This window comes from Lagopus leucura, unplaced genomic scaffold, assembly GCF_019238085.1.
Source record: "Lagopus leucura isolate 7727_CA_CO unplaced genomic scaffold, USGS_WTPT01 Super-Scaffold_741, whole genome shotgun sequence".
Taxonomy (NCBI): domain Eukaryota; kingdom Metazoa; phylum Chordata; class Aves; order Galliformes; family Phasianidae; genus Lagopus; species Lagopus leucura.
Window position 1 is genome coordinate 10,600,016 of NW_024962256.1, and position 72,089 is coordinate 10,672,104.

The 72,089-nt window shown below is 42.4% G+C and overlaps 1 long non-coding RNA gene across 1 annotated transcript; it reads left to right on the top strand.

Annotated features, from left to right (window-relative positions):
- Positions 1-1,698: 1,698 nt before the first annotated feature.
- On the top strand, positions 1,699-45,020 carry LOC122175810. The gene is made up of 3 exons (XR_006177510.1): positions 1,699-1,880; positions 35,848-36,062; positions 44,235-45,020. It is a non-coding gene; the product is annotated as an uncharacterized LOC122175810 (long non-coding RNA).
- The last annotated feature ends 27,069 nt before the right edge of the window (positions 45,021-72,089 follow it).

Below are 72,089 nucleotides of genomic sequence, written 5' to 3' on the forward strand. Positions count from 1 at the left end.
CTTTTCTCTGGTTTAGGGCTAATGTGCCATTAGATCAGTTTGCATTCTGCTTCCTTCTAAGACTTTTTTTCTGTGTTTGTGTAGCAGCTTGTCATGTTCTTTTCTTTCTCCCAGTTGGGAGAGAGATCTCACAGGTGCTTGTGTTGCTCTGGTGCTGCTCTGATGCTCCATGATGCTTCCATCTTGTCCTGCCACCTGGAGGGCAGGAATTGGTCCTCCGGAGCTCATTCTTTGGGCTATACTGGGTCGTTATGGGTCCACAAGCAAGCTGTTTCTGAATCAGATTCCTTGCATCTTCCTGGCAAGGAAGTTGTAGTCTGGGTGTACTATGGACTGGTATGTCCCTTAGTTCAGGTACCAGAACCCAGGCAGTGACTGGAGACAATAAGCTTGTTGGTTGGGTCTCCCTTCTGGTTCATGGTGCAATTTGCTAACGTGACTGCAGTGCTTGTCTATGTTAGGGATGACCTGAAAAAGTGTGGTTCCATCCTGTACAAGTGCACCTCTCAAACCTTGCTGTCCTCCTGGGGGTCTACTGGCAGAGCTCTGAGCTCAGGAGGGCTTCACTGTTGTGATAGACTCTGAGGAAGATCCATGTCAGGATGTGGAACTTGCTCAGCCTGTGGAAAAATGCTGATTATTTTCTATCATCATTGTTGCTATTGAAATGCATTTTCCAGGTGATTTAAAGATCAGACTGCAGTGCAGAGAGCCTTGGTAGGCAATGCAGTACAAGTAGTATGGTATCAAACAAGGATTGAGAATGAGAAGGCTGCGATTTGATAGCAGAGGTACCGGAAGTTGCTTCTTGCAATCCTTTCAGTGCATCAGTTCCATGGTCACTCTTTTTCTTTTTTTCCTCTATATTTTTTTTTTTTCCCCCCAATTACAGCTGAATGCAGACAGGAAAACAAGGAGGGCTAGGGTTAATTTCACTATTTTATATTTGCACCCTTCACTAAAGCATCTTAGGTTCTTCAAACCATTACAAGTAATCACAGCTAGAATAACAAAATACAAGCCTTTAAACTTAAAGGTTCAATTATTCAGGGTTCTCTGCAAATTACATACAAAGCTAACAAATTTCATACATTAGTCATGGTAAAAAATATTAAATTCCATGGTTGGTCACAGATTAATAGGGGGAAAAAAGATTAAACCAGCAAGTTGTGTAAGTAATTTAAACAAACGGTTGTCAGAGATTCTGCATGTTTGGCGAAGAATTAAATAAGTGAATATCAGCAGCTGAACTCCTGGCAAAGGAGCCAGACTCTCTTGAAAAAGCTGAGGCTCCTTTTGAATATGGAAGCGAGGTTTTGCTCAATCCTATAACACATTCAAAACAGCTGTTGTACAAAGAAGAAGAATTTACCATACAGTGTTGCTTGTATTTGTTTTAATCCATCCCCAGCAGTAAGCCACTCGCTGCGAAGGGAAACTCTCCTGTGGACTGAGGCTTGGAAGATGCTGAGAACACTGAGATTAATGTTGAAGGCTGGAGTGCTTGTTGGAGGGGGTGATAACGCCATGCGCCACCAGGCAATTCTTTCCATTAAGTAGCATCAAGAAGTAATTGTGAAATGCTCTTTGCAGCCTCCCAGTAGTTGGGCAAGGCAGCCCTGTGCCAATTCCCACCCATTGCTCCAAGGGAAGGGATGTGCAGGGTGAGGACCACAGTATCCAACCAGCACAGAGCAGCCTGCTGTCAGCACATCACTGCCTGGAGCGCTCTCCAAATTCCCTCTGAGAAGGAGGATAGCATGGCACATACAGCAATGGATTTTTGCAAGACTGAACTGTACACACGCTCAACCTGGGGGAATTTCTGAAAGTTGCTTTTCTTTTTTTTTTTTTCTTTAACTATCTATTGAGGAGATGAGGTAAGTCTTCATTCCTGCCGATCTCCTGGAGCTAACAGTGTGATATCGAGAACAGAAACTTGCCCTAGCTGCCATTCCAACATGGCTCAGCATGCTTTTGATTTTTTTTTCCCACTGTTTTCTCCTTTAACCCTTGTTGTTTTGTGAGGGGGAGGTGGAGAGAAAAATTAAAGCTGCAATTAGCTTTAAGGGAACTTGTTCTCTTAATTCTCCAAATTTCTGAATAGGAGAATTTGCCAACTCTTATTTCACCTTCCTTGTGCTCCTGTTATGGTTTCCACAGTTTACAGTTGGGAAAAGCTCTTTGAAAGCCCACGTCATGGTACAAATTCTCTTGTTATCTTCTTGCTGTAAAGTCCACCATTTGTAGGCAGAATTGGACTGATGTTCAATTACACTGAATCTGGAATTGCAGATTTAGTATACGTTCCGGAATGCAGATTGGTGCGAGCTTACAACTCAAGCCAAACTGGATTTAATGTGGTGGTGTCTCTGCCCATTTCCTTAAGCTGCTGTTGAGTAACGGGCTCTGCCCTGAAGAGAAGTCACCAACCTCAGCATTGTTGTGGCTCTGGGAAAATTTGCTTTGAAATGAACTTGGGCAGAGCAATCACTCAAGTAGCTTGCTCCATCAACATGGCTCTTAGTGTTCTCAGTAAATCTCGATTTCACTCAACACAATTTTCATAAAATTCATAGTGAGTGAAACAGCAGTCAGGGAGTGGGAAAGCATCCGGTCTTCGTGGTTTAGTTCTTCCCATGCAAAGATCCACAGTTTTCACCCCAACTTCCAGGAAACCTTATCTCACAAATCTGTTCTGCATCAATTCTGCTTGCAGCCTCCATATTCCCACCAGGACAGAAGAGCTCTGAATGCTGTTTGCCAGCTCACTGCACTGAGACAATTCTTGGGGTCCATTCTCACAGCATCTCCATCTGCACCAGAGCCAGGAAGCACTGGTCGCCTCTCATGGGAATGCCTTCCTCTGGAAATTCTCAGTGTAATTTCTCAAAGGATGTCGGGTGTAGTCTGGTGTATCTTGGATAAGAATCTACTTGTGGTATTCCTCCAAAAACTGGAAATGTTAGGCTCGCTCTGTGCTGATTCATGTTAGCAGCTGACCCAGCAGCAGTACCAATGATTGACTTTGACTTGAGAAGTTGGCTTTGATCTAGAATTAGTCAGGCTTAGACATCTTGTGGAAGACCTCAGGCTTCATGCCTGACGCTAGCAGGCTGCTCTTCTGTGGCTGTGTTTATGTGACAGATGTCATTAGCGCTGCTGTTTCACGCTAACTGCAGCAAATTCATCTGTCTGGTTGTCAGCCCTCTTTGGGAGCCGGTGCAGACTGACCCTCATGCTACCTTCAGTTGACTGCCTAGATGCTTGAATTGAACTGCTAGCATAGCAGGAAGCTCTGGGAGCACCAAGAATGGGAGCCATTCGCTGTTTCTAGGAAATAAAGTTAGTGTCTTGCTGCCCTCCTCCTTCCTGGAGGCAATCCTATGGTTTATTTTCCCTATATCCAGCATGAAGTGGGTTGTCTCCAGATTCTTTCATTCAGCGGCTTTACCTCTATTTAATATGTTCACCTAGAAGGGAAATGTGCACTCAGACACGAGCAGCTGTCCTTCATCTGAACATCCCTTCTTCCTGGCTTGCACCCCTCCTCCCTGTGCCCAGGCTCCCTGAGCCTGCTGGGTGGCTTCAAATAGTCTCCTTGTACCCACCCCGTGTTTAAAGCCTTCTCAGAAAATAGGTGAATTCCTCTAGCTACTAACCTGCTGGAGGAGGCTGTCAAGGGCTGCCTGCACGCACTTCAGTCTTCGTGAGAATCAAAGTGAAACAAGAAGAGGCTCACAGAAAAGGGTTACAGAGAGTTTCACGTATTTTGCAGCCTTTTCATGGCTTAAATTACGCTTTCCCTTGTTCTAGTTTTAAAAGGCAGAACAGAAAACTTAATTTTAACACTGAAAAATGAAGGCTCTTCAATTATTTATAACATTAAAATGTACAAATGTTTGATCAATGAACTTGAAAAAACATGCAACTACAAAACCCATTTCACAGTGTTCTAAAGTTCATGTGGCAGAGATAGAGAAGTGAAATGATTATTAACAGACGAAGAGCAGCATTTTAATAACATCCAGGCTGTAATAATGAGGCTGACAAAAGCAAGGAAATTCAAAGCTAATGCTGATCTGATGCTCTCTCCTTAACATGTAGACTGTGTCTAATTTTGCAGAATGTAAGATACTGTAAAGGAATTGCACTCGTGTCTGAGACCCCCTCGGTGTGGTGCCCAGTGGGGTGGCAGCAGGATGAGGTACCTTTTGTCTCAGAACTTTGTCATTTTGTAGTGGAGTGTTTCAAATAAACACACTTTTTTTTTTCTTCCCCCGTTGTCCTTTGGCATTACTGTTAGAGCTAACAGTAGTGAGAATGTTTTTCTCCTGAAAATGCTGAAATGTGAAGTTTCCCATTGAAACAGTGCCAGGTGAACCCAGCACACCAAACAAGAGTTGGTAAAAGGGTGGCATCCTCTGGGGTACCAAACAATTGGAGCGATTGCTGTGCTTCTGCCAAGCTTAACTGAGGAACAAAGTGCTGTTACAGTGAATGTGAGCCTCATTCATGGCTGCTAATGTCCCTCTGTGGGTGGTGGCTCTTGGGGAATAAGAGGACTCCAAGTCGAATCCCCAGGTGGAGCCCATTTTGGAGTCATTTCCTCAAGGTCCTGACAGCTGGGATGGACTGGTGGTGTCTGTGATTCTGTGTCTTTTGTGCTGATGCAGGGTATGCAACTTTTCTTACAGAAAGTTCATTTTCCCCAATGCTGACACCTTCCAGAAAAAAATACAAATGCAATTCCATCAGCCAGCTACACAATTGCAATAAATTCTATTATTTGCTCAGTGCTTTTCTGAGATAAGTCCATTCTCATTTGAGGGCTCTGGTTATTAAGGTGCCTATGCAACAGCAAACTGGAAAACATCTGTAGTAAGATTATGAAGATAAAATGGCTTTTTGGGTGGAAGAAGGCACACAGTTGTAAGATGTAGAGCTCAGTGCAAGGCCAGGAGTTTATTACTTGGAGTTTTCCGTTTCTATCATTCTAAGGGCATTGAAAATGTTATCTGGGAGAGCAGCACATCCCTGTTTTGCAGCAGTTACGTGTAAGAGTTCCCTTTGGCTCTGCTGAAGCGCTGAGGGACTTTTCCCTTCTCCCAGTTCTTGGTTGTGTTTGGGAGGGAGGTGGGAGAGGTTTTGGGGCGCTCTGTGCCTTTGGGAAGGTTGTGTCTTCCTCAAGTTCATCCCACTGGTGACCAGGTGGCCAAGGTAAAATGCACAGACTGTGGGCAGCCTGGGGGTGTCCCCTTAAGGTGGGTGTCCCCGTGGAATCAGCAGCAACCCTGGCAAGCAGCGAGTGCTGAGCAGCCAGCTGCCCTTCCCTGGGCTGCTGCCTGGAAAACAAGAGCCCAACCTTCATGCCTTGGTCCTGCAGCTTCTAATTATGCCCTGCACAAGGCCTTAGATGTGAAGTCTGCTGCAGAAGCAGGACGGTGACGACGATGAAAGGGAACAACATCAAAAGTGTCAGAAAGAGGAGAAGGAAACGCCATATCAGTGTTGAAGCTACATGCATATTCCAATTTGCTATGTGACTGTGATACTAATTTGGAAGGAGAAAAAATCAGATTATACGCAGAATGGCATCCCATAAGGTGCCTTAGGAATATGCAACAGAGGAAGAGTTTCTTAACAGTGGAGTCATGTGCTGTTGAATCTGGTCTCAGCACACAAATAGAGCATAATTAGAGCTCGTTAGGGAAGGACATAGGGCTGCTGGATTGCAGATCTGTCTGCAGACACCCCAGTAGGGATGAACAGAGGAAACAAGGTCACAGCACTTAACACACAGGTAGGGAATGAGGAGGAATGGGGAAGCATGGTCCTTGCGCTTCCCACTCTGAGACAATGTTGTATGTTTTCAGTCTGGTCTGGCAATGTACTTAAAATTACGTGATTGATCTGGGGGAAGGGGGAGAAGGAGAGAAATGGAAGTTACCAAAATTATGTTAATAAAATTTAGTAGATTAATAAGTTGTAGCATTATGTGTGAAAATTTGGCATTAAATATTTAAAATTTCTATTAATAAAATACCGGATTAATAAAGCCTAACATTAAATATAAAAAAATTAATTGGTCAATGTTTGTAATGTGAAAACCACAGGCAGTGTGCCAGCCCTCACCTATGCAGAGGCTCAGGGCTGTGACTACCATAGGGTGGCAAGGAATGGAGACACCAGCCATTGGCTGGCATTGAATGCCTTTTCATTTGCATTGTATACATGCAGGAGGGGGTGTTATTGGAAATTGCTTCATCCAAAAGGAGAAAAGGATCCTTTAAGGTGTGTTTCCTAAGGAATACCTTTGCAGACTTCCTTGCATTTGAAGTGTTTGCGCTTCCAAGTGCTGTGAAGTCCTATTGCTTCTGATGCACTCAGAGCTTGGAAACAGCAGTGCTTCTGCCTCTGCTCAGAAAGTGTTTCTGGCAAATGGTGAAACTGGGCTGAAATTAGTGTAAAATACTAAAATTAATACTCATTGACTTTTATGTTTCATTATCATCAGAAATTAGTTTATTCTCGGGTAAACAGTTTATGGCCAGATATAAATATTTCCCGTTGACCTATTAACTGGCTCCATATATTATGAAGTTATTGACAGTTGCAGTAAAATTTACAAACAGCCATTAAACCTTTTAACATACCAGATACGTCTAAGTCTCTGTAGCACAGAGAAATGATTTTTTTTTTTTTTTAAAGATAATCTTCTACTGATATTAAATTCCTCCAAGATTTTAATATATTGTCAAAGTTTATGGGTCATAAAATAAACCTAGGGCTCACAAAAAATTTACACAAGAATATTATTTAAGAAAAAAGGACGTGTAAGTTTTAGTACAGAAAGAATGATGATATAAGCCACTGAAACATATAAAAGTACATACCAAATACTATGTTAAAATAACATTAAATGTCTTGTATAAATCCACAAGTCAAGGTTTAAGGTTTTTTTTACAGTGTCTGAATCTCTTATTATTGTATCTAGATAATAGCATACTCACGGTGCAGCACTTAGAAAAGCTCCCTTTTGATGGATGTAGAAGCATGAAATAACGATAGACCAAGAGATCCTGATTCTGAATTTCCTGATAATGTAAGGTTAGGGCACACACTCCATGGGCCTGATTCAACAGTGTATTACTCCGTTCTGAGCCTGATGTAAATCATTTAAAAATCAATAAAAATGGGTCAGCTGGCTGGTGTAAATTGGCCTACCTTCATTATGGTCCATGGATGGATGCCAGTTTACACCAGCGGAGAAATTGGCCTGGCGCAGTTATATCTGTGTAAAGCTGTCAGAACGCAGTGATTAATCAGGAACTGCACATTTATGATAGCTTTTTTCCGTTTCCCTTATATATATATATATATATATATATGCGTATTTAAAAGTTGGGTGGTTCGACACTGCCCTTGAAATAAAAGTAATGTCTTGTAACCTCATCTGTGCTCAACGGGAGCATCGCATTTCCCTCATTAGTGAGCGTTTGGTGCTCGATGGAAAGGTGTCACAGAGATGCTGCAAGAGTGGGGACATTGCAGTGAAAAAGCTGAATGCATCTCCAGTTCCAGGAGCTGGGTTTGCTCCAGGAGGTGCTGTCGCTGTGGACGCAGCCATCACGTGCATCCAGAAGCAGAAAATAGTTGAGACTGCAGCCTGAGAGCCATGTGAGCTGTGGGAAGCTGTGCTCTTGCAGCAAGCTTCTATTTTACTGTTTATTCCTAAGGAGGTGAAGCTCTGAGTGCCTGTTTGCAGCCTCCTGTTTATTACCTGCTCTGGGTTGATGGACGCAACCCTCAGCATGCAGGAGCTTTCTGCAGGCTGTGGATCTGTTTTGCAACCATCTTCTTCTCCTACAGCTCTCATGTAGCTGATGAACTCATTTAGCTGATGAACTGTGTAGGCCCACAGCTGAATGGGGAAAAGAGAAGGGTCTGTGATTTCAGCTTGTCCTCACCTCTCAGAGGTGGTATCCTGAGCAATGAAGCTGTAGTGAAGAAGTGAAGTGAAGAAGTGCAGTGGTAAAACCAGGGCGTGATGCATGTGAAACTCCATGGAGGAGCTGCTGAACATCCCCTTTGGTGTCACGTCACCTGTGTATTTTGAGTGTTCCATCTCAAACAGAAGTGCCCCAGATCTTGTAGCAGGATGGAGCACGCGCTCCAGCTTAACAGAGGTCCTGCAAGACCAACATCTAAAGAGAAAATAGCAAAACCAGTGTGTTTTTTTTCCTTTTTTTTTTTCTTTTATTTTTTTTTTTAATCACTATGTATTGTCTGTATGCTATGCCTGGTGGGTTTCCCACCCTGAAGCCAGGTTCCTTGAGGTGTCTCCTTGAGGACCAGGGCCACCCAGAGCCCAGGATCCTGGTGGGGTTGGAAGCAGAGCTGGCTCGCCTTGTGCAGCATGCAGTGTAACTGACGTGACTTTGTGGTTTCCTCTCTCAGCTTTGAAATATAGTAAACTCACAAAAGCTACTGTAGAGTTCAGAACAAACACAGGGGGTATGTTTAGTTATTTGTTTTTGTAGTAAAATAAAATATTTATTATACACAGACACCTACTGTGAACAGAGGGTAAGGCCACTGTGTTTTATCTCTAGGGTGTCATGTTTGACTTCCATTAGGGATGTATTATAGACCTGTGGGTTTTCATGAATTCAGAAAGTCCACTTTGAACACTGATTTCAAAGCCTACAGGGGGTGTGAGGAATGTAAGAACACTGCTTCGTAGGAAGGAACCTGTTGCATCTAACAAACACCTTGCGTTTGATAAGCCAGACCTGAGGTACGCTGTAGAGAAAGGCATTCTCATCTTATTTATTTTTTTCCTTAGCTTGATTTTAAAGGAAGATTTCCAATTGTTCACTTTGTAACTTTAGCCCATCTGAAGCTCAAGGTGAAGACAATGAATGGGCTTCTGAAAAATGTACGTTTACATCATTATACTTTTTGCTTTTTACTCTTAATTCCCTCCCAATGAATCACTGTAGAGGAGAAAATGACCTAGATGAGCAGGTGGATACCTATATATCTCCATAAATGTTTCTCAGATCAATGAAACTGTCCAAAACTCTAAGTAACACTTAAGGGAGAAGAGGAGAAGGGCCTTCAGGGATGTGCAGTTCTGCAGGTTTGGGGGTGTTTGTGGTGCCCCCCACATCACTTCCATGGTGGGCACTTGGCCATGAGAAACAGCTGGTGGGGTTTGGCACCACCCAGACATGGTCATCCTTTGGGTTAAGCAGCCCTATGTTTGTGCAGAGGTGGGAGAAGATCCACATTCTGCTCTGGACACCACCACCGATGTGGAGATGTGGTCTTAGCCCTTTGGAGGGGCTGGAGAAGCCAGCAGGAAGGCAGAGGTGATCCCAAAAGAGTCTGACCTGAACGCATGAAGCCTTCAGGTGCTTTTTTCACCACGGTGCTCCTGCCCTCCAGTCCCCTGTCCGTGGCTGGGTGGCCAGGGATGCCATCCCTCCTCTTTAGGCTTACATATCTAACCTCGAACCATGCAATACAGGTGATGCTACATGAAATGCAAAGTCCTCACGTAGAGAAATGAGAACCCTGCTCTGCAGCTGGCTGCTGCTTAAGGAATTCATGCTTCCTCGTGGCCATCAAATGTTTTAAAAAAATAATACCTAGAAGACCTGGATTTATCAAATCAGTGGAGGAATCATGTAGATTTCTTAGAACTGTTTTTATCTACCTCCCCCAGGGAGTGAGTAAGGGGATGTTTTGAATGTTTATTCACTTCTTCACATCCTTTGTTCCACTTACTGCTGCCCAGAGAAGGAATGGATGTGTTCCTGTGATGATTTGATGGAAAGGACAAACCCACGGAATTCAGAGAAGTGCAGAAGGCAATGGGCTTCATGCAGGCAGTGAAAATGATTGGGTGCTGCTGACTTTCTTCGTTGCAGAAAGTTCAGTGCAGCAAGTCCTTAATGCCTATTAGAAAGAGAATAATTTGGATTGGAAAATGAATGGTAGCAAATACATCTAGAAATACTTAGTCACACATGCTGTTTCCATCACGTCTTCTACTAATTCCACTTTCAGTTAATCTCTTTTCAGTTCCACTTTAAGAAGTTGGTATGGGGTGACATGTTCAAAAGCACACAGATCGTGTTTTTCAGTAAGCTATCGTGTTCAGATGCTAAATCCTTTCCTGCAGTTTCCATAATTCTCCCAAAGCCAATTTATCCTGGTGGACTTTTTCTCAACACTTTCTTGATAGAAAAGCAGTGTACCAATTGTTTACTTGTTTCCAAAGGAAATTGCAGTGGGGATGAGAGTGCCCATAAGCTAGATATCCTGCACATTCTGCATTTCCCTTTCCCTAATTCCTGCAAACTGCACCACAACGTTAAGTTGTCAGTAGCATACCCTCACCTTTGGAAACCACTTTGGCTTTCAATCATTAACAGGGTTCTTATCCCATATCCAAGGCTGTTCTGAGGGTACAGGGGCTCTTCCCAGGTCCTACACAAAGTAATAATACCCAGTGAGAGAGGTTAGCAGCAATAGTCATGGACAGTAAGTCCCGACTTGGTTATGTGCTTCCTGTTCCACTTGAATTCAACCATTAAATCTGAACTTGCAGTTCAAATTAAATATGTCATGACCAATGTCAGATATATGGACAACTTCAGAATGGAATAACCCAAGGCAATCTGCTCTGATCGTATCATGCCTTAAGTCTCAGACTAAATCCAGGGGGAATTTAATAAAATAACTCAGTCAAGCATTGATCTTTTCCTGATGGTTTTCTTTTCCTTTCCAGTGGCCTCCTTACAAACTCTGCTCTTCTCCCTTGCACAGCAACAGTGTATCATATAGGAGGAACACAAAGTATTTCAGTGATGCTACTGTAGCACCTTTGCTGTGGACTTTTCATCTGGTAACAGTGTTTAGCTTGACATTAAATCTCTTTGTTTCTCTCCCTTTCCGTCAATCTGCTGCTCTTTGTGACGTTTGTTGAAAGCAGTGTAGAATTGGGTGGGGGTGTTGCAGGAGGAACAACGTGCCGTGGTCCACATAACCATCCCTGCTGCCATGGTGGCAGCCTGAGCCCCATAGATGGCTCATTAGAAAATGTAGTGGCCATAAGTGGGTGTGAGATTAAGGCAGATCCATTGATGTGAGGGAATGGCATCACATGTCAGCTCCAGGGTTAGTGGGGGAACAGTTTTGAGCCGTGGGTGCTGTGAATTCTCAAAGAACAGGACGTGAGCGTGAGGAGAATCCTACCTGGCCCTGTGTGAAAACACAAAACTCTTTAGATGAAAGGTGCTCACAGCAAGAGCGGAGCTGGTCTCTTCTCACAGGTGACAGGACAAGGGGAAATGGCCTTAAGTTGTGCCAGGGTCACTTTAGGTTGGATATCAGGAAAAACTTCCTTACTGAAAGGGTTGTTAAGCACTGGAATAGGTTCCCCATGGAGGTGGTTGAGTCACCATCCCTGGGTGCGTTTAAAAACCATTTGGATGTGGTGCTCAGGGACGTGATTTAGTGGAGGGCTGTTAGAGTTAGGATAGTTTGGTTACGTTGTGGTTGGACTTGATGATCTTTAAGGTCTTTTCCAACCTGAGTGATTCTATGATAAGACATGATATCCAGTAGAACATAACCAATGTCAGACGTAAAAACCTTTAATCTGAATTTTTTCCCACCTGGGTGTGACAGCGTAGAAAGATTCCAACAGTGCAACCAGCATTATTACATGGGGGGCAATTGCAAGCAACTACGTCATCAAACAGTGTGGGGAGCACTGCCACTGTGCAGCACATGAGCTGTCCTCACTTCCTCCTGCCCCGTTGTTTTGCCTTCACCATCTATGGGATGCTAGAGGAGCATTTACAGCATAAACTCTAGAAGGAAGGACTTTGCATTTTACAACACTGCTTTAAACAGGAGTCCTTGGGTAAGATCTCTGTCTGATTTGAAACCCTTCCAGGGTTTGGAAGAGTTTAAAAAAAAAAATTAAAAGCAAAACAAAGCCCAGACTCCTGAGATAGCTCAACAGCATACTGAAGAGTGAGCATGAGGGTATGTTTTGTCTCTAAAGGAAATATCAGAGCCTATAGCAGTCAGGATAGTTTATAAGCATGAACATAACTTTGAATAGCCTGAGCTCCGGTTTACTGTGACCTCTGCAACACAACTCTGAATGAAAGGTATAAAAATATTCCCTGAATACCAGATATACACTAGAAATGATGCTCAAACTCAGAAGATTTAAAAATCAGAGGCTTGTCTTCTTTCTCATGATGAAGCTGATTGCCCTTTTCTTTTCATTTTATTTTATTAATTATAAAATAGAAGTTCTTACAGGAACGTAAGAAAATAACTCTCCTTTCCCTAAAGATGCAATGCATGCACACATCAGGAAACACAGGCAGATAGGATATAAGGAGCCTTTTATTCAGTGTTTGAAAGCTTTCCTTTGTTTCATTCCTCTTCAAGTTTTAACTCTTGCATGCTTCTTCTCTTGCTGCGAAGTGGTTAACATGCAATCTGATTATTTTATTTTCACCAAGGCAAAATGTGATTGCACTCTCTCTGCACACTGGCCCTTTCACACAGCTCTCTGCACCATCTGAGAATGGGCCTTGTTGAGCTGCCAGCACAAGCTTCCCTTTGTCCTTCCTGCACTATCAGGTGGAGGCAGCAGTGTTAGGAAGTGGTACAAGCAGCAGGCAGTGATCATTTGAGAACACGGATGGATGGTGTCCCCTGGCCATGCCCCTGCTGTCTGACTTGTCCTTTTCCATCTCAGCCGCTGTCATTCCTCAGCCATGTGTTTTCTCTCCCCTGCACTCACCCTGTTAAGTGGGCTGTGCATTTTCAACAACCCGATGCAGATACTTCTTCTGCCTGCTCTGAGACACTTTGTTACCTTTCTTTTATTTGTAGTGCAATAAATTAATTTCAAGTCTCAAAACCTGAAGAGCAATTGAGTGTTTTACTGTGTTGCTCTGATCTCTTCTTCCGACACCAACCTTAAATCTTCAGATCTGTCTCTAAGATGTGGGAGATGACCTGTGAGAGAGTTTTCAACCAACCCGTGCTGTGGACCAGAGCTCCTCCTGGTCTGTGCACTCCTGAGCATCATGAGTCCACAAGGTGAAAAAGTCACCCCAAAACCATCATTCCACTGTGACACTGCTTTGCTAACTTCCAAGAGTCTCAACAATATTCCTTGCGCGTTTGCATGTGAACTAAAAACAAAGGCTGGTGCTGTTGCAAGCCATCAGCAAGGTCAGTAAGGCCCCATGGAGAGATGGTTTGGTGAGAAAGTCCACGTGGAGGAACAAAGCATTCAGTGTTCCCTTAAATGCTTCATGGGATCTTAATGTATGATCCAAGGGGACCAAGGCCTGGTCCTTACAGCCCCCATGGAAGGAGTGGGCAGGAACTCACTGCTGGTAGAAGGTTCCCTGCTGAGGTTATTGCTGAAGAGAGCTGCCGAGTGCAGAACAGACCAACCAACTGCACCCTGAAGAAATGGAGGCACCAATGCTCTGAGCCATCGTTCTGAAACTTGGAATGTTTCTGCAGCCGTTCTGTGTGTATCCACATATCCACGTGTGTGTCTGCATGACAGTGAAATGTTTTACAGTTATTATGTGTTTAAAATGCTGGAGAAATACAGAAGTCCTCCAGAATGATCAGCTCTACTACAGAATCTTTTCCGGCTGTTGGACTTCTCTCTGTTTATTCACGTCCTGGGTTGCCAACACAGACACTGTGTTCAGCATCTTCTTTAGGACAGAGAATCAACTGAAAACAGCATAGGATGAACTGTTTGAGTTTTGTGTTTCAAAGCACCTGAGGCACCACAAACCATCAAGTTGTGCTAGCTGAAGACGTGGCTCATCAGTGGATGACAGATGTTTTCTAACGTGTTGAAAAGAGAGCCCTGTTACTGAGAACTCCAGTCACGTGAATTGAAACGTTGGAGTGATGAAGAGATTTTTTGAACACAGATTTTGGAGTGATGAAGATGAGTGCTTGAACAGAATGATCTTTTCTGGCGGAGCTGTGTAGAACACAAACCAGCCTGGCACTTCCCACCTTTGCTCCCTGCACTTGTCTGGGATTATTCATGCCATAAATCATTCACAGCTTTACTGAGGTGATTCTTACACAGTCAACCTATATCTTTAACACAAATTCAAGGAGAAATACATGTATATGTCTCCCAGTTTCCTGAAGAAGCTTTTCTATCTCCGTAAACAAATTGAAAAATCCATGCCAGTGTGAGAGCCAGCTAGAAATGCCAGAATGACATTTAACTTCATTATGCACACTAGTAAGGCTGAGCTTTCTTCTTTGCTGTGTTTGGTCCATTTCTATCCTTTCTTCCGAGGCATCCTCTTCTCCTTGCTCCCAGCAGTGGCTCTGTGCTGCCCTCCCACAGCTCTCCCATGGCTAAACTGGGCTTCTCAGTAGCATTTTTGCCATTTGTAGCCCAGCTGCAGCATGGCAAAAATGCACATAATGCTACATATTCTGGGAATCATCCTCAAAACGATCCACTGAGCACGCATCAGAAGGAGTGCGCTATGAACAGAAGTTCACACATGCACTGCGTCATCAGTGAGTAGTCTATTGCCTTCCAAAGATTATTCTGGATATGTGTTTTGTTATCCAGTCACCTAGTGGTTTAAAAGTTCTCTTCTCTCTCCAAACTGAATTTTCCTGCAACAATGAGGAAAAAAGAACACCCCCAAAGAGTAGACTGAAGACTTCTTCTAATTTGCAAAATGCCTTTGCTCTGTTTTACATGAGATATTGACAGAATGCAGTTGAAGAAGGAATCCCAGCATTAACTCCAAAAACTCTTCATCAAGTGAAATGACGTTGTGCTGTGTGATCAGACATGACACTGGATGATGTGTTTGAATAGTAACTGACAAGTAAGTTTTAAACAAACTGAAATATGTGTTGTTCAGTCCATAGCATGAAGGTATCTGATGTACCAACAGTAGTGAATTATTTAGGAAACTAGGTTAAGGATGGTAAACAGGACATGTGTTACCAACAACTGAAGAATGGATTTTTTTGGAAACTCTTCCAACAAAATAGCCAGCAATAGCTTGCCAAATTTGGTATTAAAAGACAAAACTGTCTTGAGTTCAGAAAAAGGTCTTAATATCAAATGGTTTCACTTTTTTTGCATTAAATGAATTGAAATTCTGCCAAATCAGATTCCTCAGATTTGGAGAAAAAGGCTCCCTTCCAAGCTATGGAGAAACATCCAAGTTTCATCCTGACAGGAATTTTTTTTTGCCAAAGTTATAAAAACTGAAGGGAAAATAGTGGAGTTGTATCAAGCAGCCTCATCCTGAAAGTTTCTGAAGCATAATACATGAACTAGGCTGGATTCCCTCATTCCTCGTCATGCATTCACATTAATGAATACAATTGGAGGGCTCGGGCTTGAATGCCCCATGAAGGTGCACACAGTTTGGATCCCATCCCATCTCTCATGGTGGGAACACATTGGCAAGTATGGCTGAGATATTTGGCTTTGCTGGAGATTCAGCCCAAAACTCATTTGGAGAGGAAAATCTGCCCTTTGGTAAAATGTCTTTGGTTCACAACTGGACCAAAGTACATGCAATGGCACAGGGTCATGAGTACCAAACCAGGGTTTGCTGCAAGCTCCACTGGGGTCTCAGTGCTGTCTGATGCCCTACGAGCAGAAAAAATTCCTCCATCCTCTACTGATGTGGAGTTGTTGCTTAGCCCTGAGGTATCAAGATGTTTTGATGAATATTTTCTGCATTATTTGTACCTCAACTCAATGCTTTATGTATTCAGCACTACGATACTTTCTCCAAGATTATTTTGGCTGTAAAATAATTGTTGAGTTCCTCCTCTAATTAGATGCATGTATCTACTTTCCATAGGTGGCACTGGAATTTCATGTTTTCTTTGTTATGATTTTTTAAGAATAGGTTATCCTGATTTTTAGGAAACAACCTGAAGGTGTCTGCATATCCTCTATGGTTGTGAAACTGGGAGGGGGTGATGAGCACAGCACCCACGGTGCCTGACTTCTTCCTGCTGTGGGTTCAGTCCTTGCTGTTGACTATGAGTGCAGCAGGGCAAGATGATTCCCCATGTCCGCATTAAACCAAGAATATCCACTTAAGTAGCATTACCCAAATCAGGATTTCATATTAAACCCCAATCTGAGACATTAGGAGGCAAAATGAATGTTAAAAGGTGAGCGTTAGAAGACTTTTCTTTGTTTAATGAAGGTTAGTTTGGGGCCTAAATAAATTATATGCAAAATTCTGCAGACCAGCGAATAAATGACATTTCCAATGCTAATAGACTTTTGATTTCCAATTAGTCCTCCACTCATTGCAGTGAGTGGCGTTGCTTTGATCAGTAGCTGATTTACTGCAAATATTTCAGCAAAAGGGTATTGGGATGATGGATCCCTTGGGTAGGAAACACCTATTTATATAGAGAGGATTTTGAAGTATGTTGACACGAATATACATGTAAAGAGACGTTTTGTAACACCACAGATAGAGCAGGTCACACAGACTGTGCTCTTGGCTTTGCACTTTCCTTGTCTCCTGAAGAAACCTCTCGAAGAAGCACAAAATTTGGTTGCTATCTCACCCAAAAGGACAAAATTCTGTTCTCTTAGAATTCTTAGAATCACCAAGGTTGGAAAAGATCACCAAGTCCAACCATCCACCAACCACCAGTATTTTTGCACTAAATCATGTTCCTTAGTACCACATTTACACTTTTCTTGAAGCTGTTTTTAATAAAACGCCTCTTTAGAAATTCTTATTCTTAAAAGGACTGCTTCACTTTTTTTTTGTTGTTCATTGGTATTATGATTGTCTTTGGTGAGACTTCTCAGTCATGCTGTGGATTGGGTAAGAAACCAAAGAAAGAAAAAAAGCCCTTCAAGAAAATCATTTTTGAGATTAAAATGAAGTTATTCTCATTCTAAAGCCCTTAAAGTCTCTCAGAACTTTGCAACCAGTGGTCTATATGGAATTAACTGCAGAGTCCTGAGAAAGGGTTAATGCTTGCTGGCAGTTTGGTCATATTAGAACAATTACAGTGATTCATTGTCTATGTCTAATGGCATAATCTGATTGTAAGACAGCAGAGTGGGCGTTGGAAAATATACAGCAGCCCACTATAGTCAGTGTGAAGCATAACAGGAAATGGTTGTGGGTGTTAACCATGTCACAAGCAGTTGGATTAAATGCTGACTTCGCAGATGAAATGCCAAATAAAGATATGGGAAAGAGGCTGTGTATGTTTCAATAACAATTAGGGGACTATCTGATATTGATTTTAGCAACAGAAAAGAAAGTTGCAGAGAAAAGCCCATCACAGGTTATTCTACTTAAAATCCTATTTACTATCTCTCTAACGCATTAGCCAACAGGTAAAACTGTTCAACATAATTTGCTACTATTCATTCAGAAAGCAAGGTATTTTATATTGAAATAAATAGGAAATATAACTCCTGATTATGATATTGTCATTAAGGTACTTATTTTCAATTAAGAATTTTTATTAGCTCTCATCAAGTTGAGTAATGAAAGTGCCGTAAAATATACTTCCCACCCAGCTTGCTCCCTCCTGGCCTGACTGCAAAGACCTCACCTTTCAAGGGAAGGAAAGGGAAGGGATGGGAAGGGAAAAAATGAAAACCAAATGACAATTTACCTCTGTGCTACGCTTTCAGATTTTTGAGATTCCCTCTATTCTGCAGAGGCATCCTTCCTGTTCTGCACCAAGAGAAGGGTTGGGCTGTGCATTGGCCATTCCAACCATTTCGTGGAAACTGACACATTCTCCAAGTTTGGTTTGGGATTGTTGGGGTTGGTTGGTTTGTTTTGGTTTGTTTTACATTTTTTACAGTTTTGGCCTCTTGGAGGAGCTGATGCAAAGCAAACATTTTTATTTTTTTTTTTTTTACTAAGGCTTTAAAATCACAGTAAACCCATTTTGATTGTAAATATATTTTCAGCTACATTTTATACAATAATCTTACAAAAAAAAAAATCTGCTTTATGATTACTTAAATTGTTCTTTCTCTTCCTTTCTCTTTCTCTCTCTTTCCTTTTTCCACACGTATTCTCTGGAGGATCTAAAAATAAGCCTTCAGCTGTGCAAGTCAGTGCTCCAGGTTTATCCCAGAGACTAAGCAGTATTTCACAAAATACCTTTATTATTTTCTGGGGTTCCTCTGCATTGTGTGAAACCTCCAAGGTTATTTGAGATCAGAGGCGTAAGGAAAACAGACGCATCTGAGGCGAGGGTTGGGAAGAGGAGTTTTGCAGAAGCCATGCTGTATATACTAAAACCATAAGTGTTATTGGTTCTGTCATGCTTGGGTTACACTTTCGGTGACTTTTCTTTGCCTTCTCATTAATCTAAAAGGTATCACTGATAGACTGATGATTGGGGAGGTAGCTGAATTTGTAAGAAACGTTGCGCCCTGCCTCTAAACAAACACCTTCAGCCTCAGTAACGTGAGCTGATCTATGGCGATTTCCAGTTAAGGTCCAGAAAACTTCTGGCTATGCATCATCCAGCAGAAAGAGTTGGTGCTGTTTGTTTGTTTTCTTTCTGTATTTTATTATGGAAACAAAATCAAAGGGGGAGTGTTCTGTACAGGAGCACCGTTAGGCTGGTGGAAAACCCCAGTACATCTCCCATAACACCTACTTCTCAGTTTTGTTTTCCTTTTTATTATTATCTACCTGGAAAGGTTTTTATATTTGGGCTTGATTCTGTATCACTGTCCTCAATGAGTAGGAAACCACCAGGTTCAATCAGCTGGAGGAGAATAAGACCCTAAGTTAGAGTGTTGATTTAACCAGGCTTTTATGGGGCAACCTAATACCATCATTGGACTTTTTCCCCTGAAGAAAACATAGAATCATTAAGGCTGGAAAAGACGTCCAAGATCATTTGGTTCAAGTGCCATTCCATCCCCACCATGCCCACTGAGTCGTGTCCCTAATCTGAACGTACACTCCATAAAACAGCATTTACATAACAGAATGTGAGCAGTTTGCTGTGGTGAGGTAAAGAAAGGAAGACTGAAGACTGGCAGGAAACCTGCAGAGCCCTGCACCCTTACAGCAATGCTTCACTGCTGCCCACGTGCAGCTTACTGTGGAGGTCAGCTACCAGACTCTATGAGGAAGGAAAAACAACCATAAATCAACATATCCATGCAAATTAAAGCCAGCCTGAATTATGTGTATTGCTCACAAACATGAGCAGTGTGCATTTTCTGTGCAACAGGACTTAACATCAGGCCAAACGTGCATGGCCACTTGTGTGTGTGCAGGAGGTGGACACAGCTGAGGGTGTGAGCAGGAGCCCTCCTGCTGGTGGAAACACTGCTGGTGGTGTTGGGACCATTCTGGTGCTGGGAGGAGTGGTAGGGCCCAGCCCCACGTGTGCTGCCCCACAGGCCCACATGCAAGTGGCACTGCTGTGCCACGGTATCCCTAATGAACTAACAGGCTTTTATTGCAGGAAGAATAAAGCAGGATTTCACAGTCACTTGTCTGTGCAGTAACTAGCTTCTCACTTCCCCCAGCACTCCCCGGGGGAACAAGACTACTTCAGGTGCTCTGTTTATGGCCCTACTGTGGGATCAGTTTTCCCCAAATCCCCTAATTCTTGCTGTCAGGACACCTTTGCCAAGCAGATGATAACAGGAGACGGCCCAGTGATGATGCTGATGAGCTCTCATACCTAAAAGTTTCTTCTCCATAAAAGGTGGAGGCATCAATACACAAAATCACTTCTCTCTATAAAACAGCAGCAAAAGAAGGATGGAAGGTGTAACACAGGAAATGCATAAAACCCAAAGGGCAGGGGGAAGTTTGAGTCCATCTTCAGCAGTTCCAAACAAGATCCCACTTGGGTAGGAGCTGTCATCAAAATAAGAGCAATGCTTGTCCCTCAGATGGTCGGGGAAATGAAATGGAAATGAGTTTAGTCTAGGTACTTCAGTGCAGGCTTTCAGCACCCTTGCACAAATGAAAGTCAGTGTTTGTTATTTGATTTAGCCCAAGTGCAATGAGGAGATGGTTGTTTACACTGCCATGTTTGCAGCATGTAGAGGAGCAACCATTTCTAACAGAGCCAGCATTCCCAGTGGACGCAGAGCTATGGTTCAGCTGGGAATTGCTGACAGGTGGGGCCCCAGCAGAGGAACAACATCTGCTTGCTACCTTCTACAGCAGAACTTAGTGCAGAGTTGTGGCTCTGTGTCCATCCCAGTGATGTCACACACATTGAGCAGCACTGGCAGGAACCGATTTCAGATTTCCCAGAAAACAGTTGTGCCAATTCTGCCCAAACTTTCGTTTTCTTGTGCTCCTAGGTTTATAACATTGTGAGATACTTCTATCCTCTTTAGTTGTCTGATTGCTGACAAAAGACCTTAAAAATAGCGTGTGCTTGAGGTACACCCCTTAATTGTTGCTCATACAATGGCAGGAGTCTGTTTTGTAAATGAGCATGCATACCCCATACATGATTTACTATACACCTACAGTAAATTTTCTTGTGGGAGATTTTATGGTGCCTCGTTGAATAGTGAATGTTAAGTCAAACCTTCCTACAGCTGAAGAAAATAGAAGCCAGATCTGCAGAGAGAAAGTAACAAGGAGTTTTTGTTAAGGTGTGCTCCTGCTCATAGTAAGAGAACAGTAATTCTACCCTAATGAAAATTAAATTTATTATCTTTTGTTTGTAGTTGTAACTTAAAAAAAAAAGCCACGTACCCCTGTTAATCACCAGGAACGGTTCTCCTCGACCATCAGAATGATAAAAGAGCACTAAAATGCTCTGGCCAGATTCCAGGTGGGCTTTTTTTTTTATTATTATTATTATTATTTTTTTTTTGAAGGACTTTGGGAAGAAAATTCACATAACGTGCTTTTTTTTTTTCCACGGGAAGCGTGTTTTTCCATGATTCATAAACTCGCTTTTATCCAGTCCATGAAAGGACCTCTCTCCATTATGTAGACCAGAGCTGACACATTTATGTGCAAAATTGCTGGAGCATTTACACCGCTATTCATCAAGACAGTGTCTGTGCTCCAGGAATGTTACAATCACCTGGCACAATCAGTTTCACACACATGCACGCATTCTTGGAAGCCTGTGTTGTTATCACACATAACAAAACATTACAGCCACACTCCTACTGGGCCACGTACACAAGTTGCTTTCCCTTCTTCCACACCTGAAAGCAAATTAACCAGTGCCATCCTTTTACTGACATAACTGTGAGTAATAAGAGAACTGTTTCAAGCTGAGAATCATAGTCACAGAATGGCCTGGGTTGCAAAGGTCCACAGTGCTCATCCAGTTCCAACGCCCTGCTGTGTGCAGGTCACCAACCAGCAGCCCAGGCTGCCCAGAGCCACATCCAGCCTGGCCTTGAATGCCTGCAGGGATGGGGCATCCACAGCCTCAATGTCTGTTGTTTGGGACATTGCTAATGAGAAATGTTCTTCCCAAAGTGATGAGCTAAAGTCCACCAAATAAATGTTGCAGGAGCTGGTGGTTATTCCAGATTGGCTGCTTCTATGGTCTGAGCAAGACGATGTCTCATTTTTCTGCTTATGACATACAATATTTCATCATCAAAGCCCTCTTCTTGCCCTTTTGTGGGAAGTGAACTATAAATGAATGAGGGATGGGGAATGCATTTCCTGGGCCTGCTCCCATCACCCAGTTGTGGGGTGTCAGCAGATATTCAGTCTGGGCTGGCTGTGGGTGATGCTGCAGTATCTACAAGTGCTGTGTTAAAGGATTGGAGTCTCACTGCATTTCTCCACACCCCATCCCCTGTTTCAGCCTCAGACTGCACCAGGTGGTCCCCACCTCCCTGGAATGTAGTGCTGTGCCCTGCAGGACACAGCTCTGCCACCCCATGGGGGATGGAGGTGGGTTCTGCAAACATGGGAGGAGGAGGTGCTGAGTTTCTGAAATGGCTGTGGCTGTCAGGTGAGCAAAACATTTGTTTTCATGAGGATTTTCACTGACTGTAGTAGAAAAGATTCTTAAAAATTGCCTAAATAAGTATTTACATGATACTGTAACCCAGAATGGTTTCAAAGGAGCCTTTATGATCTGTCAGGTCAATAATCTGCATTTTTAAAAGTCCCTGAATACGTATTTGCATGATCTGTATTTCAAAAGCTCTAGTAAATATGTATTTGCACAATAGACCATAACAGTATCTTTTAAGCCATCGTGGTCTATATACAGTGTTAATCCTCATATATTCCAAAGGAGTTTTATTTTCCAAAATAGCTTTTATTAATACGACGTTCAAATGCTGCAGTTCTGAGGGTGATAGGAGGATATAATCAAAAAGGATGAGGACAGCTTTTCATGCAATTAAAAACTGATTTAAAAGTCAGACCAACAGCGTCAGCAAGTGCTTGTCTTCACCCCCCATTTCCAGGCTGTGGAGTTTCCCACAAACCTCCATCTTTGCAACTCATCCTCTGCTTTCTCCCCTGCTGCCAGCAGCCTGTGTCCTTTGGAGGAGCTGTTGCTGGCAGGCACCTGGCAATCTTTCCAAAGAAAACCTTTCTGTTGTGTTTGGGGTGGGAAAAGTAGGGCAGAGCGAGAGCCATTTTGGTATGAGACACTGGGATCCAGCATTCTTTTCTGTCTGCACACCAGTGGAGAAGTGCTGGTTCTGCCTGCAGACGGTCTGACACCCTTGTGCTAGGATCAGAGCTATAAGAATTGGCAAAATTCTGCATGTTTGGCTTCTCATTGGTAGTTCCAATCACAGTTCTTCATCTCTACCATTACTGATGTTGCAAGGTCCTGCATGCTGTGGTCTGGCACAGGGCTGTTCCATGTGTTCCTACTGGATGTGAAGCAGCAAGTTAGAACTGTGGAACAGACTAAGTTGGAAGGGACCTTAAAGATCGTCTAGGTCCAACCCCCACAGAATTCATAGTTCATAATTATTAACCCCAGCTGGAAGCAGGCATCACAGCTAAGGGATAGATCTTTTGGTTTACTAGAAGAAAACCGTGTATGTTCAAATGAGGCATTCTTCATTCCTGTTGACTTTGCAGTGGACTTTTTGTTGGGAAGGTGAAGACTTAACATCCCCTGCGTCCCCCAGGCTGTGTCCCAGCCACTCCTCCAGCTTGTAGGGCACATGGTGCAGGTAGAGGAGCCTGCACATCTTGTTTCTGTTTGGGAAGGAAGCACACCCAGCTCTTTCCCTGAACATAAATTCAGCCAGAGTGGTATGTCATTAATCAGAGGTAGGATCTGGAAAAATCATATCGAGACTTTACGTCTTATATTAAAAGCAGCAACTTATGGCTGGTTAGTTTGTTTATTGGAAATGTTTTATTAACACTGTGCCTTGCAGAACAGGACTAAATAAGTTCATTTCTCCGTTCATCCATCTCCAGTCCAGATTTTCTGTGTAAACAGTTTGGATCGTGAACCCTACAAATGAATGTGTTGCGCCGTAGCCTACACAACATGCAAGTCTACCAGATCATGGAGAATGGTAAAACACAGTAAGAAGTATTTCCAGACTTAGATAGCTTCATCACATAAATCTGAGTCACAGATGAAGCTCAAGCTTCATAAAGCTCACCCGGCTTTATCTGCAAGGCTGTGAAGCGGCACCTTGGCTTCTCTGTGTTTTGCTTTGGATCAGGTGCTCCCGTTCTGTGTGGAGATGCAATAGGAAGGCTCAACTGAGCTGGCCCCACTGCTGAGCCAAGGGCTTTGGAGAGGAGCTGAGGGAGCTGCCCCCAGAATGTGCATGCATGTGAGATTCTTCACTTCTCATATGCAGCTAATTGCCTATTAACATAATGCAAATCGGAGCCCCTTTCCTAATGGCAGAGCCTCAATGTATGAAGATTTTCTTGCTCCATTAAAAAGACAGTTTTACTCGTGCAGTAATGGAAAACATCAAACTCAAATGGGAAAGTGGGAGCCTCTATTATTTCATATTTTACAGGAATATGTTTTAAATGAAATACGGCCTGACAGATAAATTACATTGGCTTTACGTATGTACCCGGCTGATTTAGTGCTACCAGCAGTGCAGATGGTTGGCGACAACTTTGTAGGTGCTTAAACATCTTAGTACATGAATGCAATTTTTGCACTAATGCAAAACACTTGTGGAATGACCCCTCCGATGTAATGTTTTCCATTGAGAGAGCTGATTTGGACTTACAGAGAAAAAAGTTATATACAAATTACTTGGGCTAACCTGTAGCCTTTAAAAGGAAAAGAAATGCAATTATATCTGCTCTCTGTAGCCACAGTTTAATGAAAACTGAAGACTAAAACGGTTTCTAAGTTTCAGAACTTAGAACGGGTCCCTGCTTATTAACAGAGTAGTTGTACCAGCAATTTGTTTTTGTAATTACATTCTTTGTGGTCTACACAGTTTTCAAATAGTGATGCAAAAAGGACAGCTGGAGATACTGCTAGTTGCTTACCTAATCCCCAGTGAGAATAAAAATAGATAACAGTAAATGAGACTGTATGTGGGAAGCTAAATTAACAGTCAAAGCTGAGATTTTTTTAAAGACACAGTATACTTCAATATATGCATTAAAAGACGGAGATGAAATGTATTAAATATCAGTAGGAATAGTCGACCCTTTGATTACGTGAATGAGGAGCAGAGCTCATTCCTTGGCCTTAAACACACCACTCCTGTACAAAGCAAATAATGAGCTGGACCACAGAATTGCTGATATTTCCCATGTAGAACCACTGAGGCCAAAATGGTGTAGAGCAAAGCGAGTTCTGCTCTCTGGGCTTAGGTTTGTTCTCAGAAGCATCTACAGAGATTCGTGTTTAAGCTGTGATTTGAACAGTCTTCAAAGGCGGTCACTTTCCTGGGAGTGATGCTTTGCCCAGCAATGGGAGCTGTGTGTACATCCTGGGCAAGGAGGTGGGGCTGAGTCTCACAGGAGTTGTTTGGTTTTAGAAGAAACTCAGCCAACTCCATTAAGTCTGGAAATGAAGAAATTCCAGCTCTGGGTTCACGCAACCACACTATCAGTCTTCTCCCAAATATCCTTCCTTTGGTTTCCTGAGTGCCACGTTCCTCATTTAAGTTGAACTGCTTGGAGTTGTGTTGGCACTTGCCATGGGTGTCTAAGTCTCTTCAACCCTTCAGTGCTGAAGGGCCATTTATTGCTGCACTCCATGGATGCCCCTCCCCTCCAAAATCGGGGAACAGAGAGGCTTTGAAATCCTTATCAGAGATTTTGCCTGAATTTGGGCAAGCAGCTGGCGAGTCTGTCTACTTGTGGCTATAAATCAGCATGGCACAGCGCCACGTTGCATTGGCTAAGCATGTAACCTGCTCTATTTCTTCCTACAAAACAACAATGCATAGCTGCCAGCCTATTGATGCAATGAAGGTGAAAGCATAGAGGGATGGAGAGCTGTTTGCTGGGAGCACACAGGGCAGCCAGGGCTTCCCACCGCCACATGCAGCTGCAGCTTCACTCTCACTGCAGCAAAACCCTCAGCACTTGGGAACTTCATTTCCTGCCCTTCACTTTCCTCCTGAATGTTCCTCACAGCCCTGGGGTGAAGAGCTCAGCCACAAAAAAAATGAAAATTCAGAATGCATGAAATGGAGCCAACAGGAAATTCACACTTTGTGGACACACAGAGCCAAGGGGAGTAATGCAATCCAAATCACTGTACCCCCAGCTCTGCTGCGGGCTGCATGGTGAGCTCCTTGAGCCTGATCCAGAATGGGCCAAGGCCAGGAGGAAGGCTTCACTAGTTTACAGAGGAAGAAAGCAAAATATGGCCTAAGTCATGGAACTGGGCCTTCAGGTGCTTTATTTTCTCAACTGCTCCCATCAAAGAGTGGTGGGAGAAGTTGCCTTACAGAGGGATTCCACATGGGAAGCACACGTGGTGCTGGCTTGCCGTCTGCAGCTTTATGCCATCAGCTTTCTCTATTGAGAGCCTCCACTCCTCTCTATCATGATAGCTAATGAATATTTTGAAGGACGTGGCTCAGTGGGCACAGGCTGGGGTAGGACTTGGTGATCCTAGTAGCCGCATCCAACTTTAAACGTTCTATGATTCTGCTGATATAAATAAGATCCCTCCAGTTCCTTAGAAACAGGGAAGAGAATGCTTGCTCCCAGCCCATAAAGTTTGGCTTTGTGGGGATGGGGTCATTTTTTCTCCTTTTGCTATTGAGGGAGCCAATAAGAAGAGCATTAAATCCTCCTTGAGGATTAGGTTTGCTGTATCTGAGACCAGGTAGAAGCAGAACAAGAGGAAAGCCTCTTGATTTTGTGCCTGGAGCAAAACTAAGTGGTTCAAGGCCAGAGTAAACACGAAGCAAATGAGAGAGAAAAAAAAAAAAAAAAAAAGAAAAGAAAAGAAAGAGAGAGGTGTTGTGATTGAGGCACTGAGCAGGGTTTGGAGGAGGCCAGCTGGCTCCCATGGGGATACCCGGGCTGTATCCCTGCTGGCACCTCCTGCCTCAGGCCAAGCTTGTGCAGCCTGGCTGCCTCCCGCTCCATCGCACTGCACCCCGGCGGTGGATGGGTTTGTGATCACCTCTGCAAACCTGGCGCCGTTCCACCGCTCGGGCGGACTCCAGATGGCAGGATGAGGTTTCCTTGGTTTGATCTGTACTACAACAGACTTTTAAACAGCGTGTTTTGTTGCGACCGTTTCCAACCCTGAGCTGAACGCCGCTTTTGGAAAGATCGCTGCTTAGAAATGCTTTTGAAAAAGCCCCCCGAACTGTTGAGAATTCAGTGTAAATGGCTTGGGGGAGGCTACATTATGTCTGCGTATTTTGGAAGCATATCTTCTACACAGAGATCTGAATTGGATATGTTGGGGATACACAGTGTGTGCCTGGACAAGACAAGCTGGAGGTGGGACTCAATGACCTCCAGACATCCCTTCCTGCAAAGTTAGTCAAATCTAAAACCCACTATTGACAGTCTTAAAAACTGGCTCCTGAGAAATGAACTTCAATCGTACACCTATATGCATACACCAGCAGGTATATGTAAAGCTATAGACTGTGCATAGCAATGTACAATCCCCAAAAGGCAGACTTATTCCGGGTATCTGGTCCACAAGGCTGAACACTTTGGGGAAAAGAGGAAGTTTGAAAACTGAAATCACAATCCCATAGCAGAGATGGAGAGCTGCTGGCAGGGCAGTGTAACACAGATCATCCTCCTGCACATGGGCAGACAGCCTTGGGTCCTCATAGGGCCGTTCGATGGCCCCAGATCTAGGGACAGACCAAGACTTCTCAATAATTTTAAGGCCACTGTAGGAATGGGAGCTGTATTATATTTGGCCTAATAGCAGAATTCTGACGTAAGGAGCCTAGGGGAAATGTAATGGCATGTACATTTTCTACTTCTTTCACTGAACAGACACTTCCAGCCAGCCCAGGCTGCTCTTGCTGGACTTGCTCTGTGCAGAAGGTGGGGCCCCGTTTGTCTGCCAGCCTCCAAGCCACCCTCGGGTTTGCAATTTCTCTTGCAATCTGCTGGCAGCATTTCACAGCTTTTTCTGTCTTTTGTCTTCTGCATTAAAGATCCCCAGGGCTGCAGGACAGAAGTGACACAGGGTTGTAGTGTAGGGCGTAAGCTTTGTGAACATTTCTAAAGAGTGCTCAGCTACCAGGTCCCCTGAGACTGAAGGGAACCAGCAGCTCTGTTTGCCTGATACCTTCTACTTCTGAGCTTTCTCACTCTTTCCTCTGTCCATCTTCATAGCATTCAGGATGAAACATCCTGATTATGAATGTTTCTTCCTATGTATAAGGAAAACGGGAGTTGTCAGGATGGAAAACACTGCCCCATATTGCTTATAGTCTGTAGAATCACAGAACGGTTTGAGTTGGAAAGGACCTCTAAAGGTCTTTGGTCTAAAGGATCTGGTCCAACTCCCCAACACTGAGAAGGGACACGCACAACTCCATCAGTTGCTCAGAGCTCCATTCTCTAACCTTGAGTGTCTGAAGGGATGGGGCACCACCACTTTCCTGGACAAAAATCAAGGCTAGAAAGCAAAGGAAATCAAGAGTTAAGCTCAGGTGTGGTTCTCACCCACATAAATGAGGTCTTACACTACAAAAATCTCTCAGAAGTTGAACAGGAATGGTCTGCACTGACAAGCTGCACTCACTGAGATCGCTCAGCATCCTCTGCCCATGGCTGGACTGGACTCCAGCACACAGCTCTGTGTTTCCCACAGTGAATCCTCCTGGTGCTGGTAAGCCCAAAGTTTGGTAACTGTGATGCGAGCAGCAAAAAGAAAAGAGAACAAAGAGACAAGATTCACAGGCAATAGAAAGACAAGGCATCCCAGAGGCAGCACATCTGATGCCACCAAGGGAAGGGCTGGGTGACAGGGATGGATGCTGTGGCTGAACATGGCAGTGGAGCTACCAGCAGTGGTGGAGCCCCCCCTTCCCATGGGGAAGCAGTGTGCCATCTCCCCAAAACGCAGCCTGACTGGCAAGCAGGATGCCAACATCTGTGTGCCAGCTCTGCGGGGCCGTGTGTTCTGTGTACGCCCCATCTGCAGCAGGCAGCACATGCCAGGGGCTGTGCTCAGGGTGTGCAGAGGGGGGTGGCTGCAGGAAGAATCCATAGTAGGATTAAAAATTACCACCACCAACAAAATGTAAATAAGAAGCGTGTTTTTTTCTTGCCACTCTGATTTTTCCCTCTTCAGTATAAATTCCCTACTGCCTTTGATCAAATTCAGGTGAGATTCACAAGCTTGGTCAATTTAGGGATTTGGAAAGGAAAAAAAATATTAAAAAAAAAAAAGCGTGGAGAGGTTTCAACCAAAGGGAAAGGAAGGAAGCTTTGCCAAGCAGGTTTTCCCAAGTTCTCACAGTTGGACATGCTGTGGCTCTGTGTTTGCAGCAGGCTCCAAGCCTGACTTCCAAACGATCTGGATGGGGTCCCAAAGCGATGCACTGCAGGAAGGGTGCTGGAGGAGGTGGGCAGGGATCCCAAACAGAAATCCATCTCACCTCCAAAAGGCAGGCTCCAGGCTTGCAGTTTTAAGCCTTGTGCTTAGTCCTCTTGTTTTCCTGGCCATGTCTAAGTAAGCTCAGTTTAAAGCCCCTGCTGAAAAGGACAACCAAAGTTACACTATCGTTCTTATCTCTGTGAAATAGAGTAGTAAATATGCAACTACAATTGCTTTTTATCTTCCTATCACTCCAAATATTGAACCTAGCCATGGCTGAATCCCAGATGGTGAAGCATTTAACTTCATTTCCAACCTCTTGTGAGGTTCAGTTTGATTTATTAACAGGTTATTCTCAGGACAAATCATGCACCACAGAAGTGTAAACTGAACCAGATACGTGTGTGATTTACTCACTGTGTGCCCTGCAAGTCCCAAACCAGTAGAGCCCAGTAAGAATAGAAGTCACATGTGCCTGTTAGATGCCTGAGGACAGGGCAGAGATGGGTCCAAGATTTTGAGGCTCTCCTTGCCTGCAGTGGTAGCATCTCTTATGGCTCCTGGCTGCCTCTCACTTAAGCTATGCATGCAGCCAGCTGGAATTCCATCTCCATTCACAGCCTTTGCCTTGGCCTGGAAGTGCGTTTCTTGATTGGCCACTGTGAGAAAAGCCATTAGGTCCACTAAGTCCAGAACCAGAGGTGCTTGCACTTTTCCTCCTCCCACTAAAATAATTCTGCATGTCACCTGGCCCCGTTGACACCTTCTGAGCCAGACTGATGGCTGTCTTCCTAGCTCATTCTTCCTGTGGTGGGCCACTGCTCGAGTAGATGCCCATGACTACTATGGGGATTCAGGGCTGGTGTGAAGTCACCTCCTCTGCCTCCTTGGCGCAGAGTCATATCTGGCACAGCACAGAAATGCAGTCATTTAAGGAGGCTGGGAATCTTTCTGACGGAAGCCGGAGCTCTCGCTGCAGGGCAGGAGGTGCAGTGCCAATGAGCACAGGGTACATGGCACACTGGATTGAAATTGTTCTTGGGAGAATTCCAACTGTTGGCCTTGCACTAGATCCATGGACAGGGATGGGCAGCATAGGGAGTGTTGGAGCCCGCAGGTGGAGATGCTCCCACCCACCAGCATGGGTGCTGGGCTGGGTGCAGACCAGGGATGGGAGCAGGGAAGGTGCAGGCCGGCAGGGTTGGGACCGTGCTGCCACAGCTGGGGGGAGCTGCAGAGCTGCTGAAAAGCCCTTTGGCTTCAATCCCCGCGTTCCTCTGAGGCAGGGCCAGGGGCTGTGTTGCCGAGTGGGGGAGAGAAGGGCCAGCCCCGTGCTTTAGGCCAGTCGTTGTAAATCACCCTCGCATTTCCTCAGTGCTGCGTCAGATGTGGAGCAAGCATATGTTATGGGTAACAGAGAGAAACGGGGGCTCCCAGCCCTGTGGGATGGAAAATGGGCAGTGAGGTCTTCCCAGCAGCACAAGCTGATGGAGGGACCCAATCTTGTCACGCAAAGTGTGTGCAGCACCTTGTCTTGTGCTCCACAGAAAAAGGCAGATCCTGCCCTTAGCTTTTCCCTGCCCGGAGTCCATATCTGATGTTTAAATCAATTATCCCAACATTTAAGTCTCTTTCACATGCCAGCACATGGCCCTTGTAAGCCTTTAGGGTTGGGGACGAGGAGGGGGGTGTTGGCTTTTGCGAGCGGTACGTACATTAATTCCAACATAAAGAGCTGCAGTAAATCACTTAATGCCTGAATCAAGTTAGTTGTTGTTGTTTTGGTGAATTGGGACCATATTCGGGACTATAATAACCTAATAATGGACAGTGCAGGCATAGACCACACTGTAATGTATATTGTAGGGGAATATGGTAATAGTCTGAAATGGCAATTCTCCTAAATAAATAGCACATCAACTTACTTAAACCTAATCATAAATGGGACAAATTGGACCCATGTGCAAACAGAAACCTGAGCAGAAGGCAGGAGTTAAAGAAGCCATTGTTTCCCAGCCTGACCCTGGGCAGAGAAAGCCTGTGTCAGGTTACATCTGTTAAAATGATTCTAATGCCAGCCCAGTATTTTAATTATAAATATATAAAACATTTAATAAGAAGACATTCTGGGCTTACTAAGCCTTTAAAAACTGGATGTGGGCGGGGTGGGTAGAATGGTATTCCATGTGCCCCAGACAGAGTGCCAGCGTATAATGATTGAATGTTTTCCTGTAATAAATTGAAAAAATCTGGTTTGTAAGAATGGATCCAAATCACTTGGCATTAGAAAGGTAATTTGTTACCTAGCTTCCTCTTGGAAACGGGCTGCATCCAAGTTTGCTAGAACTAAGTTTCTAGGGACTGCAGTGTCCAAAAAGAGAAAGAAAGAGCAACCAGGATGCCTATGGCTCTGGTGCCATACACACACACACAGACACATATATTCTCTGTTATTTCTGCCTCTCTTTTTTTTTTTTCTTTTTGCCTGGGTTTTGCAGCCCTCCCTCTCATGGCTCCGAACATGAGATTCAGCAGCCAAAAAAAGAAGAAAAAAAAAAAAGAAAAAAAAAGAGGTTACTCAGGACAAAAGCCAGATCTATAGCCACCTTCTTTGTACCTTTCCAAATCTCAAGCCTGCTTAATTATGATTAATTGCCACATGGATAATCAGATACAGTTTCAAAAGGTTGGAGATGACAGTCCAAGGACACCAGGGAAGAAGGAAGGTTCGCCTTTGTTACAAGAAAAAAATACCAGGTCCCTTCCTCTGCCCATAACCTTTTCTTATTTTAACAATTCCAAACGGAATTAATACCATCAGTACATTGTTCCCGCTCCTGGGAATTGAACTTCAACTGTACAATTTCTGCAGCTGTCAGTTTTTTCAGGCCTCCTGTCAATAACGCAATGTTGGGGTGCCCTTCTTCTTGAATGAAAGCGGTTTCAAGTTTCTGCTTTATGTCTGTGCTTTCTGGGTGGTGCGACATGATGAGAAAGTATAAAAAATAATAACAGCAGTTAAAAAGCTTCCACTCTTGACTTAACTGGATCAAATGTAATAGACTACAGTCTTTTCTCCCGATTTCCTTTGCTTGTTTTAGAAAACACTGTGAAAAGTGCAGGAGATTTTGTCTTGCCAGCTCTTTCCTCCATTTAAAATCCCTTTGGCTAAGTCAAGGATCACAGTATGTCATTTCCAGCCTAACAGAAGTGCTGGGCCTTGTTCAGCTCCTATTACTAGGAGGCAAATCCCTAGGTTGCAGGCGCCAGTGTTTCTGCGCTTGGCTCACTTCCCAGTATTGTTTCCTTCATTACATTCCAGAGTGCCTCTCAGCCAGTTAATGTTTGCACTGGGAGGTCCAAATATCCAGCAATCAGCACTGAACTTTTCTCTTTTTGTTGAGAATTGCAGGTTTCAAATGCAATCACTGGCTTTAAAGGAAAACTTACAGGTGAACACAACAGCACTAATTTCCATTTTATTCACAAACAGTTACATTTTCCACAGTTTCTCCACGCGTGCTCGTAAAAGGGTTTCAGGGGATGTCTGGCTTTTTCAGGGCTGGAATTTCATTAGGGATTTTGGGGTGGGTGTTGCCCTCCCCGCACCTCTTGCAGTGCTTGCTTAACATGGGTGCTCCCACCCACAGCCCTCCTCTCACCGGGGCTGCTGGCAGCATCACAGCATCCTCCTTGGTCCTGAAAATGCAGCAAGCTGAGAACGGATGAAATAATTTGGATCACAAAGAGGGTCAAAGCGTTCGCTCGGACTTTGCGCTCTGAGAATCTTGGCTTTACTACATGGCAGACTGGGGGTGGCCCCCAGGGCAGCACCCTGCTTCTGCCACCCCTATAAGCACAGAAATCCCAATAAAGAGCAAGAAAGCATTCTGTGCACTGACCACTATTTTCAGGCTGTACCTCAGGCAATTTCAACTCTCCTTTAGGAAGACTTTTGATGTGGCAGCCCCGTGTAATTTGCTCACTGTGGGTTTGCTCTTAAGTTTTGGAGCCCGAGCCATGGGTCGCAGGCTTGATGAAGCAAGTAAAAAGTCCACGACACTTCTTTGTGGGGAAGAAAAAAGAACAACAACAAAAAAAGCGCAGATTGGGAAATCCTCAGTGTTTTCCATAAAGCCTCCAGCTATGCTTCCACCCATGATCATATGTCATATGGATGGTGTCATAGCGTCCTAAGGGTGCTAGCTCGCGGCGATGATATCAAATTCATGGAAGTGTATATGCTCAGAGAGAATACTAATGTTAACTCAGTCTAAATAACAACACTGCCAAAGGAGGAAAGCAAAAGATGAAATACAGTGGATTTCAGGAGGCAACAAGCTCTCATTTATTAAGATCACAGGCATTTTACAGGTTACAAATCATAAGGCAGAAATAACTTCATAATATACAGGTCAGGAATGTGTCTGGGATATTGAGGAACTATTTCCTTGGCAATAATCTGCCACAGATAGTCAGGAGCGTGCATTTTCTGGCACAACAAATCACTGCTGATTAATTTTGTCTGCCTTTGTCTCGGAGACGCAACAAGACACTTTGCCGTGTACACTGCTCTCACTCTGCTTCCACAGTATTCTTGCTCAATGCATAATTTTTTGCAAGATAGACCAAACACAATACGCTTTGTTTTGCCTCTTTGACATCGCTTTTGCCTGAGCTCAGTGTGCAGTGCCTGTGTGTGATGCAGGGGATGTGGTTGACACCCCCAAGGCCCCCAGAGGGGCTGATCCACCCCTGTGTGAGCCCCACGAAGCCACCTATCAGCAGTGTGCTTCAGACACTTCAATTCCTCTTGTAGGGCTGAGACCTTGTGATTACAACTGGGTGCCTGAGCCAGCAGCCAGCAAGGAACTTTTCCTCTCTGGGAAGCAGTCTTGGTGATGAATTCCAGCTCAGGTAGTGGAAATCCCTGCAAGGAGGGAAACTGGAATTCCTCACTTGACCAGCAGGAAGCTCAGGACTGGAGATGCAGCTGCAATGTGGAGGGAAGGTCCTTAGCATTGTCCTCTCCTGCATTTATGTATTGCTGATGGTGGTCTGCTGCACAGAGGGGCTTCCAGCATCCCCTGAAGGACAATAGATAAATACCAAAGGCAATGTCAAAACTGCATGGTGTCTGAGCACACCTCCTGATTTCTTGGAGTTCCTACAGGTTTGAAGAGATTCTCAGTCCCACCCTGGTTACAATGAACCATTCTGAAATAGGCTGTGGGGAGCCCATTGATACCCTTGTATCTCCGTAAGAAGAGAAAATGAAGTTCTGCTCCTGGGTTGCTTCATCTCTAGAAGCACGAGTGGGGAAGTCCCTGCTGCCTTATGGTGTCCATGGCAATTCCTATCTTACACCAGGAACCTGGAGGAGCTCTTGGTGGAAGGCCTTCACAACTGTGGCCAATAGGAACCTGGCAAGGTTATTTCTTTCTCTCTCTACCTAATTTATTTTCCTTGGGATTGAAGTCATCACAAAAAAATAGTATTGCTGTTATGGCTTCTGCTGTCAGTGTTCGCCTCCTATCCGCGTTCCCCAAGCTCCCACCTTCTTCCTCATCTCTTTCTCCCTTCAGAATTATAAAACCCAAAACAATGTGTTCATAACATTTCCTCAAATTCCCCCAAAAAATGAAATGAAAACAGCTAGCAGATGCTGATTTTCTCACTTAACTGCACATATTTTATAGGAATTCTCTCTGATTTTCTCCCAAGACATCCACCTGACCTTCCCTTCTCTCCAATCTCTCTCAGCAGTGGCCAAACACTGCTAATCGTGTGATACTCAGCCCGTGGAAATAGGCTGCAACTAAAAGAAATTTACCCTCTGGCCTCAAGGCCTTGTGCGTACAATAGAGACCACTGCATGTCTTTGCTAAAAGGAATGCATTTTCCTTGGCGAAAACTGATTTTATACCAAACCAAATTAATACTATGAAGAGAATGTGGTTTTGTTTTCAGTCGGCTTTTTTTTTGTTTGTTTGTTTTGTTTTGTTTTGTTTCACAAAGGCAATACAAACAGAATTAAACCCATTCGGTGATTTTACAATGAAGAATGACAAAATACATTTTCCAAGAATTTTGCAGGAAGTGGGAACGGAACACGACAAGTATTTTTGCTTCTCTCCACAAAACTGCATGTGCTTTGCAAGCACAAGCTGATGTTGAATTAGTGTGCTGTGATGAAGAGCAGGCATCAGTTGGCCCAGAAGTTTCCAGTGTTGTCCATAGACAATGTAGCTTGGAGAGCATCTCTGGAGAGTGTCCTTCCCCACTGCAGGTGGGAGCCTGAAGTCTCTGTGGTAACAAAAGTAATAATCTACATAGATAAAAAAGAGTTTGGAAAAAAAGCATTGAAACAAAATGTAGAGTCCTTTTTGTTCTGGAAATAAGAAGGAATCTCAGGCCAGCCGTGAGCAGAGCTGTGCGCTGAGAGCTGGACACGATACGATGCGGTGGCTGAAGTGGAGCGTCTTGTTCACACACCAAGTCTGTTGCAAGATCTGGGAACAGAACTTTTCTGCCTTTCCCATCCACAAAGAGCAAAGCTGATATTTTTCAGTCTAGATTATTATTTTCTTTCTTGGATTAAGGAAAACAAAAATGAGAGAGAAAGAAAATCAGTGAGTCATTGCAGTTTCTTTGCTGAAACACAGCTGCCCTTGTCACAGGAACAGAATTCTTAAAGCCTGCATCCAAAATTTATTGCAAAATAAATCTGAAACTTTTAAAAACAAGGAGGCTAAATGATGTTTCTCATTCTTTTTTAATTTGTATTTGTAAGTGTAGGTCCAGACTCCAGCCAGAATCAAGGGTAGAGCTGGAAACAGGAGAAACAAAGTTCTTGTGAAATTTTCAGACAAATTTTGGAAGCCCACACAGCCTACACTGGTTGGACAAGCTTCAAAATAAGTACACGCTTCTCAAAGCTTTGATGCATCTGGACCTTGTGGGATTTCTGCCGTTGAAGGTCAGCTTCGCTACACCCACACCACCACTCAAAAGTAATATCGCATTTCTTTGTTGGGTATTGCTTTTGAAAATGTTCAAAAAGTCCAGCCATCCCAATTCAAGAAATAAAATCCGTGTGTAAAACTCCGCCAAAATTCAGCGGTGCAATATTTTAATTTTAGGAAAAAACATCCCTGCTTTGGCCTGATCTTTCTGCCTGAGAAGCACTGAGACCTTGCTTTGCTGAACCTTGAATTGCCGCCTCTGTGATGCTTGCAGTTTCCCCCATTTGCATAGTGCCACGTTTCTCTGGATGAATTTGCACATTGGCGATAAACCTGCCTTGTTCAGGAAAGCTGGGCAACCTGCTTAGAAGCGGCACTCACTGGATGGATCTGTGCCTCATGAGCCTAAAGTCCGAGCTGCCTAACAGAACAACCCAACCAGCACCACACAGTTCTCATGGAGAAGGAGTGGATGTGTGCAGGGAGTCCAGGGGAGGGCTTCAGAGAGGGGCTTCTGCTCATCCTGACTGTAATACAAGAAAAATGGTGCTGTGTGAATAAGTCAAGTGTGGCCGGTGTTTGCAGCCACCCCTTCATTTAATGAGCAAGCTCAGGAAGCAGAATGTCCTGAGAGTGGGCAGGAGGCAGTTCAGGGGACAGTGTGAGATGGAAGGGAGGATGGATGACCTGATTTTGCTTCCAAACTACATCTCTTTAACTATCTTTAGTTACATTTATATTTAATAGGATAGCAACAGTTGGGCTGAGATTTTTATTTTTGTTTTCTGAGTAATTTGAATTTCCAAGAGGTGTTGTGTTATATATTTTTTTCTTAAGACTTTGTGACCTTCTTCCGTGAGCTTATTTTAGACCTAGTGGAATGTCCCAGAGAAAATTCCAAATGGTCCTTAATACATGAACTGCTTCCAGAAAGGAGAAATTCTCAGTGGACTATGAAACTATTTTTCAATCATGGTGTATGGCACACAAACCACAGCTGAATTGGTTTTTGGTTTTTTTTTTTCTTTTTCGTTTGCTTCTTTTTTTTGTTGTTTTTTTTTTCAGTAGGAAACTATTGCCCAGTGAGTTAAAAGAAAATAAAGGATAATGGGATTTTTCCGTAAGGCTAGAGCTGTTCACAGGGGTTTCCTCCCCACTAGATGTCACTGGAACTGTTTGAAATGTTTGGAACAACCAGCCCCATACTGCCCAGGTTCAGAGGCTTGTTACAAACATGAGACTTGGAACAGGTTTCTTTACAGTTCTGCTCTGGTTCATATGCTTTTCTCAGGCACTGGACTGGGATATGGGTAGCCATAGGAAGTTCAGGATTTGGTACGGATTTGGGGACAAGGTAGGTGAAACTCATGAAGCTTGGCGTTGTGCTTGGAGATTTCAGTCTTCCTTGGGCAAGCCAAGAAGACCCAAAGTCAATGCTTGGCTGCCACCATCATTTGGCTGGGAGGCGTTCAGAGGAAGAGCAGGGTCATGCAGGACGCAGGTGGGAGCAGCCTCTTCCACTTACAGCAGCCTGTGGCTGGGGCTTGGATTCTAATATAATATTCCATAAAACCAGGGAAATTCTGACAGCTCTTGCAGTTAAATTCTCCATGTCTCTCCTCCTCAGGAGTACAGATGTTAACTCCCGAGGAAAGCAGCTCCTCAGATTATTAGGTCTACTATTTAAATTCTCCCTGTAGTTCCAATCGACTACAGGAATCTTCTTCCATTCTTATTCAAAATTCAGTTTAGTGTGATTATGTGGCCATGCATCAAATATGGCAGTATAATATGTCCTTTCATCTACTTGCCATAATACATCCCTTTTAGTGCCACATAAATCCCTGAAAATATTGCTGTCTTCTGCTCTTGAGATTCTTCATGTGCCTCTTTGCCTTACTGCCTTCCTCTTCTATTGTTTCTCCAAGCTGAATTAATTCTTTTTTTTCTCCCAACCTGGCTGCTATGCTGTAGCCCTGCTTCTGAAACAGCAATGCTTCGAGGAGGAGAGGAGCAAGTGAGAGCTTTGACTACCTTCATTAATTAGTGCTCCAACGGCATCAATTCAGCACAACCCACCTGTAGGCACAGGCGGCTCACGCGACACACACACAACAGAAGAGGGTATATTCCCTTACACAGCTTGAGTATTAAGTTGTTATTATATTAAATCAGCAAACTTTCAACCCGCTCAATATTCAATAAATTTAAGAAAACGAATTGAAGATGCTTGCCTATTTTAATATGTACTCCTGAAGACATTTTCCAGTTGTTTTTTTTTTTTTTTTTTTACAGTTTAATTAGAGCCTCATGGCAATGGTATGTTTCTTTCTACCTACTATGACAGTTGTTAAAAAATTGCGGGGCTTCAAGTACCCTGCATGTCATTAACTGCTCTGCTGAAGATAAAAGAGCAGTGATGCTTCTATCGCAACCGCTAGAGCAGGCAAGATGGAAAGTGCCCCACGTCCACACCAGGGGAAGTACCCAGGAGTGGGAGTGGGATCATCCACTGACCCAGAAACCCTATTTGTGACCCTCCCTCTCACAGCCCACTTTGGGGTCTCATTCCTTCTGCCACACCTCCCGACGAGTGGAGGAGCTTCCTTGCCCCACCACTTCACATTACAAAGTAGAGAAATCTCTGCATTAAGAAAGTCCTGGCAGAGTACATTCAGTGCAGGACAATGCAGAGGAAGGTTACAAGTATATTAGGATAAGGGCACCACAATTATATGAAGAAGTCTGGAGAGAAAAGATTACATTGTTCTGACAACAACATTTTTCAAACATTTAGACCTTTAATATCATTAATTTAAAGTACAAGATTAAATATTTTATGCAAATATTAGACAACAGCAAAGAGCTCCACATATTAGGATTTAAAACAAATTGAAAGCATGCAAGACATATTCATTTCTTAAGCAGTTTAGTTAAAAAATCGGTATTGTCTCTATTAGGATTAACTGACAGTAACTCTTTGTGTTCAAATGGATTTAACTTCACTCTGGTTTGTTTTCCAGATATCATTGTCCTCCAATAATCATGGATAAAGGGAAATGTAAAAGGACAGATCAAGTAAAAATATATCTTCACATCATAAACACAGAATTACGTTTAAATTTCATTACTAAATGGGATTTCAGCTTCGTATACCATGCCTAATCCTACACTATAAAAGATGTATAAAAACCTCTTGACAAATTCTAACAGACTTTGTGGAAGTTGCATATATTGATTAAAACATCAAGCAGTTACATACAAACCAATAATGAATTACTTCTTGCTGGAAGATAAAACTTTGTGATATTTAAAATTACAGACTTGAAAGTAAGTAAAATTACCCCTAATTATGCAGAAGGGAGCAACACCTTAGCAGTAAACAAGATAAGCACCTCAAACAGCACTAATAATTTTAATTAACATTTTCTAGTTTCCTTTCACCTCCTTTCAAGGTCATCTGCTACCTTCTCCTGGTACGGCGTTACAGTGCAGTGTTAAAAACTTACATTCCCGTACTAAACACTTTGATAAGCCAAAAAATATTACTTTCTGGGAGGGATTCTTTTCTTTTCTTATTTAAAAAATTGAAAAAATATATATAAATAAAAACACTTAATTGTGTGCAAAAGTAAACACTGCATTGTGCAAAGCTGCCGGGGAGGTTTCTGCAGTGAGCTGCCTTCAGAAGTCAGAGCCCAGCAGCCGGGATTGGGCCAGACGTTGGGGCCTGACTCTGAGCACCAGAGGAAGAATTCTCCAGGGAACTCTGCCTGTGAGCAGAAACTCATTCATTTTTCACATGTAAATTTAAAAATGAGGGCTATGTTCAAACTGGGGGGTATTCGGATTGTGAAGTTCAAAAGACAGTGAACTGTGAACATCGAAAATGAAAATTTGGCATAACTTGATAGTCTGTGCAGTTCTTCAGCTACTTTTCCTTGCACAGCAATTAGTAAATGAGTGCTCTGGAGATGACTTTGTTAAACTACTTCTTTCCTTCCTTAAAAAATCCAAAAGTTGGTAAGAAATGGGCTTTGTTATATCAGTGGGTTTGTTCCATGCCACAAATTTAATGTATGAGGTCACTCGGAATATAATGTGTAGTGAAAGAATCTCATTAGGCTAAAATGAATGTAAAATGTGTCAATTTGATCCAAATGAGAACTGTAGTAAAACCATGTTTGATGTTCATGTGCAATAAATCTTTAACATTTGTCTGTAAAGTATTAGAGAACCCATAGGGAAATCTCTATTTGTGATAGCTGCACATTTTCAATGATTTTTCCTGTAATCCTTTGTTGACATTTAGCATGTGGCAACGGAAAGGAAGGTCCTAAAATAAGAATTATTAATAATTATTCTAAGGTAAACAAGGTGGACACCTTGCCTCTGGCTGCCAGGGCTTGGGGAAAGGCAGAAATTGTGAATCCACTCTGTTGACTGAAAGTCGTCACTTCTGGGGGGAAAAGTCAGAAACCAGCAGTGCCCTACCAGGCTGTGGGGTGATGGGCTCTGGTGGCCACATCCCTCTGGTTGGGTATATTTTGATATATTCATATTGTTAATTACTGTTGTATTTCAATTTTCTCTCTCGTATTTTTTGTTCGTTCATAATGGCTTCATGGTTCAGCGAACCGAAATGACTAAAATGAAAGATTTCCGAGATTTCTTCTGGGAGTAATTTACAAAAGACCACAATTTTTTAATTGCTCCTGATGTTTAGTTCTGGATGTCTGGAAGAGGAGAAATCAGCCCAACTCTTTTAGTTGCCACCCCAACCATATCGGAGACAGAGTTTTGATCTCTGTCTATGGCTTCGATTTCTGTGGCCCGCCATCCATATTTCGAGAACTGGCTTATAGCAATACCATGGTGTTTATATTTCTGCCTCTCACACTTGCTTTTGCAAGAGAATTACAAGCTATTCATGTCCTTTGAGGAGGCTCAGGAAATAATGGGTGAAATGTCAGAAACAATTAAGAAAAATAGAGGCATTTCATTTAAGAAATACATAACTTTTGCTGAATGGCTGAACTCGAAGTGCCACAAGATTGCTACAATATGAGCTCTGGCTCCTGATTATCATGAAGCTGTATAAAAAAAACAACCTTACAACACTCACATGCCAAAGGTTGCAACACAGTCTTTGGCAGGAAACACGAAAACACTCCAGCATGGGAAAAGTCTTCAAGCAAACTTGCATCTGTGCTGATTTACGTTTTTACAGCAAGCAACTGCCGCTTTCTGAAGGCAGTGAGTGACTATAGGGCATGGTGACACAGCCGTGCCCCACCAATACTCATCTCCTGGCCATACCAGCCTCTGCTTGTTTGCCCATCTCGTTGCTGCCATGCAGGGCCGTTATCAATAAATGTGGTGTTCTTGGCCGGGTTTTCTTTGGCTTGCAGTCTGCTTTACAAAACCGCTGCATACTTGACAGTTTGCCCTAGTTCAAAATTCTTTGGTCAGAAAAAGCCCGGAGAATGAAACAGTATCTGGTGTTGTAAAATCTTGACCAGATTCTGAAATATTGCCTAAGCCCCTGTCAGCTCGAAGGTGATTTCTCCAGGTCATGGTTTAGGGGAATTGATGGCACAGTGCACAGCCATGACTGCTCCGTCTGCACTACGTCTTTGTCGAGGAGGTGCGGGCTCACCTTTAGCACTCACTGCTTCCCCAGCCCCTATGGTTTTGACAGTACATTTACTTTCCTACACAGATTATAAGCTAAACGTAGGAAAACGAACCAAGAAAAAAACTTGTCTACCTACTGCATTTTCATTTCTCTATTTCTGCCTGAGGATTTATCGATTACCCAATAAACCAGAAAAAAAGTCTGAAAACCAGAAAAAAAGCTGAAGAAATAATAATACCAGGTGCTTGCACCAAACTGCTCTCTTCAGCTCTCCCAGTACTTTTTCTGGTGGTGCAAGTCCATTTTCCATCTTTTACGATTGGAGACATGAGGCATAGGCCAAAGAAATAACACACATGTGGTCAGAAATCCAAAGGTAAATCTGATATAATAGACAAATACCAATGTAGTGCTCTTCTTGGCTGTCCAGCAGTTCTAAAATTAAAAGCCATCATTCATGGCAGAAAGGGCCTCTTCTAGGGGGTGTAGTTTCTGTATGAGTCTTTAAACAATAAGGCTGTGGACCAACATAAAATTTGAATATTCTCATCATTGGACTACAGTAATTCATGTTCTTCTGTCAACAAGATCTTGACGTGCTTAGCCTTAAGCATCTGCTTAAAATCGTACTGAAGCAAAACACAGGCTTTGGTATATAGCCAAAGAAGGGTGAGAGCTTAAGAAGAGTCAGTCTAGATCATCCAGCTGTATAAATTATAAGTTATTACGTTAAAAGAAGTTCTATATATTTCTGGCATAAGCTCTGACTGTTACAGTTTTGTAGGGTACTGTCTTGAAGTAACAGCAGCCCTGCCCCTGCCTTCCTCCAGAGAAACTGAACTGGCCCCTGTAACACCTCCAGCTTAGTGACAACACTTAGAGTCTTAATTAGAAGAAAAAAGACCTACTCTTGCATTTTCCTTATCTACCCCAGGCTTTTCTGTACTGTGGTACTGTTTTTCTTAAAGTCTCAGAGATTCATCTAGATTTGGGCAAGCTGGGAATGCCTGAAGGAGAAAGCATACAGGCTTTTGGAGTGAGACTGCAGGACTGCTTGATGTTGGGCCTTCCCTACTGCTTTGGTTTAATTTGGTTTGTCTTGGCTTGCTTCAGTTTGCTTTAGGTTGGCTTGCTTTTTCTTGTTTTGGTTTGGATTGGTTTGATTTGGTTTGGTTTGGCTTAGCTTGGCTTGGCTTGTTTTCATTTGATTTGGTTTGTCTTGGTTTGGTTTTCTTTGGTTTGACTTGCTTCGGTTTGCTTTGGTTTGGCTTGGTTGTTTGTTTTTTTGCTTTGTTTTGTTTGTCTGGGTTTGACGGCTCAGGATAGATTAATTCATTCAAAATTTGCTACTCTTTGAACTTCTGGGTGGATGGCAAGGGGATTTCGTTTTTGTGGGCATTGATTCAGCAATGGCTCCACTTTGGTTGGGTCTGAGAAGGAGGCCCCCAGCAAAGTCCTCTGGAGAGGCCACAGTAGGATATCCAACATCACACAAACATCATCATGGGAGCTCTTTGACATTGCTGTGGCAAAGTCCTGGGGACAGAGCTGTGCCTCATTTGACTCTCCAGAGATGATGCTGGAGATCAGGCTTGTTGCTCTTAGTATTTCTAACTATTCTTTTCCCTTAGTCTCACTTTATTCCACTCATTTTGAAACTCTTGACAGCCTTTCATCAAATGCTTCTACCAAACTCAAAGCATATCTAGCACTGGCACTAATAATTTAGTACTGTAATTTTATGGGCATTTTAAAGTTCCTGGGTATTACTATCATTTTATGGAATGGTTATTCCTCCTTTTCTCTGGTCTTTCTTCCTACGTTCAGTAGAATTATAGGTGAAATGTATTTCTTGGCTGCTGTTTCACCTTTTGTTCATACACTTAAATATTGTACTAGCTAAGGATTGCACAAGGCCCCCACATTAAAATTTTATTGTATTTTTGTATTTATTTTTGGCCCAGATCTGGGGGCCTCTCAGGCTCAGGCCTTCTGTAATTTTATTGGTTTGTGGGTGGAGGAAAGAACAAAAATGAGGCTTGTGGCCAGTATGTTATCTTTGGCCATACACATCTATCTGAGGGTCCGATTCTGCTCTGGCTTTTAAGAATGTAAATCTTAAGCAGCTCCACTGAAAACAAACCAAAAAAAAAAAAATTAAAGCAATGTAAGACCAATGTAAATTAGTTGAGAATCACCTCCTTAGTGGATGCACAGTAAGCATTTTGCTATTTATGATGTAGCTGGGAACAGCTGACTAGCCTCTCTAAAGATAAGTGCCCTCTATAACTCAGTGGTGGGCATCTTTTTCTTCATTTTGACTAATGACTGCTAGTGAAGCCAAATATGAAAATTGTTTTTTTTTTTATTAATTATTTTTAATGAGTTCTAGCACCTGTAAGTAACAGATCGAAGAACAAACGCTTTTCAAGATGAGAATTGCAGCTGAATTTTGGTGGCCTTGCTACTGAGTGAAAAGCACCTCGTTCTGCACTATTTCTTTGCTTAAAAACAATTGAATACCATTGCTAAAATTCATGGGATCCAGACTTAATAAGTTTTTTGTTTTTTTTTTCTTTCAGTTATAGAGAACTGTTCATGGGACATCACATCCTCTGAGGTCTCCCCTGCCTGTCCTACAGCTCAGGGTGAATTGTGGCCATCACATCCCACACTCCTTCCTGCCTGGTTCACTGCCGTCACCACCATCGCTTGCTTTCCTCCCCCAAACCTGTCATTCTCTTGCCTCTTTGCACATTTCTTCATGTCAGGTCTTTGGCTTGGAAACGACTTCTCCTGTGAGCCAAACCTCCTTATTCTACACTTTAAAATCCTTATGAAATTTGGCTTGCCTTCCAAAACTAAGCCTCAGCTCCCTTGTTACTCTTCTAAATATAAAACATTTTTATTACATTAAGCTATGCTGAAAAAAAGTAGGAAAAAGAATAAGAAAAAAAGGAAAATCCCTGCACTAAATGTGAAGAAAGTGTTCAGCATAGCAGCAGATCACGTCGTTTTGTTTTGTCTTGGTATCATCTTGTTTGCACATGCTCTGGGCTCACTGTCTGTATTCCTCCTTGTGTGCCTCCTGCACTGAAAAGCCCCCTAACAGTTGCAACAAGAGGAGTGGTTGCCAGGCTTAACTGGAGAGTTCTGGAAATGGGAAAAGCTGCCCCATTATCGATCGTGCTGCACTACTAGTCCTAAAGATAAACTTGTATCCTAGGGTATTCACTTAGCACCTTTCAGCTACATTAAACTTCACTTTCTTATACAACCGAAGGCAAGTTTGAAATTAGTTATTTATATTTTTACAGGTCCATTTTGTTCATTATTTCCAATGTAATTTTAATCATTTCAACAAAGAAGTGGCTTAATATTCCCAATAATGGCACTTGTTAGTTTAAATATTAAAATTCGCATTAGAAATTCCCTTGACTACGTGTGCATTATTTGCATTATAGATCGGATGCGTCTCGGTGTCTCTCTCTATATGTATATGTTCATACACATGTATGTATTTTCCAGAAAATGCAGAGTTTTAAACGATCCTATCTGAGCTGAGAGCACATAGCAAATGCCAAAGCAATTAGTGATAAACAAGGTCCTAACACGCCAAAATTAAAAGCTGCTAATTTTCAACTTTAAATAAATCCTTATTGTATAGCAGAAATAATTCCTCATAAAGCGTTTCCAACATTCAGAGAATGCTTTTAGGACATACAGCATTAACATAATTTTTTCGACTGGGGTTCTCACAGGACATCTGATGAAGTCTCTACCCTTAATTTTAATTGCGTAGGCTGCATTCTTAATTAAAAACTGTACAAATGGATTTTATGCCATGCCAAAAGAAATCTGAGTTCATTAGTTATAAAACCTTTTAAAAATTGATGTAAATACGTGAATTCTTTAAAAGTTTGAAGTCGGAGTCCTCATTTTATGTTGAGTAGCCTTTTATCTAGAGAATAATAAAGCCAATACAAATTAAGATAGTCTGCGTTTTTCATCGTCCTCTTTTTTTTCTCTTCCCTTTTCGTTCGTGTGTGTGTGAGAGTTTGTGGGTGGTGGGAGTCAGTGTGGGGTTATGTCTTTATGTCGTTATGCTTTTCCTTGAAGAATCAAATTCATTTAAATCTAAATTGTGAAGAAAATTAGAGTGGGAAACGCACTGACCCCTTTGTACTGGGTTATATAAATATAAGTTCATATATCTTTTATTAATTCTTCATATTAAAACACCATCACAGCATCTCAAGCCCATAAACGTAATGGAAATCTGTCAAACTGTAACTTCGGAGGGAAACTCTGGACATCACTTAAGGAAATATGTGCACCTTATTGATTTTTATTTTAAAGTACGTGAGCTGTTAATTAAAATGCTTTTCCATAACTTGACAAGCCTTCAAGTAATGAATGGGAAACTGCAAGACATTCACTGAATCAGATCGGTTGCTACTGTTCCCTTTGGCTGGAGGCTCCTCTGACTGCACCAACCCGACGTTGGTGTTGGTTGCACAAAACACCACATGTACAATCACAGGAATGGGGCAGAAGTCAACTTATCCTGTCTTTTGTATCCATCTGCAGGATGTCACCATTAGACCCAACCTCTGTGCCCACCTTTGGTCGCACCAAGCTGTGCACCATCAGCAGCCGTGCTGTTATCTTTCATATCCAGGTTTGTGGCAAAGGATAAATAGAAAAAGTGAAATTTAAACAGTGGTATTGCCTCTAAACTTTCAAATCCAGATTATATAACAGTTTAATAGGGGGATAAAAAAAAAAAAAAAAAAAAAAAAAAAAAAGAAAGCAAATTAAACAATAAATAAACCAACTTTTACACGGAACCACTCCATTTCTTTTCATCCTCTTCAGTGGTTTCTGCTTTTGAGCATCTCTCTGCCACTGGACCTGACCGAGAGTGGCAGCCGGGGTGTTGAAATACCACATGAAAAGCTCTGTAAGTGCTTGTGACATTTACAGCAGGAGCTGAGACAGGAAGCACCAGAAATCTCACAGGAGATATGTTCTCATGGGTTTCTAACCCAATTTGGCACAGTGAAGAAGTTCAACTGGGCAACATTGGAGTATTTTTTTTTTTAAGGAACATAGTTCAGGCAACAAAACCATTCTACCTTTTGAGGTTTGCCCACTACCACTTCTTACAGATCATGGAAACCATATTCCTGTACAGTTAAATGTTTTGTGTTAGAAACACACCATACTGGAAGGAACGTTGGCTATCCATCACCATTAACCTCCGCCTTCTCCCCCAGATTCAGCTATCCAGTACAACAGTAGGCTGGAGGGAATGGGGTTATTCATCAGCAGACTAAGGCAAACAGACTTCTCCACATACACAAGCTTCTTTTATTTGACTGTTTTACTATTTGAAATTTCTGAACACATTCATAAGGCTTACCATGAGAAACGAGCCAGAAGGAATCGCTGGATTTAATACTTTAAGGAAGCAGGCAATTGTAAATTTGCTTTAACAAGGTCCAACAGTGCTGCTGGGGCTAGAGTGAAATGTGACATTACAAACACCACCATGATCCACTTGGAAACGTGTGTTTTATTATTTTATTTTCCCTAGCAGGGAAGAGAGCCTAGGGCCAGACCAACTCGGAGACATTGCATCAGCACAGCAGGTCAAGTGAACACTGAACCTGCAGCAAGCACAGAGCTGCATCCTTAGACTCCCTCCTTTCCAGAAAATTAAGTGAGGTCACTCAGAAAGCAGAGAAAGAAGAGGAGATGTAGACTGTACCCCATCCTACACATCCTACACATCACAGTGATTTATACTAAAATTAATGGCATTCAGCTGCTCACAAGCTCCGTTCCCACAGCAGCAGGAATGTTGCACGCTGACTGGTAAGCAGTGCATGATGTCCAACCTCAGCAAATACAGGAGGAGGAATATGAGATTTCCACAGGAGAACCTTTACAATCTTTCAGTTGTGGTATTTGTTTAAGTTTGTGCTGGGTAAACAGAGAAACGTGAGACACAAAATTGGTTTATTTCCCTTTCAAAGTGCAAAAGCAGCTTCGTCAAGAGCACAGTTCAGTCCGCATTTATCTCATCTAGCTTTAAGACCTCAAACTGAAATTGAATTAAATTCTATAAAGGCAGACTTGCTGTATGGTCCCAGAAGAAAATCCAGTTTCTGAACACTCAAAATATTGCTTTCAAAGAACAGCAAAAGGTTTCATCTGCAAAATGGCAGATGGATCCATAAACTCTTGATTCATGCACCTATTTCATAGCAGCCAACCTCATTTCTCCTGCGATAACTGCACTGTGAATGAAACCACAACATGTTTGCTAAGCAAATCCTTGGCTTCTTGTTTATAGTAGCATACCACTTTTTATGCCAGCTCCATGGTCAACCCAGGAGTGAAGAAAAACATTTGTTCTACAGAAAAATTCACAGAAATGGACACAAACAGACCCATATAATTGATAGTTTTATGAGATTGAACTCTGTAAATTTTTTTAATCTTATCCCTCTCGATCCAGTTTATGTGCACATTTGAACAATGACTTCATATCCTTTCCAAGCAGAGATTCTGGGATGCAGTCTCCTCATTTGGCCAACACAAATCCCCAACTGCCAAGAATTTCTAGTTTTGTATTTTGCATTATATTTGCCTTTTACATGCTCCTTTACAGGATTCTTAGTCAAACCATCCAGCCAGTGGAACGATTCCAGTTTGCACCTAAGGAAGATGTGCAAATCCCTAAAAAAATTAAAGATATGCTTGCATTTTCTGTTATCTCTTTCTCTCGTGGTACAGAATATGACAGCAAGTCTTTAATCTGCATGCATCATAAAGGCACGACTTATAGAAAAGTTCAATGACTGAAATGTTTTCTTCATTGGCTGTCTTCACCAGCAAACTAGAACAGCCGCCTGAATTGTAGACACCTTACCATGTATTAAGTTGAAATTAGTTCTCTGCTCTGCCTTCTTGGCCTCAAGGGCATATGAACGTGGTACTTCATTATGAAACATTTTTTTGGGGTGGGTTATGGGGGTATTTTGGCCACTACCTGGGAATCTTTTAACAGTTTTCCTTCTTCCAGCATCGCGTTGCATCAGTAAGCTGCACTGCCCAAGACAGAACAGAGCACTTTGTGGTGAGACAGGGGCTAGGTCTCTGCTAGGGGTTAAGGAACCTATACCAATTCCCACTAGAAATGGTGTTTTGCTGCCACTCCTGTCATTTCTCTGCATGTTCATCTGCCTGTGCAGGGTACTGCTGAGAGGAAGGAAGGTGGTGGAATGTTGGTCCTTTTATGACTGAGGGCAATGTGGGCAGTTTAGCATGCTGTTAAGCCTGATGTAATTAGAGGGGGGTTATATGAAAATAAACCAAACATCTGGAAGGTAAAAATATCTTGGAAAGAATTCACATTGGCTCATGTGGACATGCTAGCTATCTATCCTGGTGTCTTTAACAAAGCTCAAAAGCAGCTTTTTTCCTTATCACAATGGGTCCAGGCCAAACAGGGATGAGTAGACTCTCCATTCTCTTCTTAAACCACCTGGAAGTGTTTTAATATGCTGTTATACTGTTTTGTTCATCACTTCAAAATTTTCTTCGTAGATATAGGGGACGTCTGAGTTAGTGAAAGGGCAGTGGGATATCTGAAAGATAGGGGAACCAAACTAGATGTGCACGTCAGTAAAAGTGTCTGGACAGGTGGGACCACACCATCCAGTGCCATGCCACAGCCCAGCAGCTCCAAGCTTTCTGATGCAGAGATGTGAGGTGGTGAATGTGACTTATCCAACAGAATCCCAACCTCAAACCCTGAGTTGATCAGCTTCACAGCTTGTTAACGTTTTCTCAGACTTCCTATCTTGTTATTTTAGTTCCCAGACCCCCACCCCCACCAAACCTATAAATAGATCTCTGTTCTAGAAATAAACTGCTTATTTTGCATAAGATATATTGTCTGGAATACAGTTTATTTTTTATCACAAGGAACAACTGTCCTATTGCACTAGCATGTATTTTTCCTTGGGTAATTAACGCACCAGTTTCAACGAGAGATATGCAGTGCAGATACAAGACATATGTTAGTGCAACTAACCGCAGTGTTCCAGAAATCATAAATACAGAGTTTCACTACTTACATGTCTGTTATCAGCACGGTTCTCTAAAAAGAATGTTACTTATTTTCTGTTGCTAGTATTTTAAGTGATACTGAAACCTTAATTATTTACTGAAGTAGGCTGAAATCCCCCTATCAGCTGTGAACATTTCCAAACATGAATGGACCAGCAGGACTCTAATTCGCCAATCCTGAAAACAGTCCTACAATTGCACAAAAGAATCCTCCTAATCAGTGTAGAGAGGAGCTATCTCAGAACAAGCAAAATGTTCACTTACTTATTTAGCATCTTCCTTCCATGATTCAAACTGGCACAAGAGCCGGGCAGCTCAAGAGAGTGAGGAGAACGTGGCCACGAGAGGCTTTTAATTTATTGGCGGCTCTTGCCCTACTGTACAGCCGCTGCTGCCATTTGAGTGTAATGGATGAAACAGATGTTTGACACTGCAGCACCTCTTCATAACTTCACTCTTCAAAAACAGTTTTACAAGTGCTCACTCGCGTTGGTTCCCATTCAGCACAGGAAACTGAGGTCATGGTGAAACATGAGGCCCGGGCAGGAGCCTGAACTCATGTGCACTGCAGCTGGGCCCGCGCCTTCCGAGCACGTTAGCAATTTATGAAGCAGTCATAATTTTCAACCTACGGACAAAGAAATAAAAGTGTTGACACCCGTATTGTAACATCTGTGAAGGGAAAAATACGAGCCCGTTGCTAAATTCAAGAATTATGGAGGGTTTCTTTTGCAGTTAATTTTGTTCATTATCAGATGTGATTATTTTTAATAGGGGAAAAAAAAACCTCAGGTTTATGTATCAATACTGAAAAGTTACTTTCTGGATTGCAGTTTTCTCAGAGTTGCTCAGAAGCAATAATTTACGATGCGAGTGACTTTTCTGATATTCTGAGCGTTTTTATTTCCAGATGATTATTTTAACATATGCTCATCTTTGAATATGTCAAAAACTCTTCCCATGCATGCAACACAGGTAATTTTGTAACTTGTTTTAATAAAGATAGCACAAGATTTGTGCTGTTGTACGTCCTGGTTCCCTTCTGCTCGCTTCCCCAGAAAGCAATTAGGGTGTTTTGGTTCTGATATTTGGTGCCTGATTTGGCAAACCAGAGCAGTGCACCAGCCTGAGGAAGCTGATGTATGATGGGCTCAAAACACCGTATCAGGAGTTTTTGTCTTCCTGTAACTTCAGCTCCTTTACAGCATGAGTGCCCCGACAGCCTCGGGGATTTCTCTAGCACTCCCCCCAGCATGGCTGCCTGCCTGCCGCAACCCGCTGCTCACCTCCAGCACCGAGGCGTGCAAGGAGCTCCTGCATCTCTGCTCCCTGGCTTGCACCTACCTTCGTGTATAATTGCATTTCTGACCTTGTGCTTAATTAAAGTCAGCCCTTGGGTGACTTAGTGGCATGCTATGAAAGGAAATGTGATTTTATAGCGTCGCTCAGTTACAAAGCATGGAATTATTTTTTAAGATGATAAAATAGTGACAGATGTGCTAAGAATGAAGTTTCTACAGTTAGCTGATGCCAGGGGGTCCAAAATGCAGTTTGGTGGGTGGTGTTGCCACCAGGCAGGGCAAACCCACAGCCAGCCCTGTGCTCTTGCTAATATGAGTTGTCCTTGTAAAATCAGACTGTTGTTATGCTGCTTTTCAAAAGCACCTGTAGGAAGTTTCACAGGACAGAGATCTTCGTTTCCCTGTTACAGCTGCTGATGTGTGCAATACAACATAAAGGCCACTAAGTCCCTCAGGCAGCTGTAAAAGTTTCTGTCTACTGTAAGAGAAAGTGGTCGGTTGCATGGAAATTCCTTGAGCTCTTCTGAATGCTTATTTCTGTCTTTATTTATCTATTTCCACAGGGAAAACCTGCACCTCTTAAAACAGCACATCTTTCACAGTAAGAGAATACTGAATACTTGCAGGCAAACACCAGAAACCAGGCAGTCCCTCCCACACCACCAAGGACTATTTGACACTGCTGTGAAGGAGGTGATGTGGTCTGATTGAGGGCCACGTTCATTTTTGCAAGAAAAAGAGGAAAAAGCCACTGAAGGCAACCTCCATCAGCCGGAGAAGAGCTCTCAGCTGACACATCATCCATCCTACAGCAGTTCAAGGCAATACCCACCATAGTGCAGCGTTGCTAGCAGCCTGTCAGCAAGCAAAATTCTTGCTGTGCTCTACAGTGTGGATAGAAACTCACCTACCATGCTTCAGTATGCATTCATGCTGACGGTGTAGATCCTTCCACCATAAAAGTCAATTCTGCTACCGGAGCAGCACTGACTTTAACCAGTCTATACAAGGGGGGAAAAGTCATGCATGTGGTTTATGGCTTTATTTTCTCAACCTTTTGCAGTGGTGTGGTTTTTCTGTGTCTAACCACAGTCCCCAGCTCTAAGATGAGCTGTACGACAAAATCTAACTTAAGAATTTTTCCTTTTGGCCTCTCTCTTCCTTTCGGGTTGATAAGTGAACCTCATGTGTGTCCCCTCACTGGTGTGGAGCCAACACTAAATGAAGTCCATGGAAAGATTCCCTTTGTGTCTGTGGGTTTTCTGCTAGACTCATCCTGATTTACAACAACAATAACAGCATTTAGTTGAAGTGGTTAGCTTACAACATATATGGAGATCTCACAGCATTTGAAGGACAAGGCCTGCAAATCCTAGAATTTCACTCTAGATGACCCTACTTGTGTGGAGCTAGAGAATGCATCATAGGAAGAAGTTTCACAACTAAAAAGAAGCCTACATAATTTGGTTTGTTGATTGTCTCGCAAAGGCAAACAAAATAACTCCTTAGTAAACTTTGCTAGAAGCCCATGTATTTTTCCTATGGGAAAATAAGATTGTTCCGTGAAACTGTGGGGAAAATTTGAGCTGACAGCCCAGGATTAAATTCACTTATCTAATTCTGAGATGGCGACAAGTTTAACTATTCTGGCTTGGCTCAGATGGTTTGGGCTGCAGTCTAAGTCTGTGGCAGATGCAAGTGTGCCTGATGGGACACCAGGTCTGGCCTGTAAGGGTAGCCACAGGGTTCCTCTTTTCCAGGCTTGGGCAGAATGAACATTGCTCCAAGCAGCAACCAGCCCCAAAAGCAGCATTTTTTTGCATTCCGGCACAAACCGTGAAGTGGCTGATAAACCCATTTGGAAGAGCTTAGCCAAACCTGTATCAAGTAAATGACTATGGGACGCAGATGACTTCTCACCCCATTTTTTTTTTAAGAACATTAAAATGTGCACTCATCAATGATGACTTTTAAAGGAAACAATGACAACACCTTTCTGTCCTCAAATTTTCTACTGGAGGAGGAAAGCCCCCCTGAAAATCCTTGCTGAAAGGGACATAGCTGCTGGACCCGGAGCCTGAGGGACATTCTGGGGGCTCCTGATGAAGGCATCTCCCATCAGAAGGGCCATGGAGGTTACCTCATGGTAAACTGTTTCACCCCTCTCCCTCCCCTGTAGCCAGCTCTGGGCTGCACAGTGGGCATCTGCATGATTTTTAGCCATTTTTTTATTAGATCCTGAAAATTCTTTAATTGAATAATTTAATTCTTTAATTTCCACTCTACTCTCGTTGACTGTGGCCACTTGTGACATTCTTAGCCACTTGCTTTCATTCTTAGCACAGACATGAAATCAGGTTTCTGTGTTCTTTGGACAAGTTATTAGGCTTACAATTAGTAAAGAGAACAATGTCAAGCTCTGTGCAAAAGTTACAAGTGTGAAATCGAGTTCTGCCAGTAAATTGCTACCTTTTCTTTAGCATTGCAAGCCACGCTCTCCAGTTTATTTGAACACATAAAATATGCTAAATGTTTAGCAGCACCACTGTGTAAAGAAGAGTTGGATGAAGTATATATTTTTAAATACAGTGAGTAATAAAATGTTGAGTAAATTCCCAAGAATATCATTTTGGGGCAAGTACAATAGAATGCTTAATGGCATATATTCCCAGGTCTGCTGTTTTTATTCCTCCTTTTCTCCCGCTTTAATCTCCTCACCCAGCCAGTGGTTGTTGTTATGGGAGCTGCTAGAAAGGGCTTCATCCATAGACACTTCCAGCACTGAGAGAATGAGACAAGGAGCACCAGGCATTTGCAGTCAGTACTTCATTTTGCAGCAGTGCACTGGGCACAGCCCTGCACCCACCCCTGGCTGCAGGAGATGACAGTGAGCTGCTTCACATGCATTTAGGTGGTGGTTCATAAGGGCTACAGGAAACAAGGAAAATTATAAAACAAATGGGGGGAGGGAAAAGGCAAACAAGCCTCCTTCACAAATTCATTTGCTCCAAATTTATTTCCTTTTCATTTAACTCGGCTGAGAAATGTCCCCCCGGACTTCATCAGAAAATCAATCTCCCCATTTAAAGTTCTAAATGCAGTTCTAAGCAGCTCTGCTTGATATGCAAAGTGGCATGAGAAATCCAAACCCTCATCAGTCTGTGCGTTGTTCGGAGCCACTGCTGCAGGTGGAATCAGCATCGCTTCTCTCCAGACCAAACTTTGTGGGCTGAATTGAGCTGATGCTGCCCAGTCCCTGTGGCAATTCCTGTAGCTGGGCTTCGCTATGCATAAACTCTCCACGTTTGGGATATTACCCTTCACAGAACAGCTTAATATTTCAACAGGCCTTTTTAATTTCTTAGTGCAAATCACCTTTTACCCTTTGCCACACAGTTATGCGCCCGGCAGCTCAGTGCGCCCATATACCCACTGTTTAGCTGGTTTTATACCACTGGTTTGCAGATAACTGTCTGCACTTTGTTTCAATATTAAAAACTGTCTGTTCTATGGTAGCTCCGAGATCATGTTCCCAAATTGCTCTCAGTTCCTGCTGCCTTTCTGGGCCATCTATCCTGGAAATGGGAATCTTTGTTCCTTAGGCTCATAAGAGGGTAAATATACATTTACTAATTCCAGGAGATATATTCAAAAGAAAAACAAACAACAGATTCTGATGTTGTAGTTCTCATATTTAGCCTGTATTTTCTAGAACGTCACTTTATAGTTGCTTTAAAAGTTGTACTAACTGTAATCTAGGGAGACATTACTTTCATTTTGAAGCATCAACCAAACACCATTATAAAAATGGTGCAGATTAGTTATCTTTAATTGTATACATATGCAAAAAAAAAAAAAAAAAAAAAAAAAAAAAAAGTATGTATCTGGATAGTATTGAGCAATATATTTTCTACATTGTCTCTGAGTTATCAGTTGATACATGACAGTCCTAACAGCACAATAAATGTTCAAACTGGAAATATTTGGCACCAGGCAAGAAGCCTCTGGAGTGATGGAACATTCAATGCAGTTTGCTGGATCAGCCCACCTTGTATAATGTCCGGAAGCTGAATTTTACCCACATACACGTGCACCTAACCTATTGATTCCCATAGGCTGGAAGGCTGCCCTTCTAGAGAGAGAAATCTCAGCATGTCTAATGAGGGGCCAATTCACAGCATCTCCAAATGATATTTGGCAGAGATCTGCCTTTATGGGAGTTGTATTGATGGAGTTTTCTCTCTAAGCAGAGCAGCACTGGTAATATGCAAGGGATGAATTTCTCTTCTAATACATTTTCCTTTCAGGAGTGAAGACAGTTTTGGCCAGCCAACCAACTACTCTGCCTGTGAGTGAAAAGCCCTGAAGTTACACTTTCTTTCTGTCTTCTGCAGCCACCTTCTACATGACTGCCAATATCAACAAAAGCCAACAATTCACCATTTAAAGCATGGAGAGGCACAAAAAAAAAAGTCAGTCCTCTACAATTTAGTTCTTTTTTTCTTCTTCTTATTATTATTTAGGAAAAAATAAGAAGTCGCCACATCATAAAGGAATGATAGAACTGCCCAAAGTAACAACAGTATGAACCATTAATTATTTTAGGCAGTCCCTTCAGCAAGCAGTGACAGCCCCAGGCTGGGTCCCCTGGTTGGAACTCTCACCCCTTCCAGCAACAGATTTCCTCGGTGAGCATCAGATCAGGTTCTTAAAGGCCTCCTGAGCCACTCTCCTGCATATAAACACTCAATAGCACTGCTGGAAGAATACAAGAAATAGATAAATAAATAAGAACTCAGAATATATGCAGATTTACAGGCATTAGAGGGATTTATTCTGTGCATGAATAAGGCCAAAGTGCAGCTGTAAATATGAGTAGGTTTATTTGTTTTTTTGCAATCACATTGACTTTAGCTCTTAGCTCAGCTAATGGCAATTCCTAACACCAGCAGTGAAAACAGCAACGAAAAAATAATCTAAAGAATCATGTCCACCCAAATAGAACAATGCAGAGTAATCACTTTTTCAATACAAATTAAAAAGCCCTCTGTGTTAACAGACAGTCTGCGTTGTTCAATCTGCACAGAGAAATGCTTATCCTTCTATATTTATTCAACAGCATCCACAAAAATTGAAGATAATTTGGGAAGACTCTCTTTATAGTAACTAAAACCACTGAATTTAAATTCCAAATCTTGTGAGACCATTTCCTGAGTTTCCAATGAAAAAGCTTTCTATACACACAGAGAAATAAAATCATTAAAATGTTAATACAACCTGTACAATCAAACAGGAGACCTCTTGGAGACTGGGTCAAAACCCAGCCATATAAAAGAGCCTTTCTTACAACAAACTCACAGAGATTTTCATAATTTTCCTTTTCAAATGTCAGTATAATCTTTTGGTTTGGTTGAGTTAAATCTAGAGCAATTCTACATAATGAAAGGAAAGAATGAACATAAACATATTTCAATATGACTTCAGGATTCCTGATTCCTTTTTCTTTAATAAGAACATTTTTCCTCATGGCATGGGTTTGCATTCTTAAAGGCCTTGTCATGAAACAATGAGAATGTGAGGAGAGCAGGGGAATGAGAGTGGTTACTCTAGAAATTTCACTTAATTAAAGAGATACATAAAGAGGTATCCACCTATTTACTGCTATGAGCCAAATACCCAAATAGATTCCCCACGTCAAAAGGAAAAAAGAAAAATAGAGTCACTGCCATAAGTGAAGAGCAGAGAGCCTCCTTTCACATCACTGCTTTTTTATGGGCACCAGTACATTTCAATAGAGCATGGTACCTAAGGAACTGGAATTGCTGCATTCACCGAACAGAGTACATTTAACGTACACCGATATGATGTGCAGCAAGTCTAGTGATGGATCTATGAGAAATCCTTGTAGGCAGCTTCAAATAACTAGTTTCCCATGTCAAAAAGCCTAATTAAACAGGTATATTTGAACTGTGAATGAGTTCCCCACAACTGGGACTCCCATGTCCCCATGGGATTTCATGTCCATGGGAAGGACCTCCAAGTTACCCTGCACCCTGCAGGAAGGGAACGCGGCACCTGCAGTGTTTGGCCATGAAGAACAAGGCAGTTAGCCCAGCAGGGACTGGAAATAGCCACGAGTGGGCAATAGGAGCTTAAAACTGTCCCAGCTCTAAGCCTGGCCTCCTGTCCCTCTTCCTCCAGAGCCACGGAGCTGATGCTCAAATGAATTTGCACTTTCTCTTTGTGGCTGGTAACCCTGATAGGTTACATGGCTCCATTGCATGTTTCCTCTGAAACAACTAAGGCTCTCTCCTTACTCGCTGTTTGGTTTGGATTTGGCCCATTCTCTGATTCTACGATAAAATGAGAACATAATTCACATATTAGCATTTCAAAACCTGTACAGCTGCAGAATGAGTAAACATAGGAGTGAGTAATCATTACTAATCTGCGCTTGAGAAAGAGTGAAAAAAAAAAAAAGCATTTAATTTTGTGGTGTGTTAAACCTCCCAAAAATACTTTTGTGCTTCTTAAAACATCTCAAATTCTCTCTCTCTCTCTCTCTCTTTTAATCTGTGCTTTGGAGGTGACAGAGAAAAATCTATCTTTTAGCTGAACTAATCTCAAATAAATTAATATCCTTTTTTGGTATAAATTTGTTTGGGGAAACTTGAAACTGTAGCATAACCTATTGATTACATTATTTGAATTAAGTTTTAGAAATCCTACAGCTGTTTGCTGTCAAAATTTAAACCTACTGTCTATTTTCAGCTGTGCACTTAATACACGTTTCACCTGGTGACTCAATAACATTTTAATATAAAAGTACATGATCGTGGAACATATGTTCAGTGTTCATACGAAGCTTAACAGCAACAGAAGGGGTAACAATTAACAGTTCTGTTTTTCTGGGTATGTGGAGTCCAATTTTAAAGTTTTTCCTGGGCTGCTTCCAAAAAATCTTTGTTCCTAGTGCCTTGACCTTTGAGGAGTTTGGAATCAATGAGGCACGTTGCCTTCCATAAGGGTGTCAAGTGCAGAATAAAAAACTGCGTCACATCATTTTTCACCACGGCCAGATGAGGTCTGAGTGCAGGAACAAGGAACAGGAAAGCAAGAACATCTGAAAAATTGACTCTGCAAGCTGGAATGCGATTCTGCAATAAGGGGCAACTCTCTTTTTTTCCCTCTCGCTCTTTTTTTTCTGCCAGAGCAGGCAGGTTGTAGACAGATCTGGGTCTCAGCCTCCCACCCCCAGGGCCCCCACGTCAAGGAACAGTGATAGAGCGCCGTTCATTTATGCAACATCTGTAACACATAGAGCAACGTATTAATAGCTCAATATGCCAATCTGCCACTGTGCATTTTGACCTAGCAGGGACCAGAAGCATGGAAGGTCTGTAAGGCAGATGTGGGAATGGCAGTGGCAATGGAAATTAAAGGCAGACACAAAGAGTTCGTGCGCAGAGCGCTGCGGAGCAGTAGTTCTTCTGGAAGAGGCAAATGCTTCCAGCTCAGTTAGGAGGTTAATAGAGCTAATCTTCTGTATCACTATTATTTATAACATGTTGTTGGACTTAATGTTTATGAAGCTCAAGCTGTATAGTGCACATCCAATTATGTTTTCTTACAGCCATGGAGGGTTTTATGAAAAGGAATATTGAGTGAATGCTTTATTGCTTAAAAATATTGTATTGGTTAGAAGGGAAGTTAATCCAATAGGAAGTAAAAACAGCAACAAAGGCTACAGCAAATACGAGATGCTTTAAATTCATTGCATGACATTCTCACCCTAATTATTAGCCAACACTGGGAATAAAAACAGCACCCTCATCTTCACGTTATTATTTTTTTTCCCTTTCCTCATTTTTATTGCACATTTACATAAGACTTGTATGCCTTGTACTTCTTCCAGCTTATAACATTTCTATTAACCCTTTGCATTTTTTTTTTTTCTTTTTTTTTTCCCCTCTCTATAGCTGCTCAAGAAATCTAATTGGCACCAGAGAAGGCAGGCAGCAATGGAGTGGCAAAGAGTGACCAAGTCATGGTGGGCATAGAGGTGGCTGAGCTTGAATGAGAGCCCCGTGGTTCAGATGGTTATCCAGCCTCAGACTCAGAGTCTCTGGGGTCTGGAAAGCTGGAATAGAAAATCTTCCAGGAATAACTTTTGTGTGTGTGTGTGATTTCTAGTATTTCCTGTTTCTAATTGGACCGGAAATATTTTGAGAGCAAATCTTTCTTACGGTATGGTGGAACCTGCCTCACACCTGGCAACACAAATGTCCAGCGGTGGCTTGAATTAGAGAAAAAACCCTTTGAAAAATGCCCTGACTCTCATGAAAGGCCATTGTTTTTACAGTTTGGGAGAGGAGAAAGAATGAAGTGGGATTTTGTGGTTTGTACTTCGTGCTTAATATAAGGAGAGTTAAAGAAAGTATGACTGAAGGAAAAAGAGAGAAGGAAGGAAGATTAGTCAGTTAATAAAGAAGATTTATGCTAGTGACGGTAGGTAGGCAAATTGCACTGCTAAATGGGGTATGGACTTCTTTTATGTGGACAAGAGAATTTATCAACTTTATTTAACTGAAACTGCACCATAATCATGTCTCCAGAGCCTGGGCTGAAGGAGACACCCATCCCATGGTGAAACGGGTCTGGAGGCATCCATCCTGGCAGGAGATCCCTGGGCATGAATGTGGGCTGGTGAGGTACTGTGCAATCTGTGTATGTTTCCATCAAGCATTTTTGTTGTACAAGATGGGTTAAAGTATAATATGTTGCAGTTTTGATCAAGATTTGGCCATTTTTTTCCCTTTATAGCAAGTCAAATGTGCACACAGCCTGCTGCAGTGGTGAGCAAATTAGGAGGACTTCAAGGGCTGAGCAGGGTCATCTGTGATGATAGGTATCAAGAAGACTAAGGAGATCTTGGTTAGTAGTGAAATTATAAAAGTTGCCCTTGCAGCCATTGCCCAGCATAGACTAGGCAAAAATATGTTGGCACATGAATCTTGGACAGATAGCCAGTGCCTGACCTGCATCCAACGGGCTTGTGTTAGCATTAGTTCCCTGTGTGCTGGAAAGCATCTCTATAGCCAGTGGCTGACAAATATCCTTAGAAACATTCATGATGTGAGCTTGGGTCATGTATATCCTTGGCTACACATGAGTTCCTTGAAACACATGAATTGTTGTAAAGTTCTGTATGCCATTATTAAATTCAGTGTTTCAGCTCCTCGTGTTACATACAATGAGATCTGATGAGCTGTTATGTATGCGCTATCTGCCTGAAGTCAAGAGGTTTCCTGCTTTAGAGTGGGATCTACCAGAGTGCACCTTGTCTAGGCCAGGACCTACAGGAGGAGTCTCTTCCTCCACTGCCCATGTCACCCAGTCTCATATCCCTAAGACCCAACACAAGTGTAGCTACAGGATCAGGGTGCCAAATAAGAACCAGGGTAGAACAAAATACAGTTATTCCTCTATGAACAGAAATAAGTAATACTGTGTGGTCGGTATTTCATTCATCATTTATGCACTTGGAGCTATATTCACCTAAATCCTATACATATGTCCTTAAATGCCTGCAGAAATCTCAGATTTCTCTTCTTCAATTACGGGTACCATACAAAACCTGTTCTCTATTAACAAAAAAAAAAAAAAAAAAAAAAAAAAAGTATTCAAAAAAAAAAAAGCATTCTTTCTCGATCCCTAAACCATTTGCTTCTTCAGAAAATTGTTAGAGAAGTGTACTTTCTGAGCCAAAAATATCTCCATTTCAAAACCCACCCTCTTTTATAGTGTCTTCTGAGAAAGCACCACAAGCAAATACAAAGCAGGAGAAAAAGTGACTGAGGGGCCAGCTGATGCTTTGCTGTCTGCAAAAGGTGAATGTGGGGACAAAAGAACTGGGACAAGGAGAGGAGAGTGTCTGGGACAACCAACAGGCTGAATGCCTCGTTCTCTTGTTGAACTCTGTAAATGCACAGAAGTTGGCTAAGGATTGGTAGCCATGGATATGGATGTCCTCTGCTTAGATCTGAGAGAAAATTCAGTGCCTAATCTTTACCTAAGTTTGGAGTTAGGCTTCAAAATAGCGGGATGTCTGCTGACATGGTTCGCAGTTGAAAGTAGGAACAGATTTAGCTGACCTTATTGTTAGACCTTCTTGACCCTTTTAGTTCATTGCTTGTGACAATAAGATGTTTATTTCCATTTTACTTCATCTTTGAAGTAAATATAGTTGAAACGGACAAAACTAAGGTTAAATTTACAAGTAGGGTAAGAAATAAAAATGACATAAATGTAATAATTCATCTTCTTGAACCTAGAGAGCTGAAGTGAATTGAGAATCAGTTGAAGCTGAATCATCATTTATGAGAAATAAAACTCACTTTGTCTCAGACTGAGACAAATTAGAATTCATATTAAACATTTTGGAAAAAAAAAGAAAGGTACATCTCACAATATTATTGTATGCATGGAATAGAAAACTAGATTGTGAACTGGTCTTGGAATTAGTGGAATGAGTATGAAAAGTTTATTTATTTTAGGGGCAACTACAGAGGATCTGAAGGAAAGGAATAGAAAAAGACCTGGTGGAAAACAAAAGGATTAGGAGACATATTTCTACTGTTATAAACATGCAGGTTGAGAGTTAAAATCAACTGCAGTTTGGACCATCCGGCTCTTGTTTTGGACATTTGTCAAAGCTGATAAAGATGTGTTTATTGGCAAAATAGATAACATTTTAGAAAAAGAACCATTAAAGGTCTAGTTTTATCTCTTAGTATTTGTAGTCACTGAAGGATAAAGTGAATAGTCTACAAAGAAGACTGGCATAGAAGTAGCCCTAAATCATTTATTTAGTTGGAGGACAAATACATTTGAAATTATCAAATAGGGGATTAGGGCTAGTTGGAGTTGCCTCATATTTCTCCCTGTTTGCATTTACATCACTCAGAAAAATGGAGCATTATTATCATAACTCAGACTTCACGATGTTTTGAAGTCTCTGTTTTGAGCTAGTTGGTGAAACTAACACTTCAGGGATGAGCTGCTGCACCTCAGAGTTATTCAAATGTCCAATATTCAGAATAATATATTAGAGAAAACAGTACCCAAATTAATGGAAAAACATTTACTGTGAGAGGAAAAATATCCATCACTAGGAGCTTCTATCATGAAAATAATAAATCAATAAATAGAATGAAGGACAATGCAAAACCTCAGACTGCTTTTTCATAGCACTGTATGTGGGCAGCACAGACTACAAAGGGCATCAGGCATCCAGGAGGTGCAGTGGGTTCCTTTCAATCTGCAAAACTATCCTCTTCTGGTTTCTGGAATGCCTCCACTTGGCCACGAGCAAGCACAACACGTAGCACTTTATTTTTCCCTCTGACTCCTCCTAAATCAGGCTCACTTTTATGATATTTGGTTCTTATGCATATGCTCTGTGTGGACCCACTTTGTTTGAAATTTATTGGGGCAGCAAAATAAAAGAGGAGTGAACATAAATTCTTGCCTTCTCGGTAGATCCATCACGTTCCAGACTCTGCTTTACCTGGTCACACCCAAGCCACGGAGAACACGATCCATTAATGACCAGTCATGTCCATTTTGATGGATATTAAGCAATATGATCTCACATTGAGTGCTTCCAAGTGTAGAATAAAATATTCTGGTGTTCCAGAATTAGATGATGAATCTGTACTGGAGAATGCTGAGTTTTGAGCTATAAAACATACGGACCAGTCTTGAAAGTGAATGCCAACTGGAGATGTTATTCACTCCCTGTAAATGAGTCCTCTTCAAATCTGCCGTGTAATGCTTGTGAAATTGAATTGTCTGAACAGGACTAAGTAAAGACATTTGGGCTTTCTGATGATTTATCAGTCTACCACTTATTTTATATGAAGAAATGACAAAGGGACGAAGAGTACATAATGCTGGTTGACATCTGCTGTCCCACTACAGAAGATTATAGCTGCCCCAATCCAACTACGTTACTGAATACACAAAGTCTGTAAAGTAGATTACCTTGAATTTCACTAGCTTTCTCAGGCATTATAAGGATACAATCAAACTGATCTATAAAGCAAATCCATTTCCTCCACTGCATACCACTGCCTTGCTAGCAGCAAAGGCATTGCAAAGCGGCAGCAGGTTTCTCCAGCCATCCCTCCCCATTCCCACACAGCTCTCAGTGCAGGGAAGTGGGCTGTGTTTGTTCAGGCCCTCAGGAGACCACTGCCTGCAGGGTGAGCAGGTAGCAGGGTCCGGCTGCTTGCAGCTTCCTGCTGCTCTCCTCCGCCTACCGGAGGCGGACGGGCAGGGGGTCTACACTGGGGTCACATTGGGCCACTCTCCCTGCTGCAACCAGGAACCTCCAGCAACGCTAAACAAATCAGGCTGCCAAGGTTTTTTTTTTTTTTTTTTTTTTGTCCTTTTTTTTTTTTTCTTTTTTTTTTTTTTTTGTTCCTAACTTTCCCATAAAAAGATTCAGGTAAATGTAGCATGACGAGCCAATTTAAGCCAATTTCAAAGTTATTTGAGTAATTGGTTATTAAGATAACACTCTCAAATTTCAATTCAGCAATTATCCTCTTAAAGATACAGAATGTAAGTATAGGAGGAAAAGTGTATGCGTTAAAGTGACAGAAGCCTTTAAACAAAATAAAATAAAATGTGTAGGCATTCAAAAAAAAAACCGTGGAGCTTCTAATCTCCTTGAGCTGAGACTTATCTTCTAGTGTATGCAACCCATCTATGTTGAAAGCAAGGGTTTCTAAATTTTGGAAACAGAGTTGACTATTATTAGCGCTCATAAAGATTAAGAGACTAAGTGAAGACCCTCCTTTTAATATATGTAAGCTCCTTACCCATAACTTAAGAACCACAAGGGGACAGAACATTGTCTTCCCACAAGGCTGCACTGCAGACTGATGCAGAGTGTGATGATGGAAATAATGGCTTTGGCAGAAGTACTTGGTTTGGAGCCAATTTCTCCATCCTAATGAATGGTGGAATTACCACAGAAAAGCTTTAGAGTGAAAAAAGAGAGAGAGAGAGAAAGAAAAAAAGAAAAAAAAAATGTAAAAAAGAAAGAAAAAATGTGCTGCTTATTCCCAGTTAATCAACCCTGTAGGATGGATGGCCATGACCAATTACTATTCCCAGATACTACTGGTTAATCACAAAGCACATAGCTAAAAGGACTCGTGTTAGCTACTTGGCTGCTGAAAGCAATAGAGTAGAATCTGCAAATGTTCACCAGAAGATTAAGGTTATGCAAATACCGGAAAGTTTCCCGTATTAGCAAAGTTGGCTTCTAAGAAGATGAAGTGGGTCTTTTATTCTCCGAGTGGCTCTAGATGGGCTTTAGGGAGATGTTGCTGACAACAGGTTGCTGCACTTGTACATGCCCACACCAGCTCCTGCTCTCTTACAAAGTCCTCGGCTGCTGCTCAAGGCAAATATTCTCTTGGAGGCACTGTAGTATCAACCGAGAGCAGAAACTGAACGTATCCTTCGGCTGCAGCCAACAGCCTTTGGCACTCCCGCCTCGCATTGCAATATTTTCTGTAAACCAAAGGATGCCATGGAGCAAAATCAAGCTCTGCTGTTTTTTTCTGCCTTCCCACTTGAGACCTGAAGAACAGAAGACATCAGAGAAAAAGCAAAGCTAGTGAATCCCGCCGAAGCAGAGGTTGGGTTTGAAGCAGGGGTTGGGTTTTACTCAGGCTCATGCACTTGGGCACAGACCAGCAAAATGAAATGTAGGAAGGCAGAAAGTAAAGGAAAGGAAGCCGAACCAAATCTGAGCCTGATAAAAGTGAACGTGCTTCCATGGGAAATGACAGTGGAGCTCAGCCAGTTCTCTGCTGCTGAGAATCTGTCCCCTTTGTGTTCAGATCAGTTGTAATAATTAAAGATATGTTAAGGTAGCAGAGAACAGTGTAATCAGGCTTGGGAAAAATGCTTCAGCGTTGTTTTAGCTTTCGTCTACATGTTTATTTTTTGTGACTGAGATTGTTCAAGTAATATTTCCCTAAGGGATACGGTTAAAATATAGATTCTAATTTGAATATAGATAAACACTGGATTATGTATCACAAAATATGCTGGTGTAGCATATGCAGTACATGCTACATGTTAACACCGAGTATTACGTAACCGCAGCACTGAGCCAACTCACTTTTATCGTGCTAATGTATTTTTTACCTCCAAACATTAATATTTTTATATCTATATATATGTACTCCTACAATGCCATATTTTCAGGTTTTACAGTTTCACTGTATTTTTCTGGCACGGGTTACAATAGAGGAAAGACGCCAACTGGAACATGTCGAAAAACAAGATCATAAGGTTTCACTCAAGTTGCTTAAATTATTATGTAGGAGGTATATTATCGACCTTTTAATAAAAACCTTTACGGTCTCCATGGAAACATTTTTACATTGACATATAAACACATAAATGGAAAAAAAAAAAATGTTGTAAAAAATCTGTTCTTCTGTCCATAAATTAGAAGCTGCGTTTACTCTGCAGTGCATTATCTTCCCTCAGTTATGCAAATGATGCGCGATGATGATTCATTAGTTGAGCATCTAACTGTAACCTGCATAGTAAGCTGAGACACTCAAGCTGCTTAATCCTAAAATAGCACTGTTTCTGTAGTGCAGCTTTCTACCCACTTTCTACCCACTTTAAAACCTGGGCACAGCACCAATGTCTTTAGACTGAGTTAGGCGTGTAGTAGATTGAACAACGCTTGGAAGAACCAGCTAATAAACAATGAAACTCACAAGGAAGTGCCCTCCTCCTCTTTCCACTTGTATGGGAACTGCTGAATCACAGCCTGAACCTCTGATTGATCACCTGAGGCAAGCAATGAGTCAGCCCTGGGAGCACAGGTGAAGGCAATTCACCTGTGCTACTGGAAGGGGTGGAGCCTGGCTGCACCTCTCCTAGATCCATTTAAGATCTGACAAGCAGTGGGGAAGGATCTCTTGTGGAGATCCCTCCTCTGGAGTTTTGGAGTGGGTCCAGGATGCAGGTAAGCTTTTTATCTGTTCTCTTTTTGTGATTGTAATCTGCTTTGCCAAACTCTCTTGTTTATTTCATAATTATATCAACTTTGTATTCATTGACTATGCACCACTTTAAATAAGAGGTTGTTGTCCCAAATAGACTGACTTACCAGGAGCCTTCACATAGATGAAAACCTCTGACAGCCTGAGCAGGTTTGGGATGGAGCAGGGGTTCATCCAGGCTGGATGTGGCACTGGGCAGCCTGGTCTGGTGGTTGGTGACCCTGCCTGTGGCAAGGGTGTTGAAACTAGATGGTCATTATGGTCCTTTTCAACCCAGGCCATTCTATGATTATCCCAGCACGTCACAGTAACAAAGGTCCTGATTTGAATTCCAGAGCTCTCAGCTGTGCTCTGCTGACACCTCAGCCTGCGTGACATTTAGCAGCCATATACTGTTTATGTCACCCTCAGCTCCAGAGGCCAGATGACTAGATGTAAAGGCATAGGAATCTTGATCATAATAAAAAAGAAAGAAGTTTGCGGTGTTAAGAGGAGCAAAATAAAATGAATGCAGAGATCAAGAAACACAAAGACTTTGTCAGTTGAAATGCAGGAGTAAGTGTGCTTTTGTTTACAAGTAATGCTTCCTTTGCTCTAAGCTCTCTATTCTTCTTTTAACGAGTGCAAGAGGCTTGCAGGGGCATTCTTTCCAAGAATACATATGAAGGGGCTTTTACAGAAGCCTAAATAAATAAAACAGTCAATGTTTACTAAAATCAGCACTTCCAGAAGAAGCTCTGGACAAGGGTTATCTAAAAACGCATTTATCTGTCTCGCATTCTAAGAGAGGCTAATAAAGTTCTAAAAGAGTCATTTAGCTTTCCACCCATTTGCAAGCTCAAGAAAAAGGTGACTAGAAGATAGATGCTAAAAAGTTTTATGAGGAGTCTTGATGGATGGCTGGACGCTGTTTTCTGAATTCAACAGATAACACAAGTGAATCATACAGGTTTAAGCTCCAGGCAAAGCCCAGTGAAATTACTGAAGGCCTCTGCAAACTCCTCAGCAGTATCAGAGAGGTTTCACAACATAACAAAAAATACTGACAATTTTTAAGTAGAACTTAACCAACCAATCAAACAGCTCTCCTCCTTTAAGTAAGTGGAATATATATATATTTGTATGCATGCATGTGCAATGTAGTTACCCAAACCCATGTCTAACAGCCTTCTGTGTCATTCTTGACTGGTACACCTGGTGTTATTATGACTTCCACTCATCTCTGCTGCTGCATCAAATTCGAAGAAAACATTGTGCTTTAATACCTGGATGCCTTCTGCAGTTCTTTGAGTATTTTGTTAATAGCTTACTTACATTGCAAAGGAAACCTTCAAAAAGTACTCAGCACCAATTCTCTAAATACCAGAGTCTCCCAGAAGTGTCTCAAATTCATCTTGGCCAGGCTCACAGGAGGAAATAGGTAAAGGGAGTAGGTCACACTAAAGTGATCATTGAAATGAATGCAGAAGTGTTGAAATGTGGGGAGTGCACTCTCCAGTATTACTCAGGGGAAAGAAAAAATATATAAAAAAAAACAACACTGTTTCTCAAATCTAGAAAGACTGGAGAAATGTGTATGTTTACATGTGCAAATAGAAAGAAATTGCAGACAAATGCATGGAGGTAGCAGTGCAGAGCTCCTTTCCAGCATGACGGGGCTGATCCAGTGCTTGCCTGCAGGCACCAGCCTGCAGCCCACCCTGCAAAGCACTGCCTCTGAACTCAGCTAAAATCTCCTGCAGAATAGTGAATAACTTCTGCAGTCGTATTTGTTGTTCCTGTTATTTAGAAAGGTGCTGATATATACCTGGAAAAGGCCTGGCCATGAGCTGACTTGCATGCCTAGGTGTAACTCAGGGTGTCTGCCATTCTCACAGCCCTCAGTAAATACTACTGAAACATTTTTGCATGTGAAAATGGAGAGCCCTTCATTCACTCACAGGACCAAGCTGTCACATAATGAGGCTCCCATCTGGTAAAATACATCAAATTTTGGAAAGCACAGTTTAGAAGGAAAGTGTATTATTTCCTGGCTGTTTTAATGAACTTCCTTTTGTCTACTTTATCTATGTGCATATATGCTGTGTAGTTAAAAACAAAAACAAATAATAGTAATAATAAAAACTACATAAAAGATAGTTGAGTGCTTCAGCTCAGAAATGATTAAATATCAGCCTTGCTGGTCCCACTTGCAGGAGAAGACAGCCTTGTTCTCCTCCCTGTAGTCTGGTGTCTACAAATGGCTGACCACCCAGTATGGCAGCTGCTGCTGTGCTTTATAGTGACTTCACCCAGTGGCATTTCCTTTGCTCTTCTATGCCTGGAAGCAAAGTGGAGGTGCAGCAGTGATGTAGTGCAGCGTGGAGTCAAACCAAAATATTGGGTAGGAGCACAGAACCCCACCCCACTGCTCAGAGCTGCTGGCTCCACATCACCTCTCCCAGCAGGGCCCATGGGAACAGCACCAGGCCAAGAAGTTCAGCATCAGCTTGCAGCTCTCAATAGATGACCTCAAGAAAATTCGTCATCTTGCCTTTCAGTTCTGTAAATTCACCCAGGTGCCCATAGGTGTCATCAGTCAGAGTAGCAGTGCAGGTGTTTGCCTAAGAAAGGGAGAAAATTAAAGCAGGGGGAAAGCAAATGCTTTTCCTCTTTTATTCCTCCTGCGCAACTGGATCATAAAATCATAGAATGGCCTGGGTTGGAAAGGACCACAATGATCATCTAGTTTCAACATCCCTGCTACAGGCAGGGTCACCAACCATCAGACCAGGCTGCCCGGAACTGCATCTGGCCTTGAATGCCTCCAGGGATTGCTGTCAGTATGCAGCAGAAGGAACAGAGCTACAGCCCTTCATCCCTTTGGTTGGGGTTGTGGTCCCCAGTGCCAATCTCTCCATAGCTCCTGAGGGAATGCACCTCACCAATATTGCTCTTCAGCCCTGGCATTCCCAATGTGGATAGGGGCTCTCAAAAACAAACTGGCCCCTATCTACATCCTTAATATGTGGCTGTAGGGCCAACAAAAATGTGCCAACATTTTTGGCAAATCTCTCACTGTTTGTGCAGATTTCTGCAGGTCATTAACCTTACATCACCAGCGGTATGAGGCTGGGCACTGCAAATGGATTTGTTCTCTCTCCAAGGCTCAGCCCTTGTCAGCCCAAGCATCCAGTGCAGCATCAGTAAGAGGAAACTTCTGGTCCATCCTCCTGAAAGAAAAGGCAAACTTTGCACTGTGACTGCATCAAAGGGAGAAAGACTAGTAAAGGATGGAGGGGGATGGAAATCATAGAATCATAGAATGGTCTGGGTTGAAAGGAACAGCAATGTTCATCTAGTTTCAAACCCCTGCTGTGTGCAGGTCGCCAACCAGCAGCCCAGGCTGCCCAGAGCCACATCCAGTCTGGCCTTGAATGCTTCCAGGGGTGGGGTATCCACAGCCTCCTTGGGCAACCTGTGCCAGTGCCTCACCACCCTATGGGTGAAAAATTTCCTATTAATATCTAACGTAAACCTCCCCTGTCTCAGTTTGAAACCATTTCCCCTTATCCTATCACTATCTATCCTTGTAAATGGCTGCTCCCTCTCCTGTTTATATTTCCAAGGAAAAACACTGCACTTCCACCCACTGCAGCACATCAGCCATGAGAAATCTCCAAGGCTCTGCTGCTTCATGAGGCTCCCCCAGGTCCCATACCCTGCTCCTGCTGCCTGGGAGCTCATCACCTTCCTCTTTCCCATACGTGGTAGTGCTGTCACTGCAAATCCCATCTAATAGACTTATCTGGAGATGCTTCTGAAGCTGGGGAGATGCAGGGCAATTATCCTATTTCTTTTCATAACAGCCTGTACCTTTTCCCTTCAGATTTTAACTTCAGACACAAGGATGCACCCATTAGCGTCTCTACACTTAAAATATAAGCTACCTATTAATCTTTCCCGTAAGCTCAACATCTATCTAACAAAAGTTCATTCTTCATGTTGGTGTCTGTGAGAAACGTAACGTGGCTTAGAAGATGCATCCCTTGATACTTTGATATATATGTATTATAAATAGGTGGAGCAATTCTTGAACAACCATATCTCAAATTCATTCGTGCATGGGCAGTATGAGAAAAGAAACAGTGCTTGCTTCACTTTATGGTGTGATCACAGGGTCAAGAGACACAAGAAAATATCTGCCTGGATAGAACAGAACTCTAAATATCCCGAAGTGGAGGCTTGGCCATACCTGTAGAGTGCCACCATCCCAGCTGAGCACCTCCTCTCATATCTTCCCTACAAATCTCAGAGGGGGATATAGTAGTGCAGCGGGGCTGATGGCTCGTAAACCTGGGTGCTATTGGGTGCTGTAGGTGGCAGCTGTGTTCTTTGAAAAACAAAAGATTGCAACTTCTTCCTAATCAGTGATGGAGGGACGTCCAGATGGCCAAAACCCACCTTCCCAGTTGATTCACACTTAGAGCCGACAGTCAGTTCTCAAAAGGATGTCACCTAGTGCATTTTGCTTTGGGTTTTGGAGAAAAAACTTTCTGGACCAGATATTTCAACTTCTTACATATTCAGTTTGTACAGAATCCAAGAGAACTTGGAATACTTGTTAATAACTGAATGTGGGCTCCCATGCACATGAAAAAGGCCATGAACATTTATGTTCGTCAAGTCACGTTTCTGTGACTGTGAATCTGAATCAAATAAGAAATGAAGTAACTCTAAAGAAAAATGCATTGGCAGCAGTAAAAGCTCATGTTCACATTTGGTCTCATCGCCATCAACATCCCTATTCTTCTGATTCTAAATGAAAGACGTTTTCATTTGTTATACTGTTGTAGGAAACAGGTAGGCCCATGTAAGTAAGCTTGTTAACCTGATCTCTGTTTGCCATTGTCTGTTTAAACGTCTGTTGTTTATAGGCCACCTCAGACTTCATTTTATACCTTTTTTCTGGCTTTGAAACTGATAGCTCAACTTTCACAGATACTGTTAAACATACCTAAGTCAGTTGCAAAGTATCTGCTATATCAGGTTGCACCACATCTGACTGCCTGTGAAGCAACGCAGTATTTCTATCCCATTCTACCCAATTTTGGAAGCAGTCCTTACCCTGAGCAGCAAGACTGATGTTCGCCAGTGCTGAAGTCCCAGGCCTGCATATTTCTGTGTGTGTGTATGTGTTTGCGTCTGCAGTTTCCCAATATTCCTGGCTACTGCAGTCAGAGCCATTGAACAGCTCAGCACTGCATGTAATAAAACACTGAAGGCATCTGGGTTTTTTTGGACACATGTCTTGGCATGGAGCTGAGCTTGAAGTGTTGGATTCTCTGTGCGCAGTTTGGAGAGCAGCATGTTTCCAGTAGAGCTGGAAACCTGTAACCACTCATATCCTCTGCTGGGTATTTTGTTATAGTTTAGCAGTGTTTGGGTTTGTTTTCAAGTTGAAAAAAAGAAATTTAAGGGGGGAAATCTAAGAAAGAACAGATGCTAATACTGTAATATTGGAGCTAAGGGTTGTTATCGCAGATTGGGGAACTATCTAACAGGCCTTTTTAAGCAGAATCTGGCCTGAAAGTGGCAGGAAAGCAAGCGTATTATTTAGTGTAAAACTAGCCTCCCCTCTCCTGTTCCCATGCCTTGTGAAACTGTATTTCTCTGATATCTTGGCTTGCATTCAGGTTCCCCTATCCACTGTTCAAGTACACCGCAGCCCAAGGCTGCCCAGCCTGCCTTTGGCACAAAAATATTAGCTCTGGACACCTGTCCATTGAGGAGATGTATGAGGAATGTTTTGAGCATCTCTATTATGCGTCTTCCATTGTTCTGGTAAGGAGGAAAACCTGAAGCATTACTGCTGTGTAAAATAAATTGCAGGCATAGATAGTCATTATAG